The sequence below is a fragment of the Apium graveolens genome, chromosome 2 (assembly GCF_009905375.1).
Source record: "Apium graveolens cultivar Ventura chromosome 2, ASM990537v1, whole genome shotgun sequence".
Taxonomy (NCBI): domain Eukaryota; kingdom Viridiplantae; phylum Streptophyta; class Magnoliopsida; order Apiales; family Apiaceae; genus Apium; species Apium graveolens.
In genome coordinates, this window is record NC_133648.1 from 59,919,860 (window position 1) to 59,991,948 (window position 72,089).

At 36.2% G+C, this 72,089-nt stretch overlaps 3 protein-coding genes and 1 long non-coding RNA gene across 4 annotated transcripts; 3 read left to right on the forward strand and 1 right to left on the reverse strand.

The window, feature by feature from the left end:
* Nucleotides 1-20,809: 20,809 nt before the first annotated feature.
* LOC141689979 (mRNA export factor GLE1-like) lies at nucleotides 20,810-21,851 on the reverse strand. Its single transcript, XM_074494539.1, has 2 exons — nucleotides 21,689-21,851; nucleotides 20,810-21,633 (listed from the first exon to the last, which is right to left on the reverse strand). The coding sequence occupies exons 1-2, from the start codon at nucleotides 21,849-21,851 to the stop codon at nucleotides 20,810-20,812; spliced, it is 987 nt and encodes a 328-aa protein (XP_074350640.1).
* Nucleotides 21,852-22,104: 253 nt separating this feature from the next.
* Nucleotides 22,105-30,368, forward strand: LOC141689989 (serine/threonine-protein phosphatase PP1 isozyme 4-like). The gene is made up of 4 exons (XM_074494550.1): nucleotides 22,105-22,146; nucleotides 22,856-22,919; nucleotides 29,574-30,148; nucleotides 30,225-30,368. The coding sequence occupies exons 1-4, from the start codon at nucleotides 22,105-22,107 to the stop codon at nucleotides 30,366-30,368; spliced, it is 825 nt and encodes a 274-aa protein (XP_074350651.1).
* Nucleotides 30,369-31,701: 1,333 nt separating this feature from the next.
* On the forward strand, nucleotides 31,702-32,130 carry LOC141705952 (uncharacterized). Its single transcript, XR_012568544.1, has 3 exons — nucleotides 31,702-31,779; nucleotides 31,863-31,940; nucleotides 32,058-32,130. It is a non-coding gene; the product is annotated as an uncharacterized LOC141705952 (long non-coding RNA).
* A 110-nt stretch (nucleotides 32,131-32,240) lies between these two features.
* On the forward strand, nucleotides 32,241-32,829 carry LOC141705951 (NADP-dependent malic enzyme-like). Its single transcript, XM_074508809.1, has 3 exons — nucleotides 32,241-32,322; nucleotides 32,513-32,641; nucleotides 32,723-32,829. Exons 1-3 carry the CDS (start codon nucleotides 32,277-32,279, stop codon nucleotides 32,809-32,811), a joined length of 264 nt encoding a protein of 87 aa, XP_074364910.1. The 5' UTR covers nucleotides 32,241-32,276; the 3' UTR covers nucleotides 32,812-32,829.
* Nucleotides 32,830-72,089: the final 39,260 nt, after the last annotated feature.

A 72,089-nucleotide genomic window follows, 5' to 3' on the forward strand; every position in this document is an offset into this window, starting at 1 on the left:
TCATCCTTGCCTAAGGTGCAACTATGGCAAAACAAAGAGACTACTCTTAACAAATCGCAAATCTTCATGCCTTTGAAACAACAAGATATATATTTTTATAAAAGATAACCACAAATTATTACCATGCAACAAGAAGCATAAATCAATATTATCACATTATTCCTACTGAAATTAAAGCTCACTAACAAAATCTTTTCCAAATGATCAAAATATTACAACAAACTAAGAGAATTCCACATGCATGCATGCCTTCGGGTTTTTCAAACCAAACAACATATTTTCTACATATATTCCATCTTAAAATTGACATGCAAGCCTAGCATAAGGTACACCTAGATGATCACTTAGCATGCAAGGAGTTTTATCACATTTTCACCACAAAATTCAAATCATTATCACATAAACATGCAAAAATTGAACAAAACAACAAGAATGATTTCAAGGACCATTCATTCGGCTCCCATATGGTCATGGCCGAATGAAATGGATGGAAATGGCCATTAAATCATCAAGAGTTTCCTTCTCAAGACTTGGCACTTATCCATTCATTGTAGTCCTCTCAAAAACAACCTTAAATCCATAAGAATCAAGATTGTATTTTGAGTTTCACTAAAACCTTTACATGCAACCCTTAAACTTAAACTTTCTACTCAAAACTCTTTGAAATATGAATGATCATGGTATGGGAGATAACATTTACTTGTATAAAGAGTAGAAGCTTGGTGGAGAAATGAAGAAAAATGGGGAGGGGTGGTTCTCGGCTAAAGGCCGAGAGTGAGAGAGAGAGAGCCGAGAGTGAGGGAGGAGGAGGGAGAGAAGAGTGAGTGTGGTGTGGGTGATGAGTAAAAATGATCATGACTTTGCTTGTCTTATGGTTTTTGTATTGGCAAAAGTGAGTGGAATTAGGAATTGACATGATTAGCCTTCCACTTGAACTTGGTTGAATTTGCATGCAAGGGTAAAGAAGGTATTTGGCTAGGAAATAAGAGTTAGTGGGGTGGTTATTGACTCTTTAGCCCTTTTGGAATGTATGGAAGGAATTTGCATGCAAGGATAACTATGTAATTTGATAATTATTAAGCAACTAATTTCCAAAGATTTATTTTTATAAAATAAAACACAAGTTCAAAAATTATAAAATTTACACCATAAAATAACTTGGATTTTTAGAGATTTTATAAAATCACTTTCAAAATTTGTGAACAAAATATCTTTTAAAAGAAAATTTCTCCAAGGCTTAGAATATTCCTTATAAATCAAAAATAAAGAAATTAAATAAATTCTTGCTTTGAAAAATCATATACTACCCAAAGCAAATTTAAAATGCAGAAATTTTCACTCACACAAACGTACAAGCATTGAATATATTTTTATTTAACTTAATATTATTCACAATTAATATTACATAAAATGCCGGTCGTAACAAGTTTGTCGTGCCACAACCGTGACTCAATTATTCAAGAGGCTAAACTTATATTAGGGAATAACATAAGATGTAATTGACAAGAGTTGTCTGCCTATTGAACATCACATGACGTTTCGTGCCACAGCCGAGGTTGTGTGATAGAATGTAGGATCCATATTCCCACTAGCATTATGAATGCTTAATTTTCACTTAGGGGGTTGAAAAAATTAGATAAACTAGTGGGAGACAATTATGAATAAAGACCCGATTCATATAGTGTTTTGAAATAAAATTGAATATTTGCTAAGTGTTGTTATGTGTTTATCATTTACAGATTTACTATATTCATCATGTCTTCTGCACTATCACTCCGGAGCATACTAGATGCTCACAAGTTGACGGGTCCTAATTTAGCTGTTTGTTTTCACTGTAACAAGTTGGGGCACTGGAAGAGGAACTGCAAGGTTTACCTTGCAGAATTGAAGAAGAAGAAGGGTAGTAAGACTACCGCTTCTGATTCAGGCATGTTCATGATCGAAGTTAATATGTCACTAGGTCAACTTTCTACTTGGGTATTAGATACCGCCTGTGGTTCTCATATTTGCAATTCGTTGCAAGGACTAAAGGGAAGTAGGACTCTTAAAAAAGATGAGATGATTCTACGTATGGGAAATGGAGCAAGGGTTGCGTCCATATCTGTAGGATCATTTAGTTTACATATGCCTACGGGCAAGACTATTATTTTGAATAATTGTTATTACGTTCCCTCTATTGTGAGGAATATTGTTTCTATTCGTATGTTGGATGTGGATGGTTTTTTATTTATTATTAAGAATAATGAATGTTCTATCCTTAGAGATAATTTTTTTTGGACGTGGCATTTTAAATAATGGTAAGTATGTATGTGACATAGAGCATGATCTACTTCAGATTGAACAAACTAATAAAAGAAAACGAGATGATGAAAATCTAACCTATTTATGGCACTGTAGGCTAGGTCATATTAGTGAAAATAGACTGCGGACATTGCATAAGGAAGGGTTACTTGACCCCTTTGATTTTGAATCATATCTTACATGCGAGTCTTGTCTATTGGGTAAAATGACCAAATCTCCATTTAGTGGACATGGAGAGAGGGCTGCAGATTTGCTAGGATTGGTACACACAGATGTATGTGGACCAATGTCTACGCAAGCCATGGGTGGATTTTCGTAATTCATTACTTTCATAGATGATAGATCTAGACTCAGATATGTGTATTTGATGAAACACAAGTCTGAAGCCTTTGAAAAGTTCAAAGAATATAAACATGAAGTGGAGAAATAAACCAAACACAGTATTATAACTCTTCGATCAGATCGAGGTGGTGAATACTTGAATGAGAGTTTCAAGATTATCTCAAAGAAAATGGTATAGTCTCCCAGTGGACTCCTCCATATACTCCACAGTTAAATGGGGTATCTGAAAGGAGAAATCGAACTTTGTTAGACATGGTTCGGTCCATGATGAGCTATGCGAATCTTCCAGTATTCCTATGGGGTTATGCATCGGAAAACTCAGCATATTTACTGAATAAGGTGCCTTCCAAATCTGTTCCTCAAACACCATATAAGATATGTAAAGAAAGGAAACCGAGTCTTAAACACGTTAAGATTTGGGGATGTCCAGCTTATGTCAAGAAAGTTGACCCAGATAAGATGGAATCTCGATCCGTAAAATGTAATTTTGTGGGATATCTTAAAGAGACTTTGGGGTATTACTTTTACACCGATCATCGGGTGTTTGTCTCCAGACATGCTACCTTCTTGGAAAAGGAGTTTATCCTTGAAGGAAACAGTGGGAGCAAAATTGAACTTGATGAAGTTCAAGAAGCATATGCCCTTGTCATTAAGAATGACAATGAGTTGTCAATCATTGATGATGACGACCCTGTGACCTATAATGAGGCTATGAGTAGTGTTGACTCAGAGAAATGGCATAGTGCCATGAAATCCGAAATGGAATCTATGTATACCAACCAAGTATGGACTCTGGTTGAGGCGCCTGAAGGTGTTAAGCTTATTGGGTGCAAGTGAGTATACAAAAGAAAGATTGGAGCAGATGGTCAGGTGGAGACCTATAAGGCCAGGCTCGTGGCAAAAGGATTCAAACAAAGGAAAGGGATTGACTTTGATGAAACTTTTTCGCCTGTAGCCCTGTTAAAATCAATTCGGATTTTGCTTGCGATTGCTGCTTACTATGACTATGAGATCTGACAAATGGACGTGAAAATGGCCTTCCTCAATGGGGAACTTGAGGAGGAAGTGTATATGACACAACCATAGGGTTTTCTTTCCAAGGGAAATGAACACCTAGTGTATAAGCTGCTGCGAACCATATATGGTTTAAGGCAAACTTCTCGTAGATGGAACATCTGTTTTGATGAGACAATCAAAGAGTTTGGTTTTATCAAAAACATAGATGAACCATGTGTCTACAAGAAGGTTAGTGGGAGCGCGGTAACATTTCTTGTATTGTATGTGGATGACATACTTCTTATAGGAAATGATATACCGATGCTACAATCAGTCAAAGTATGGCTATCAAAGAACTTCACCATGAAGGACTTGGGAGAAACATCCTACATTCTCGGTATGAAGATCTATAGAGATAGATCTAGAAGAATGATAGGTCTTACCCAGGGTACATACATCCAGAAAGTGCTTAAAAGGTTTAGCATGGAAAACTCCAAAAGAGGTCTCATACCGATGAGCCATGGAGTGTCCCTTTCCGAAAAAATGTCTCCTAAGATACCTGAGGAAAGAGAGCGTATGAGTAAGATTCCTTATGCTTCAGCAATAGGATCTATCATGTAAGTGATGTTGTGTACAAGGCCTGATGTTGCTTCTTCAATTAGTGTGACAAGCAGATATCAGTCCAATCCAGGTGAAGACCACTAGAAAGCAGTGAAAAACATCCTCAAGTACTTGTGAAGGACTCAGGACATTTTTCTTGTTTTTGGTGGTAAATCTGAGTTGAAAATAGAGGAGATGTTAACGTCGAGAGAGTTGACATCTGCTCCAATAGAGGAGATGTTAACGTCGTCGAGGAGACCCGCTCACAAAGCCACTTTCTCAGAGTCACTTTGATCGTCATAAAGACAAGATGGGTATTAGATACCAGAGTGATTGGCTTTAGTACAAGTGGGAGATTGAAAGAAATATGTCCTAAGTCCAATCATGTATGAGGATTTAGGAATAACTTTTATGTAATCTGTTTTGATTTCATTGATATTAATAAAAGACTTGTTTTGTTTTTATTGCGGGCTCTATCTATTTAAATGTTTAAATAAGATATACCACAGTTTAGAGTAAAGCTTTTTATGAATTGTGATGAGATCATAATAATGAGACCTAAAAGATGATAACTCTAAACTTAAATAGTTCCTGGTCGTAGGATTACTAACTGGTAATTAATAATCCGCAAAGATCGGTACATACTATGCTTGCTTCATTATAAAGGATGTCTGTTCTCATAGACATTTGTGTGGTGACACTATAGCTAGTATGTAGGTTCTTATTATAGAATAAGTTCACTGAACATGACTCACACAGCTGAACAACTGATGGAGTTCACTCACGTGTCAGCAGTTGTTCACATAGTGATAGTTGTACAAGTATCCTTAGACTTGAGGTCATCATAGTCATCTTGTGTACACTGAACTATGTTTTGGTGTAAAACTTAGTCTCAAGGGATAATTATAAGGGCTCTACTGGGTATAGGAATTTGTACACGAAGATAGTGTATGATCAATAAAGAATCTACCCCTTCTAGTGTAGGAAGAGAATGTTCAATGCTGATCCACTTATGTTAGTCGCGATATGCTGAGAAGTATCCCTCACGATGTAGAATAAATATGATTAATTAATTAATCATATTTAATGAATTAGAGAATTTATATAAATAATGATAAAATAGTTTTATTATTATTTATTTCTACTACCGGCTTAATATTGAACCTACAGGGTCACACCATAAAAGAGAATGATTTAATGGTGGAGGAATTAATTAATAATGGCTGATAATTATTTATTTATGAAATTATAAATAATTAATTGGCAAATTTAATAATTGATTAAATGAGATTTAATTGATTATAAATTAATTAAGAAAAGGTTCTTAATATTATTAATTAAGAATTTAATTTTTGGAAATTAAATCAAGTGAGAGAATTATTTCTAAAGAGTTTAGAAAAACGATTAATAATTAAAAGGTGTTTTAATTATTAGTGAGAATAATAAAGGGTTAATAATAAAAATATTTTATGGGAAAATTTTCAACTGAAAATTTTGCATATAAATATACTATTATAAACCTTATTTTTGCCTCAACCAAAAAGATTTACAAAACCCTAATTCTCTCCATCTCCTCCTTCAATACATCATTTTCTTGGTGGATACCGGTGGAGTGCTTCACACTTGAGGAGCAGCTGCTAAGGATCTCCGTTCATCGTTTTTGGATCGCCATTAAAGACCTTCATCTTTCCATTAACATAAAGCTTCTTAAGGTAAACATACTGAACTACAAATTAAATATTATTTTTCGCATGGATCCTGCGGAGGGTTTCGTTTTTTTTAAGATTTAAATTTACGTTTTCGCTGCGTTTATGTGCTAAAAACCCTTCAATACTAAAGTCAAAATCATAGGCAGATGTATATGTACATTGTGCTGGACAGACCCAATGTGAGATTCTACATGTCTGTTGTGTCATAAGTAATTCTCACAGTGATAATGATGTAATGATCCTTAGACCTGAAGTCATTATATTTCTATACGAGAATTAATATTCATTGATTCCATTAAAAGTTATCCTTCATCGGTAATGATAAAAGTGGACATTGGGTATATTATAAATCATATGAGAAATATGAATGATCTAAATGGGATTTAACCTTCCTATTTTATGAGTGATATTATTGGGCTCTTGTGTGAGCTAGACTATGAAAGGCGTGGTCACGCTCAAATGTTGATTTGATATGATAGTCTACTCATTGATCAAGGAAACTTGGATTAAACTATGATGAGGATGATACATTACATGCCTCTAGTTTAATCTATAATATTTGGTTAAAGGGATTATATTACATTGTACATTATTCACGAAAGGATTAATCGATCACCAATTTAATTATTATTACTTGGGTAGCAATGATGTATAACTAGATGCCACTCATTATGAGAGAGGGGAAAACAGGTCTGTTCTTGGTGCTAGTACACGCCTCCTCCGTACTAGCTTTCGTGTGGATACATGTACGACGTAGATCGTTAAGGAGGGATACGTGGTGTTCGTTTAAAGCTAGGATCTCCTTTTGACAACCATAATCGTAAAGCTTCTTAAGGTAAACAATATGATCTACGAATTAAATATCTGTTTTTCTCATGGATCCTGCGGTGGGTTTCGAAAATTCTAATTTTTCACATTTTTAATTACTGTTTCTGTTGCGTTTATGTGCTCTAAACCCAACAGTTTTTAGAGGCCATTGATGATTCTTATGTTGATATCATCAATAATGGGCCTCCTTATCCTAAAAAGCTTGTGTCAACGACACTAGAAGTTCCTGAACACTATTTCAGGAAAGAAAAATCTGAATGGTCGGATCCTGAGAAAGCTACAATGCTTAAAGTTGCAAAATTCAGGAATATTCTTCACAATAGTTTGGATAATAAGATATCCAATAGGGTGATTGCTTACAAGACTGTAAAAGAAATATGGGATGCCTAAGAGACTTAGTGCCAAGGTACAATGGCAATCAAGAAAATAGAAGGGTTGTTCTTGTTCAAGAATATGAACAATTTGATTCAAGGGATGATGAGTTAATTACTGACATATATGATAGATTCCTGACACTATTGAATGATTTATCATTGGCTGGCAAAGAGTATGATAGGGAAGACTCAAATATAAAGTTCTTTAGAGCCCTTCCTGAAGACTGGGATACTCAGGCATCCATAATCAGGCATCAGTATGACCTTGATTTATTGACACTGGATGAAGTTTATGGTATGCTGAAAACCCATGACTTGGAGATTCAACAAAGGAAAAATAAGAAAGGTTAGAAAATGAAGGTTGTGGCTCTTACTGCTGAAACTCAAAAAGGAAAGGAAAGAGTGAGTGAAAGGTCTAGAAGAAGGAACATTGTAGAAGAGTCAGATACTGATGAATCATCAGATCCTGACACAGATACTAATGAGGATTCTGAATTAGAACTGGATGATCCTCAAGTTATCCAAATGGCTGTCATGTTAGTAAAAGGATTTAGAAGAATGAGGTTTGGAAAGTCACAAAGAAAAGGTGGCTTTAACAAGAAGTACTCTGGTGATGGCAAGGGAAACTTCAAAAAGAATGATGGTCAGTATTCAAAGGGAAGAAAGTTTGACAAGGCTAAGGTGACATGTTATAATTGTAATGAGAGGGGACATCTGGCTACTGTGTGCCCCAAGTCAACTGGAAAGGCCTTGTATACATCAAACTTTAATAAGGACTGGATGGACACATCAGGAACTAAGAGTGATGGAGAATGATATGCACTTATGGCAACTCATGGAGAGGATGTGTCAGGAACTAATAAGGTACCTTCAATTGTTTTCCCTATTGACACTAATAATTTTTCTGAACTGAAAACTTTCTTATATTCTCTACATGTCACTTTAAAAAGTAAGTCTATTGAAAATGATCTTTTGGTTGCTGAGAATAAAGAACTTAAGAAAATAAATGATCATTTAGAAGCTGAGTTAGTATGCATGAATGAAAATGAAGAGGCATGTAAAAGGGCCCAACATAATGAAACTCAGATGAACATCAAATATGCTATGCTAGAGAAAGTTCTTGAGAAAGAGAGAGAGAAAAGTATTTAAAACATGGATAACTTTGGGAAGAAAGGTTCATAATTTTATCAGTGATAAGAATTAGAAAGAATGTCTAGGTCATAATAAATTTACTGATAGAAATATAAATAAGATTATTAATAACACTACTCCTGTTAAGTTTGTCAGAACTGATGAAAATGGAATGAAGTCTATTTATGAAGCTGGTTCTACCTCTAAGAACTCTGATAAAAAGAAATAAGAGCATAAAATAAAATAGAAGAAAAGTAAGAATATAGAACATCTTCCTAAGAATCAATTAGACCAGAAAATTTGTGAGGTAACTGCTAGGACTCAAAAATCTAGTGCTAAGAGAGGTAGAAATGGTAAATAAGGAATAAATAAGGCAAACAACTATAAGTACATTCCTGATGCTCCTAGAAAAGCTTGTTTCAACTGTGGAAATACTAATCATATTGCTAGGAAAAATAAAAAGAAAGCCACTAAGATTCATCAGTCTAATATTAGTGGTAGATCAGTATTTTACAAACCACAAAACCCTTTTTTCACTGTGATAGCATTTGACATTTTATTTATACATGTAAAGATTATCATAGTTTGTATCACAACTATTATGATCCTTTACCTAAATTCAATAAAATTGCTATTTCAAATAGAACTACTAAAGTGAATGAGCATACATCTTATATAGTTAAAACTGTCAAGACAAATCCTGATGGATCAGATCCTGATGGAGCAATTCCTGACAAGAAGTCTTCTGCTGCAAAAATACATAAGATGTAAAAAAGGACCCAATAAGTGTGGGTTCTTAAAAATGCTAACTAATCTTCAGATTTCTGATTAGAGGGAAATAAGAAGAATGTGCTAGTACTTGACAGTGGTTGATCTACACACATGACTGAAAATAAATCAATGTTATCAGAATATGAGGAGAAGACTGGCCCAATGGTTTCCTATGGTGATGGAAATATAGGAAAAATACTGGAATATGGCAATATAATCATTGGAAATATCATCATTTCAGATGTAGCTCTGGTAGAAGGACTGAAGCATAATCTGTTGAGCATCAGTCAAATTACTGACAGAGGATACTATGTTGTGTTTTATGATACTCACTGTGAAGTAGTTCATAAAGTCACAAAGAAGATTGTTTTCAAAGCTTACAGATATGGAAACATCTATAAAGCCAAACTTTATACAAATACCGATGGTCCTGAAACATGTTTGGTAAGCAAGACATCAGTAGATGAAAGATGGAATTGGCACAAAAAGTTTTCTCACCTCAACTTCAATAATCTCAATGAACTAGTGAAGAAAGATTTGGTAAGAGGTCTACCAAACATGTACTACTCCCCTAATCGTTTGTGTGATGCATGTCAACAAGCTAAACAAAGAAGGACCTCATTCAAAAGTAAATAAGAATCATCCATCAAGAAGCCATATCAAATGTTACATTTGGATCTCTTTGGCCCTGTGAATATCATGTCAATTAACAAGAAAAGGTATACTCTAGTTGTTGACGAATATACTAGATTTACTTGGGTGTTTTTCTAAATGAGATAGGAGAAGTACTTTTGGATCACTTGAGACTGATTCAAAATGGGTGCAAGTATAAGTATAAAGTACAAATCCTGAAAAGTGACAATAGGACTGAGTTCAAAAATAGCAAGATGGATGAGCTATGCAGATACAAGGGAATTCCTCAACAATTTTCAACTCCTGGCACAACTCAACAAAATGGAGTTCTGGAAAAGAAAAATGGGACATTGAATGAAGCTGGAATGACTATGCTTGTGAAAGCTAATCTACCAACATACTTTTGGACTGAAGTCGTCAACACTTCCTGATATACACAGAATTTGACTATGATTAACATGCATGGATTAACTCCTTATCAAATGATTAAGGAAAATATGCCAAGCTTGAAGCATCTCCATATCATTGGATGCAAGTGTTTTGTTCTTAAAACACATCCTGAAATACTTGGAAAATTTGACTGAAAAGCTGATGAGGGTATTTTTGTTGGATATCATGCATCAAAAGCCTATAAAGTTTCCAATCTGAGAACTACAACAATTTTTGATACAATTCATGTTTCATTTGATGACAAGAAGAATTCCTGGATTTGAAGAAAACACTCATGAAGAACTTGTTTTTGCAAACAAAAGACTCAAGTCAGGAAATGATGCAAAATCTGATGACTTGTCAAATCCTAATGATAAGTCAAATCCAGACACTGAATAAGATCCTGATGAAGATATTGATCCTGATCTAGAGTTGAATATTGAAGATGCAAATGTTGAGGGGAGCAACATCAAGACAATCACAACTCTAGTAAATCAAATCCTGATAGTTCCGATGAATCAGAAAATACTGGATCAACTGGAAATTCTCCTAGCACATCAACTGATAGCTCATCGAGAAATGATCTTTCAAGTGGAGATCAAGATCAATTTGGAGAATAGTCCTCAAACAGAAGCTCTTCTCAATCAGGAACTAACAGCACTGATACATGGGGAGCTTCACATGGAAATTATAACACTTATGCAGGAGAGCATTAGGAAATGAGACTAAACTACCAAAAGCTGTGAAATGGATAAATGATCATACACCTGATCTTATCATTGGAAATTCTTCAAACAAGGAGTGCAACTGAACACGAATGCCTCTATCACAACTTTTTTTAGGGAGGAACCAAAGAAAGTAGAGGATGCACTCAAGGATGCTGATTGGATTCAAGCAATGCAGGAAGAGTTGAATGAGTTTGAAAGGAATAAAGTGTGGAAACTGGTTCCAAGGCCTAAAAACAAATAAGTTGTTGGCACAAAATGGGTTTTTAGAAAGAAGACAGATTCAAATGGCATAATAATCAGGAACAAAGCTAGACTTGTTGTCAAGGGCTATTCACAACAAGATGGCATTGATTATGATGAAAAATTTGTTCATGTGGCAAGACTGGAAGCTATCAGGATTTTCTTGGCATATGCTGCTCACAAGAAATTCAAAGTTTTATAGATGGATGTTAAAAGTGCTTTTCAGAATGGAGATTTAGAAGAAGAAGGGATATTGAGCAACCACCTGGTGTTATAGATCCAAAGTTTCCAAATCATGTGTATAAACTTGACAAAGCTCTATATGAACTCAAATAAGCACCAATGGCCTGATATGAAACACTTGTCGAACAAAGGAGACGGGCGAAGGTTCGGGAGAATTTGAAAATTGATAAGTGTCTTCGTCAAAAAAATTCATTTCATCTCACAAAATGGGAGAGCCTTCTACAGGCGCGCCCTCAGGATTAGGAGAACTAGGCACGCCCTAAGATGATTGAGCATACAGACTTGGGGAAATTGATCTATAAGTTACCTTAGATGGCCCAGCTCCCACATTGATGCCTATTTCGACACCCCTGTATCTATCAGAATTTAGGTCTTCGAGTCAATCATCTAAATCAGTGTCCACATGGGGTGGTGATCTTTCCTTGGAAATTGATTTCTTCTTTCCTTTTCTTTGGGCCAATAGGATATCATCTAAAGATGAGTCGTTTGAGAATTCTGCCATGAGTTTGCCTTCTATAAAGTCTTGGATAAGATGCGCCTCTTGTTCTAAGAACTCGGGGGTTGTGTGAGTGTCTGGAAGATCTGGCTTGAAAGGAGTGGTTGGGGGAGAATAGATCCCTAGTTTGGTGCAGAAATCCTTGAATGAATGGAAAGGAGAGGACGTGCCCTCATCATCTTGTGATAGTCCTCTGATTACTGAATACCCTTATTGACCAATGCAGTGAAATTGTTCTTCTCATAAATGAACCCAGTTTGAGACATAATCTTTACTACAGGTGCCATTTTTAGAGAATGAAAGCTTGAAGAGAATGAGAGTAATTGCTTGAGAGAGAATGAAATTAGAGCAGTTGAATTTGCGAATGATAAAAGAAAACAATTACAATGAAATAAACTTTTATACTATCTCAAAAATAACTGATGAAAATAGTAAAGTAAGGTAAATTAACCAATAGAAAATTGCCTAAAATAGCCGTTTAAAAATATACTGTAAAAATTCCACCCATTATCCGTCATGTAATGCTTACAAACTGTAAGTATACTCGATGGATAATGTACAGGGAATTAACGGCTGAGATTAAGACAATTCGACGGATGAGGATAAACTGTTATCCGTCGAGTTTTAAAAGATTCCAGAAAAGTAATTGATTTTCATTAGCAAATAGTATATCGACGGATGACTAAACTCGATGGATAAGGGTTATCCGTCGAGATGTAAATTTTGACTTAGCCAAAATTTCATCCAAGACTGAAAAATCAATTAAATTTCTGGCTACATGATAACTTGCAAAATAACTCAGATAAATTTAAGAGTAATTAAGCATACCTAACTCACTTACCAACCTTGAAAAGGTGGATTAATCCAGTGGCTTGGTAAAGATATCTGCAAGTTGCTTCTCACTTGGAACAAAATGTAGTTCCACAGTACCATTCATCACATGTTCCCTTATGAAATGGTACTCGATATCTATGTGCTTTGTCCTTGAATGTTGCACTGGATTTTCAGTGATGACAATTGCACTTGTGTTATCATAGAAAATAGGAATTCTCTCAACTTGCAGACCATAGTCTAGCAATTGATTTTTCATCCATAAAATTTGTGTACAGCAACTGCTAGCATCAATATATTCAGCTTCAGCTGTAGAAGTAGAAACTGAATTTTGCTTTTTACTGAACCAGGACACAAGCTTGTTTCCTAGAAATTGACACGTTCCTATTGTGCTCTTTCTATCAATTCTACAACCTGCATAATCTGCATCTGAATAACCAGTTAGATCAAAACCTGAATCTCTAGGGTACCAAATGCCAAGGTTTGGTGTTCCCTTGAGATATCTGAAAATTCTCTTAATAGCTATCAAGTGAGATTCTCTAGGATCAGCCTGAAATCTAGCACATAAACATGTAGCAAACATTATATCTGGCCTACTAGCTGTTAAGTGCAGAAGTGAGCCAACCATGCCTCTATAACTTGAAATATCCACAGACTTTTCAGTAGTGTTTAATTCAAGCTTAGTTGCAGTGGCCATGGGAGTTTTTGCAGATGTGCAATCCATTAGATCAAATTTCTTTAAAAGATAAAAAATATATTTACTTTGACTAATGAATATTCCATCACTAACTTGCTTAACTTGCAAACTAAGAAAGTAAGTTAGTTCTCCCATCATACTCATTTCATACTTACTTTGCATCAATTTGGCAAACTTTTTGCAAAGTTTCTCATCTGTAGAGCCAAAAATAATATCATCTACATAAATTCGAACAAGTATACTGGAGCCATTAACATTTCTGAAAAATAAATTTTTATCTACAGTACCTCTTGTGAAGTGATTTTCCAAAAGGAACTTTGATAAAGTGTCATACCCGGATCTACGTGCTTGCTTCAGTTCATAAAGTGCTTTCAGAAGATAATAGACATATTCTGGAAAATTTGGATCTTCAAAACCAGAAGGTTGACTGACATATACTTCTTCCTCCAAATCTCCATTCAGAAAGGCACTTTTGACATTCATTTGATAGACCTTGAAATTGGCATGGGTTGCTTAGACTAAGAAGATTCTGATGGCTTCAAGTCTTGCAACAGGAGCAAATGTTTCATCAAAATCTATTCCTTCTTGCTGACAATAGCCCTTAGCAACCAATCTTGCTTTATTCCTGACTACTATGCCATTTTCATCCATCTTGTTTCTGAATACCCACTTGGTATCTATTGGATTCTTTCCTTTAGGCTTGGGTACCAGCTTCCATACATTATTCCTTTCAAATTGGTTTAGCTCCTCCTGCATAGCTAAAATCCAATCAGGATCCAACAAAGCTTCTTCTACCTTCTTTGGTTCTTCCTTGGAAAGAAAGCTGCTGTATAGACATTCTTCCTGAGTTGCTCTTCATGTTTGAATTCTAGAAGAAACATCACCAATGATAAGCTCAAAGGGGTGATCTTTTGTCCATTTCCTTTGTTGAGGTAGATTAGCTCTAGATGAAGAGACCTCATGGTTGTCTTGATGTGTGATTGAGTTTTGATTGCTAGAAACTCCCCCTGAGTTTGTGGATCTTAGATTTGAGAAAGGGAAACTTTCTATAGGTGATCTGTCTTGACGTCCTGCACCTTTTAATTACCCGACGGATGGTGAATTTTGAGTACCGACGGATGAAGCAGGTTGTCTCTAGACGGAAAACGCAGATTGCCTTCCAACGGATGATGCATTATGCAACTCGACATATGTTGAGTTTTGTGCTTCATTCGTAGTAGATTTGTCTGCATTATCCTTAGACACTGTTTCTTGATCACTTTCATCATCACTGTCATCACTAACCATCTCCACATTGTCGAATTTGAGGCTCTCATGGTAATCTCCATCTTTCAGTCCTTCAATCTTTATATCATCAAACACAACATGTATAGATTCCACAACAATGTTTGTTCTTAGATTGTAGACTCTGTATGCTTTACCAACAGCATATCCAACAAAAATTCCTTCATCTGCTTTTGCATCAAACTTCCCATTTTGATCAGTTTGATTTCTAAGGATATAGCATTTGCAGCCAAAGACATGAAAAAAGTTTAGAGTTGGCTTCTTGTTCTTGAACAATTGATAGGGAGTCATGCATCTTGCTTGATTAATCAGAGAAATGTTCTGAGTGTAGCATGCAGTATTTACAGCTTCAACCCAGAAATATGTTGGTAGTTTAGATTCTTCAAGCATTGTCCTTGCAACTTCACTAAGTGACCAGTTCTTCCTTTCCACTACTCCATTCTGTTGTGGAGTCCTTGCTGCTGAAAACTCATGCAGAATCCCATTTTCTTCACAAAATGCTCTCATGACAGAATTCTTGAACTCAGTTCCATTGTCACTCTTGATTCTTCTAACTTTGAAATCAGGATGATTGTTGACTTGCCTTATGTGGTTGATGATGATTTCACTAGCCTCATCTTTAGATTTTAGGAAATATGTCCAAGAGAACTTTGAGAAATCATCTACAAATACAAGGCAAAACCTTTTCCTTGAGATGGACAATACATTGACTGGTCCAAACAAATCCATGTGAAGCAGTTATAAAGGCTCTTCAATTGTTGAATCAAGTTTCTTCCTGAATGATGCTTTGATCTGCTTCCCTTTTTGGCAGGCATCACAGAGTCCATCTTTTGAAAACTCCACTAGAGGAATACCTCTTACCAATTCTTTCTTTACCAGCTCATTCATGGTCTTGAAGTTTAAATGAGATAGCTTCTTGTGCCATAGCCAACTTTCATCCTGACTTGCTTTACTGAGAAGGCAAGTTACAGATTCTGCTTTAGTTGAGTTGAAATCAGCTTGGTACACATTTCCTCTTCTCACACCAGTGAGAACCACTTTGTTGCTTCTTTTATTAGTCACAACACAGGCTTCTAAGTTGAAGGTTACTGAATTGTCTTTGTCACAAAGCTGGCTGATACTCAACAGATTGTGTTTGACACCATCCACTAAGGCAACCTCCTCAGTGATGACATTGTCCTTTGAAATCAAGCCATATCCCACAGTATAACCCTTGTTGTCATCTCCAAAAGTAATTCTTGGGCCAGCTCTCTCCTTAAACTCTGTAAGCAGGGTAGAATCACCAGTCATGTGTCTTGGACAACCACTATCCAAGTACCAAAGATTCTTTTGGTTTCCCTGCACACATCAAAATCAAATCAAGTTGATTTTGGTACCCAAGTTTCCTTGGGTCCTGCCTTGTTAGCTTTCTTTTTCTGTTTCTTAGGTCTTATCTCATTTGACTTAGGAATTTTAGATTCATCCTTGTCATTTGGATTGGACCTTTGAAACCATTCATTGCAACAGAATTATCATGCATATTATGATTAACAGGAAATGGCATGCTTGGTGTGAACATGTTATTCCAGTAAGGCATGCTAAATGGCATTTGTGGCATACTATATGCAGCATAATAAGGATTAGGTGCAAATGGCATATTAGCAAACTGTGCATTCATGTTCTATGTAGGCATAGCATTAACAGGCATGGGAGGCATGGCATTTATGTTAGGAAATTGAGACTGAACAGACATAGGAGTAGGCATGGCAGATTTGCAATTAACAGATAAATGATTTACACTACCACACTTGACACAGATTTTTCTAGGAGCATATTTATCAGGTGTGTAGTTATTGTGTTTGTTAATCCCTACTTTACCATTCCTATTGTTTTTCCTTTTGGTCTATGTTTTTACCTCAATTTTCTCAAGTCTGTCACTTAACTGTTTGACAGTCATGGGACAAACATTAGCCTTTTTCCCTTTCTTAACTTGACTTGACTCTCCTGAAATAAAGTTCTTGGAAACAGACCCATACTTCTTATTCAGCTTGATTAGTTTGGCTTTGCTAATGGGCTTGCTCATAGCCGACGGATGAGGATTTTCATCATTCGACGGATAACACTTTTTGTTATCCGACGGATAGTCCTCATCATCCGTCGAGTCTACATCTGTTAGCAGTCCATCTACCAAATTAGGTTCTAGTTTCTCTTTGTTCTTTTTTCAGGCTTCATCACAAAAAGACTCAATTCCTTGAACTTTGGTGATTTGAGCATGGACATCCCTGGATGTTTTCCATGCTTTAATCACCTCTTGTTCACGCTCGAGCCGCTTCTTTAAAATCTCTTCCTTTTTCAAAGACTCGGTTAATTCCTCCTTGGCAATCTTACACTCAATTCTTAATTTGTCAAAATCAATAAATTGAGACTCAAGCACATTATTCCTCTCACTTAAAAACAAATTGTTTTCTTTGATTTTAACATTTTCTTTAGTAAGAGACTTAAGTGTAACACGTAAATTATATAATTCTATAGACATGTCATTTATGGCATTATTACACTCAGCTTTAGATAAATGTGCAAGGTTTGTAGTAATTACCTGATTGCTTGAGGAACTTATCTCTGTCTCATCAGACTTGGCCATTAGGGCTAGATTGACATAGCTAACATCTTCATCTTCATCCAGACCATCTGCTGCCCAGTCATTTTCTTGTGTAATAAAAGCCCTTTCCTTTTGTTTGAGTAGATCAAAGTATTTTTGCTTATAATCCACAGACTCAAACTTTTTCTTACTGGAATCTGACTTTCTACACTCGTTGGAAAAATGCCCTGCCAAGCCACATTTGAAACATTTGAATTTTGACTTATCCACCATGTTTCTATTTGGCTTGGCTGCTCCAAAGTTCTTCTTGAACTTGAGCTTGGCAAATCTCCTGGAAAGAAATTCTAGGTGTTCATCAATGTCCTCCATGTCATCTTGGCTCAATGAATCTTCACTTTCTACTGCAAGTCCCTTGCCCTTGTTCTCACAGACCTTAGAAGTTGATTCAACAGCTTCCATCTTCACTTCCTTCTCCTTTTCCAACTCAACAATTAGTGCAATGGATCCTCCTTTCTTCTTTCCTCTCTCCATCCTTTCATCCTACTCTATTTCAAGCTCATAGGTTTTCAGGATGCCATACAGTCTCTCCAAAGTAAACTCCTTATAATCTTGTGAGTTTATTAATGAGATTGTCATCGGTTTCCATTCCTTTGGAAGAGATCTAAGGAATTTTAGATTAGAGTCTTTAGTCTGATAGACTCTTCCATGCAACTTAAGAGCATTTAGTAGTTTTTGAAACCTACTAAAAATGTCAGTGAGAGACTCACTTTCCTCATTGTGAAAATGCTCATATTGCTGAATCAAGAGCTGCATCTTATTTTCTCTAACTTGCTCAGTGCCATCACAGATTATCTGTATAGTATCCCAGACTTCCTTGGCAGTTTTGCAGTTGATAATGTTGTCAAACATGTCTGCATCAACTCCATTAAACAGAATATTCATGGCCTTTTTATCCTTCCTGACTTGTTCAATGTCAGGATCAGACCATTCATGCCTTGGCTTGGGAACTGATGGCTCGTTTCCTGTTGCAGCACTCATTGGAACATGAGTGCCTCTTTCTATGCAGTCCACATAGGCCTCATCTTGAGAAAGCATATGAAGATGCATCTTTACCTTCCAATGATGGTAATTATCTTTATCAAGAAAAGGAATCTTGACTCCAACATCCTTCTTGTTCATCTTGCTGAATTGTTTTTGAACTTTAAACTCTTTGTAGATTAAGAGCTTGCTCTGATACCAATTGTTAGTCCCTTAACAATATAGCAAGAATTACAGAAGGGGGGTTGAATGAAATTCTTGAACCTTTTTCTTAAAATAAAAATGTTCAAACTCGAATACAAATATAAGTGTTTTGATTAGCATAATGCGGAATAAAAATTTAAGTGAATCAAAACATAAGTAATTAAAAACAAGAGTCTTTAAAAACTTCCTGGTGGATTTAAACAATTCCACCAGAGATATATATTATATCGAGAGAACTCTGTGTACAAGAATGCTCACAACTGCTTACAAATTTGAACTGCTGAGAATACAGAAAAATGCTAATAATTCTGCTTACAAATGTTTCTCACTTTTTGTATCTCAGATCTCTGTTTCTATTTGCTACTTCTTGGTTTATATATTACCAAGATTACAAAGTCAAAAGATAGAATCATTATAAAAACTATCAGTTTTTATGCTTTGCTACTTTGTTCTCTATTACCCAGTTAATAGGCTTCCTCATTCCATTTGCATACATCCCGACGCATGTGACCAGTTGTCACTGTCAACTGATGTTTGAATTCTTTATCCGTTGGTTTCATGATCATCCGTCGATGGCTTCATTGATCATCCGTCGACGGCTTTGTTAATCATCCGTCGGTAGCTATTTTGGCACTTGACTTCATTTCACTTATGCAGAATTACAAGACATCATTTATGTATAATTAATCAACCTATTCTGCATATCTAGTTAAAGTCAACATGACTTATATGCTACTACAGAATCTATACAAAGGTGTATGCAGAAATGTTCTACAGACTCATTATTACATAAGCTACTCATTCGATGGATAATAAGTCATCATCCGTCGGGACTATTATGAGTTATCCGTCGGGACTATAATTCTTATCCGTCGAGTGCTACATTATTTCACTAAGTAAAATCTACTTAGGTATTTTGTTTATGTCATCATCAAGTACACAACATATGCCCAACAATAGGTGAAAGAGACGTGTGACAGCTGTCATGTCCCATCAATCACGTCGCCCACTACTCCCGATAAATACGGCTTTTTAACTTCAAAGTTCACGCCCTATTGTAAGGGCGCGCCCTAAGTTTTAAATTAACTTATACAATTTTTTTATAGACTATAAAGAAGGCTAAAAATTCCAATCCCATTTTAATAGCATATAAAATTTGGGGGATAGTTGTCATGCCCAAAAGTTGGTACAAGTATTATTCGGGTCAAAAACGGGTCAATTGGAGAAAATTAGGGCAAGAAGGTTGAAATAAGGCAAGCCCACTTTCTAGAGAAAGTAAGGGTGCGCCCTCTATGAAGAACGGATTGTGGAAATCCTAATATCGGGGGGTGCGCCCCCTGAATGATGAAAACATGAGTTAGCTCATAACCTCAAAAAGTTAGGGCGCACCCACAGTAGGGAAAAGCCCTCATTCTCTATAAGTTAGGTGCCCTCAGGTTATGGTGAAGGAAGATTTTAACTGATGATGTAAGGTGGCACCAACACATGAGAGTGTTATGGCGCGCCTTAATGGTCAGTATGATACAAAACGAAACTTTAACATATTGCTTGGACGAATTCTTCGGATGCATCAAGAGGGAAGGAGATTATTATTACTAACATATTTGTTGCAAGTACTCTATCGAAGAACTCATTTTTGTAATGCAACCACATAAATGCGGTGTTCGTGGTCAGAGACTTCCAGGGTTATGCCTGGACGGAAGACCTCCTCCTGTAGTCAATGGGTGTCCTCATTGGGGATGTGGGGTGAACATTGGTGTGTGCTTTGCGAGTTTTGTCTCTGTAGTCAACGAGTGTCCTCATTGGGATACTTCGGAGTATCTTGCACTTTGCACCCAAAATCTTGGGATCACTTGTCCTGTAATCTGGTAGGGGCTCCTTATCCGGGGACAAGGATGCGTCCAACATTTGGGGTAAACCATGGTTATACCTGCGTCCATGGATTAGAGAAATAGCTGGTAGCGGAAGGTTATCCTCGGACGAGGAGATGCCTTATCCGTCGGACGATCCTTGGGTCTTTATGGTTAGGCCTAATCGGCGGACATTCCTAAAATTAGTAGAAGACAGTTTCCAGTAGCTTTTCTACTGGGCCTCGGGATGAGAAATCTAAACCCATTAGGTTTTTTGTTCCCCAAGAATTACGTTGGCTTGATTCCTTATAAACAGGGATACGTAGGCAAATTATAAGAGTTAATAAATTGAGAGCGCAAAGGAGTCACCACTAAACCTAAGCAATCTCAGCCACTATTAAATCCCAATCACCAAACACTGTTCACGTTTTTCCGACGAAAAACTACCGTAACATATCTTATTTCCGGCTACGAACCTTGAAATTGGTTGCAACCAAATTCCTCCGTCAACAATATTCAATGGCTTTGTAGTAAGCTTCTTTCGTTTTGAATATTGACTCAGAGTACTCATGCATTGGAACAGTGTATATGCAGAGCCTGTTTGATTCCGCAAGAACAAAGTCCGCAAGAACAAAGTCCATGGCTTGTGGAACCTGTGATGTAACAAGAAAAATAACTTGAGCATAAGCGAAAACAGATTTGCTCAAGCTTCCAGAAGGATTGGCACACTGAGATACTATCTTCTCCGCAAATATTAATGTACTGGATCGCGGGTATGTTGAATTGGTAATTAGCGTGACCAGTTCTATTGCTTTTCCTCTAACACTTTCTGTTGTCCAACTTATTTGTCTAATTCTTCTAGCTATCTGCAATTCATGGCTGCGAAGATCCACACTTCTACGCAATGCCTCAGTTTCAGCAACAACTTGTTTGTATATCTGTGATCTTCGTTCCTTCAGTTTCAAAGCACTTTCTGCAGCTTTGAGAAAAGACCCTGAAGATGCCGTCTTTTCTTCCCCATCAGCCCTAGTTAGTGCACTAACTTCCTGTAAAATTGTTAATGCCGCAGCCTTTATTGCATTTTTGGCGATCAACTTGTCCGCTGCTTCTTTTGCTGCTCTTTGATATTCCAAAGCTTCTTCAGCTCTTTTCTTTTCCGCTTCAAGCCTGGCCTGCATCTCTGCTTCTACTTTAACCTTCTCTTGCCTACGTTTTTCATCTTCACGTCTTTTGGCCTCAGCGTCATCTCTGATTCTTCTTTCTTCTAATTCATATCTATGTTGACGCCTCCTTTGTACACCAGTCAAATAGTTATCAAGATCTTCTGCAACTGTACGCTGATACAGCAAATCAAGCTTTTTTCTCCACTTCCCTTAGTGTTTCACCATGTTTCCCTACACTGGAAATTGCATAAGTAAACTTGTAATTCTTATCTGCCAAATCTGCTTCGAGCGTTAATATTCCATTTCTAACCTCCTCCATAACCACAACACAATGTTCACGCGTTAGCTCACACATTGCACCTTTGCCTAACCCTACTCTCTCCATTAAACATGTCTCATGCTCAGAATCAGAATCTTCACTATCACTAAAATCATTATCACATGCAGACCGTGTGTCAACAACTAACACTTATTCTCATCATCACCGCCGTTTTCTTTCTCCGTGTCATCGTCTGAAAAGTTCCTAACAAAAACTGGTATAACCGAGTCTAAAAACTGTTCTAAATTGCACAACGGCTTCGAGTCTTTATTGATTGCTGCAGCTGCTTTGGATTGACTAGCAGTAACATCACATCACTATGAGCTCTGCTGAGATGATCTCTCCGAGCCCTGGCGGGATTGTAAAATCGATCTTCACCAAACTGCAATCTAGCGCCTAACATCCCTAGAAATACATGTACTTTAATTAATACTACTCCCTCCGTCCCAAAATATAAATATATTTGACCTATATTTGACCTTTTAGTGTATATAAAAATCATTTTTATTCATCTTAAAGTAAGTGTAAAAAATCAAAGAGATTGGATTATTTGTTTTTGTTTATTATCTTCCAGTGTGCATATACATAGAGATGCATTAGGCACCTATACCCAAACCAAACAGAACTAGGAAAATTAATAATTTATTAAAAACCATATATTTTAAACAATAAGTAAATTAGTAATTTATTAAAAAAATATATTATCATTATTATTATTCTTTTTTTGCCAAGATTATTATTATTATTATTTTAATCATATATATTTCAATTTCATAATATTTGAATAATATGCATTAATTTAAATAATATATGGTATATATTATATAAAATATTTGTATTGTATTGTTTTTTATATTATATTATTTTACACATATTTAATTACTTATACCATACTACTTTGTACAAGTAAACGTTGATGGTTGGTTAACACATTTCTTAAAATTTCACCCTCCTAAAAGAATAATATGGAAAATAAAATTATTTTGAAATCAGGCTATATTATTTAAAATAGCTCCAAACACAAATTAAATTTAGAAATTAAACAATATTTTTAAAACAGAAACATTAAGTTTGATCAATTAAACAGTCGTTTAATATTTGTATCGGGTAATGTGCTTATTTATTTCAAAACTTATAAATTACTAAATGGCCTAATTATTTTATGTATATTTTTTATTTCAAAAACACTTAACAATTCTAGTTTTTCTTTGACAAACTTAACAATTCTAGTTAAATTTTAATAAAACACATATCTAATAACTATTGAACAAGTTTAAAAAACTATTTATTCAAAATCTATCTTAATGGTTCTATTTATTTTCAAAAAGTATTTTAAGTATTTTAACATACATAACTATTATAATACCTACTTTGAATGAAAGTATGTATACATATATATTATAGTTTAAAAAATTCAGTTAATAAAATTTTAAAACAAAAATAAAAAAATATAATTAATGTACTGTAAGCAACCCTGCATCAACATGTCATATACTAGTGTATATAATTTGGGTCATTTCCGATAATCGAAGACCAACTTGGAAATGACATAAAATTTTCCATAAATTTTATGTCAACTCTAAATTGACTTGAATTGGAAAAAGTAAAATTTATACTTATTGTTGTTGGAGGAATTTCGTAACAACACGAAAGCGGAGGTTGTTGAAATAGTAGAGCGTAATTTGTATGAATATGGTTATTTTTAGGGATTAGGGTTTGTAAAAAAATAAAGTGGCTGAACTTTGCATGTGTCTTGATTTGTCTGTTGTATCAAATCTCTTTTCCAAGATGCCAGAGTATCAATTTATATTCGATCAAACATACACAATTCTGTGAAAATTGGGCTTATCCAAGATGTCTGCGTATCAATTTATATTGGATCAAACATACGCAATTCTGTGAAAATTGGGCTTATCCCTAATAGACTTTAGGGATAAGTCTTGTTAATGTGCTTGATTACCGATTGTTTATGATTTAATCTTGGCGTTTTGATATCTTCCTGATTTGAAAGATCCCGTTTCGAGATATTTTCCTAAATTTATTTGTTCTGATTGATTTCTTTCCTCTTTTCAGGGAGAGGATAAAACTTGGGCAGTACGTTATAATTATTAATTAGAATTGATAATTAATAATTAATAATATTAGAAATATAGAGATAATTAGGATATGCCAAATGTGGTATAACAACTAGCTCCTGGTTCTTCAATGTAGCTTACTGCAGTGCATAATTAAAAATTCTCCATGCTTCCAAATTTCTTGAGTCGCTGGAAAAAACTAGAATTAATAGATCAGTAAATCATATGGAGTACTATAGTGCTCATAATCCGTATGCGAATGAGAGCATGACATCATGCGAGAACCAATATAGAGGATATATTTTTGCCAAGGTTTCAAAAGTGTGAGTATAAGTAATATCTTTTTGAAATCCATTGCAGTCTTTATCGTCAAGTTAGGACCTTGACATTTTGTATATAGCTTGAATTGGCGTACATATTATTCAAGTGTCGTTGACTCTTCATAAGGATGTATCTTCGTTCGAGCCCCCAATTTGGTTGGTGGGACCTTGAATAGGTAAAATATCTTAGACTCCCTATTCGAGAGAAGGATATTTGAATAATGTAAGTTTTACCCTTGTTCTCCTAAGGGAGTAGGGCCTTCGAAAATATAAGTTTATTCATGGACTCTCTTGAGGGGAGAGCAAGGCCTTGTATAATCCAGAGGTTCATTGACTTCTTTATTTAGGCATGTTGCATTGAGGGACTTATAACTTGTCCGGGCTATCCTACTTGACAATTTCAGTTCACAAGTTTGAAATATTTTTGACATACATATATTATCCCGATATTATATGAAAAATATTTTGAACGCAATCCAAACACAATAATTAATATGTTATTTTAAGAAATGTCTCGATATTTTTTTTTTCAAAAATAATGTTTTTTCGTTAAAGCACTTTTCTTCAAAATTGTGCATTTCGCTAAATACAATTTTTTTTTTGAAAGATACATCTCGTACGATCTCATAAAAACATTCACAAATCTTTATAATAAATATTTCATACAATATTTTCTAAATATATGCGTTATCCAATATTAAATCGCGCAATAATTTTACAAGCAAAATAATATATTACTAGCACGATTTTTAAACAATAAATATTTTTTTGCATAAAAATATTTAAAAATAGAAATTTCATGCATGCATCCGTCCTTCGTTTCTTTTTCTTGCTGACAGCGTGCTTAACTTGTACTAATTTCTTCTCTTGTTGGTCCCAGGTCTCCGTGACGTAGGCCTGAAAACAAATCACCACTATGTCCAGAATTTGAACTTTTTAATTAATTAGCCAAATTTGTACCGCCACTCCTTTTGTTTTTGGCCGCAACTTAAGTCGCCTTCGTGGGATTTATGTTTTTTCTCCGATATAAACCGCGTCGCCGCAGCTTTTTTGTGGCAATAACTCCCGTGACCGCGAGTAACTCCGAACTAGTATCGTTTTGCCGTCCAGATTTTTACAAGATTAAACCTGAAAATCCCGAAAATCTGAGAAAATTATTCGTCCTCTGATGCATGCATAACATAATATTTACTGGCAGAAATATTAAAGAAGGGATTAAGAAAAACTTATCTTTTGTGTTTTTCCTTTTAATTCCGCATCTTTTCCATGACGCTAGCCGTGAGCTCCATCCCGAATTTTTAACTATTGTTGCGCTTCCTGATAATTTCTGCGCGTGTTGTTTGTGCTTTAGTCGGCTCGCACTGCTCCTCTTGCAAGTGCTTCACCAACTTCGCTTGTCTTTTAGTTTTGATTATTTTTTGTTGTTGTGCCGCACCTTGTAACCCGGTTCACTAAACCCTAAATTCCATTGGTAACAATTATCCGTCCTCCATCGGATAATTAATCTCCTTTTTGCGTCAAATATTGTTTGAGAAATTTAATAACAACATGAAATAATATAGCTTTTTTTAGGGATTAGGGTTTATAAAAATGTGAAGGGTTGGACTTTGCATGTGTCCCGATTTGTCTCGTTGTATCGGATCCCTTCGTCAAGATGCCTGTGTACCAGTTTATATTGAATCAAGCATACGAAGTTATGTGAAAATTGGGTTTATCCCTAAGAGACTTCAGGAATAAGTCTAGTTATTGTGCTTGATTACCGGTTTTATATAATTTAATCTTGGCGTTGTGATATTTTCCTGAATTGAAAGATATCGTTTCGAGATATTTTCTATAATTTATTTGTTCTGATTGATTTCATTTCTCGTTTCAGGGAGAGGATAAAACTTGGGCAATACATTATAGTTATTAATTTAATAATTAATAATATTAGAAATTTGGAGATAATTATGATATGCCAAAACGTGGCATAACACTTAACGTCAAATTCTTATTGAGTTCTTCACATCAGATCTGATTATGTCACGACAAAGTATCTAAATCCAAATTCTATTTTTAATTTTAAAAGTATAGTGTATTCAATTTTTTGTCCAAAAATTCTATGAAAATTAAGGTGTAAATAACAAAGATTTGAAGAACTTAAAATATGATGACATTCAACCGGGATTTTAAAGTTTTAAGTGGTGTTTTCTCCAAATTAAAAAAAAATCTTCTAAAAACGTAATTGAATTCACGATACATTATAAATTATCTTTTAAGATATTTTGGTACACAAAATTTATCGACTTTAAAAAAGTTTATAAATTGGTAAATTATGCTAGATTTCATAATAATATTTAAACTTTTTAAATTTCATATATAAAATCAAAGAAATTTTTTGGGCTCAAATCAATGAGGAATATAACAATTTTGCACGCAATTTCACACAAATCCTATATTTTCTGATCGGGAAAAATGAAATGGATAAAATAATGAGAAATAATATAAATTGGAATAATGATTTTAAAAAAGTGCTTATGCTCCAAATTATTTAAGAAATGGAGTTCACATTGAACTTTAATGTTAATGAAATAAGGGTAAATTTGTGTGAAATGAAGTCCACATTGAACTTTTAATCTAGGGATTTAGGAATAAACATTCATACATAGTTCGAAACTAATTACATCTATACATTTTCGTCACCCAAATCAAATGCCATAAGTGACATCCATCCTCCCTAAAAAAAATTAGGATCATAACTACTCTAACTCACATTTTTTTAGTTTACTTGTCCCAACTTCTTTGTCCGAGTTCAAGAACAAATCTAATCTGAATTTTAAATATATTAAGATCGTATAAATTATTTAACTGTAGAAATAGAACATAAAATATATTTATACTAAACTGGTAAAACTTATTTTTTGATTGAATAGTGATATACAATCCAAATATTTTTTGTAAATTTTTATTAAATAACTTGACATAATATATTACGAAATTTGATTTAAAACACATATTTACAAAGGATCTCATATTATTATTAAAAAAAATAGTATCTATATATTAAAAACTTGAGATGCCTATTATTTTTTTATTAGACAAAATTAATTGATTATTTCATTTCTTTTTACCCTTCATGTTGAAAACTTAATTGATTTACTTCATACTATAAAACCTCAAGCACATTACGTAACAATGAGTTCCTCTGATTAATTTCTGAAGGACGACGCAAGGAAATGAATGAAGAGTAAGAAAGAGTATTGTGTTTCCTAATTTAATTTTCAAAAAGTGAAAAAATTAGAAGGGAACTCTAGGGCCAACTATGGGTCGGTTTTAAAGTGTCAACCCATATGGGTCCAGAATTCTCGAATTTAACAAATTGATAACCGAATCCAAACAGAGTAAAATTATATGAAGAACACTATTATCACATATGATATGCAATCAAAATATTAAAAAATATATTAATTTTTGAATAATGTTTTACAAATATTACTAATTAATTAAAAATGTTAAAGATCCTTTAAATTTAATAAATAGAACGTGTATATTTTACAAACTCAACAAATATTCTGCAAACTAAATATGTTTTATAGAATAAAACATTTTGTAATGTTCTACATGGGATACATGTATGATATTTAAGATTTTGAATAAAATAATATTTTTGTAGAACATGATTATCAAAATAATACGTTTTGCAACGTAACATAACTTTATTTAAGCATTAATTTCATGGTATTTGGTAAAAGTTTGACTCCATTTTCCTATTCTTTTTTCATTTTAATAATTTTGGGTAGTAAGTGAATGATTACTTGTTCTTTACGTGTAATTAAAGTAGGTGCTAGTTTCGTATTTGAATATTTTATTTATCCAAATTTTTGGGATATTTTGCATTTATTTAATTAGATGGTAAACTTTTTAAATGTAAAAAGATTTCATATATATAATTTATATATGAGAATGTATGTTCTGACAAAAAATTTAAATAACAATTACATTAACAAAGTTCTCCACCGTTCTTTCTTGCACTTCTTTCCCCAAAATCTCTATTTTCAACTCCAAAACAAACACCCCTTGTTTTTTTGTTTCTAGTATACACTACAAGAATAATGTCAATAGACATCACACATTAGATATTGGTTAACTTTGCCACTGATGTTAAAAGAAATATTGACATCACCCCGTGTTTTTGTGATGTCTTTGTTCTTTGTAGACATCGGTTATAATTAAACCGATGTCTAAAATTCACTAAAAAAAAATAATTTCACGCCCACCTTTTCTTTCCCCCTTAATCAAATTTTCATTCAGTTTTAGTTCTAAATTCCCCCCCCCATCCCAAAATTCTCCCCCCCTAACCAAATTTTGGTTCCCCCCAAATTAATCTTCAGATACAAAATCAAAACAAAAAACTAAAAAATCAAAACTAAAACCTAAAAAACAGTCTCTCTCACTCTCTCGAACCTCCCTCTCTCTCTCGAACCTCTCTCTCTCGATCAAACCTCTCTCCCCTCACAATCTCTCTGAACTCCGGCCATCATCTCACCATCACAATCTCTCGAACCTCTCTCTCTCGAACCTCTCTGTCTCGAACCTGTCTCTGGAACCTCTCTCTCTCTCTCTGAACCCCTCTCCGCTCCCAATCTCTCCGTTAAGCCTCTTTCGGTTAACCTCTCTACTTCGGTAAGTGTTGTATCTACTTGAATCGAACTGGTCTTCTCTGCATGAAGACCAGTTTTAAAAGTTGAGTATTTTTGAATTCAAAACCCTAATTTTGTAAATTGGGATTTTTTCTAATTCGAAACCCTTATTTTTTTTATTAATTTAGTGTCTAAACTTGTTGCTAATACTTTTCTTCTTGTTATATACAGGACCTAATCTGTGAAAAAGATTTAGAGCTTTAGGTAATTTGGGTGTTTTTGGTTGTTCATTTGTATTTTTTTTTTTTTTTTTTTTGTAAATTGTGTAAAGTTAACGATCCTTTCATCTCTACTGATTACATGGTATTTTTTAACTTCAATCCTCATTTTTTTTGCTTTAGTTGTGATTTGTGATTTGATTTAGTGTTGTTTATCTTATTTTGCTCGCTATAAATGTTGATCTATTATTTTATTACGGATATTATTAGGTTTTAAATATTTTGATTTGGTGCTTGGTGCTTGTTATAGATTTCATCTCTTGATTTAGCTCTACAACATCAAATTGAATTGTAGCAATAACTGTAAAAATGTTATATGTAATGTGTGCAATTTAAGGCTTGTACCTTTGATTTGGATAAAAGGTGAAGCTATTTACACTTTACACTTCAATGTCTGGCTTTTTTGTTTATATTTTTTTAAATTTTCTGCTACACAAGACTGCTATGGTTCACTTAATACTTAGATTTGTGCTTGCTGAAAATATATAATGTACACTCGTTTGCATTTCAGGTGACATCCATGGGCAGTATAGTGATTTGTTACGACTCTTTGAATATGGTGGCTTTCCTCCTCAATCAAATTATCTGTTTTTAGGGGATTATGTGGACCATGGAACTCAAAGTTTAGAAACGATATGGCTCTTGCTTGCTTATAAAATTAAGTATTCGGATAACTTTTTTCTTCTTAGGGGAAACCATGAATGCGCCTCTATCAATAGAATATATGGATTTTATGATGAATGTAAGCGCCGATTCAATGTTAAACTATGGAAAACCTTTACTGACTGTTTCAACTGTCTTCTTGTGGCTGCTGTTGTTGATGATAAGATATTGTGCATGTATGGTGGTCTGTCCCCTGATCTTAACAATTTGGATCAGATCAAAAACCTGCCACGTCCAACTGCTATACCTGACACAAGTTTGCTTTGTGATTTACTTTGGTCAGATCCCAGTAATGATGTCAAGGGATGGGGATTGAATGATAGAGGAGTATCATTCACCTTTGGCCCTGATAAGATGTCAGAGTTTTTAGCGAAGCATGACTTGGACCTTGTTTGTCGTGCTCATCAGGTAAAACCAATAATTTTCTCTTTTTCAACAATTAATTTGCACCGGAGTTGATGACTTAGACGTTATGCTTGTGCAGGTTGTGGAGGATGGTTATGAATTCTTTGCTGAAAGACAACTTGTTACCATATTTTCCGCTCCCAACTATTGCGGTGAATTTGATAATGCTGGTGCAATGATGAGCGTTGATGGAAACTTGATGTGCTCTTTCCAAGTACTGTAGCCAACTGAAAAAAAGAATAATTTTTTAATGTCCACAAAAATGTAACTGGTATATACTTTTTCTTGCCTTTCCTTTCTGGGTATATTGCCAATTTGCCATTAGCAGGTTTGTGGTAGTTTAGACCTTGTTGGTTACACTGGTTCACCTTTTAAACTTATAAAGAAGTACTATTCATATCTTAAACTATAAAACAAGTTAGATTATTAAGTATGATTTGAACTTCAATGTATTGCAACTACCACAATTGGCAAGACCTGCTACTATTATTAACTTAGTTTATTTGTCACTTCTTGTTGTGGGTTCGCCCCTGCCCTTCAAATTATTTGTCTACTTGCATACGTGTAAATTAGTTTTAGTAGACTTTAGGTTTGGCTAATCTAGCATGGTTGTTAATGCAAAGCTTCCTTATCTATCTTATGTGAAGATTCAGTAAATTGGTTGTTAAAGAATGAAGAGGAGTTGCAATATAACTTGTAAATAGAACAAGACAAAAGATGGTTATTAAAATTTTATAGTGAGCACACAAAAGACTGTTGTTAAACAACAGTCTTGCTGACTGTTGTTTTTTAACACATCTGTCGCTTAGGCCTCTTTATAATTACTTATATCTAGTTTTCTTATCTTTTCCTTAAATCTAATCTGATTCAAGATAATAATCTTAAAAATGATTTTAGAGCCCTGATTTGCTAACTCACAGAAAAGGCAAAATATTTAAAAAGGTGGGTTTTGATCAAGTGAGAACCAATAAATAAATGAGAACCAGTAGAACCATGAACACACATATAAATGAGGTTCAATAAACTGAAAATATCAGTTTTTTATATATAATGACAATGGCTCATATGGGGTTCACTGTTTCAGAATTAGGGTGTAGAATACGCACGGTTTAAGCTTCCTTAACGAATGTGCAACTTAACTTACCATTCCAGAGTTGGGTTTTACCATTCCAGAAGAACGCGGTTTTAGCATCTCTAACAAGGTTCAATGCATCTCGGTGTTGAACCTTTCTTACCGTTCATGTTCTTATTCAGTGCCCAACTGTAGCTCTATGGCTGCTTATAGCATATCCCAAGATTTAGTGTCTGAAATTAGTAATCGCATTGAATACATTGTTTATTTCGATAAATTCTTGTAGACAAAAATTCCTTTGGAAGAGACACGTAAGAAGATCTGGCCCGTGGACTCGAAGGTAGGGAAATAACAATTCAACTGTTCTTGTACATAGTAGACTCGTAGTATTCCCTGCAGTCAGTCATCAAAGATTGTCGTCCTGGTCTCTTGTTTGATTTCTGATCTCTAATTTGGTTTCGAGTTACTGTAGGCTATTAAGCCAACAGTCTTGATTGGAACATCAGGACAGGGGAAGACATTCACTAAAGAAGTTGTAGAGGCTAAGGCTTCTTTCAATAAGGTCATTCCTCCCCCTTGGCATGTATCTCAATATAACATATTTTTATATACAAGTATGTAAGTTCATGAGCCGACGAAATGCAGAATCCTCTTATTATGGCTCTCTCAAACCCAACCTCTCAAGCTGAGTGCACTGCTGAAGAAGCTTATAACTGGTCTGAGGTAAACAAAAGATGTTTTTCTTCCCTCCATGATATATTGATATGTATCCAACATTAGTTGATGTTATTTACTTCAAAGAAACTCATTGAACCAACAAAACCTTATTCCTTAATACAGGGTCGCGCAGTGTTTGCCAGTGGAAGTCCATTTGACCCTGTGAAATACAATGACCAACTTTTCATTCCTGGCCAAGTTCTATAAATTTATCTTGTACATTTTATATCAGTATTAGTTAGAAAAAATTATATAAGCATAAATGACTGAGGTGTTTGGGTTCTCTTTGTTTTAAAGGCAAATAACGCATATATCTTTCCTGGACTTGTACTTGGTTTGGTTATGTCTGGTGCAATCCGCATGCACGATGAAATGCTTCTTGCAGCTTGTAAGTACTGACACTCCATTTATACGACCATGGAATTACATGTTCTAAATATACCATAATTCTTCCTATTAATAATGCTGATTACTGAACTATAAATTGCTAAGTATGAACCATAATTATTTGATAACTAGACGCATACTATGTCAGCTGAGTGTGTAAAAGCTTATTATCTATGAATTTTTTTAAACAGCTGAAGCTTTGGCCTGTCAAGTAACACAGGAACACTATGATAAGGGAATGACATTCCCACCATTTTCTAATATCAGAACAATATCCGCTAACATTGCAGCTAAAGTTGCTGCTAAAGCATATGATCTTGGTTAGTATCTTTTGTATCATAGATTTATCTATTGTCCATCTATTTGCCATCCTAAAACATAATAAATTTGATGTCTCACAGGCTTGGCAACACGTCTTCCTCGACCAGAAGATCTGGTCAAGTTTTCTAAAAGCTGCATGTATAGTCCCAACTATCGCATTTACCGGTGAACTGTCAATTAACCTATGGCTCTTAGCCTCTTATAACTAATAAAGTTCCTCGTGATCATGATGTTTGGTTTTCCTCTGTGTTAAGGGAGCTTTTGTTTGTGAATTTGGAATAATCAATGGATGTTAGTTCGTGGAAGCAAGAATTTGTAGAAGACCTTCCTGAGCAAAAGAACGGGTGCGGTTTGCCTTTTTTTTTGTCTATCTGTATTGTTCCTTTGCTCAAAAGAGTAAGCTGATATATGTGTTGTTTAATGAGGAAACTTTAGGAATTTAAAAAGGTGTAAATGGAGAGAATATTCAGTAATAAAGACCTTTCTTAGCAGAACAACGTGTGCTTTTCTTTGCTCAAAGTAGTAAGTTAAGATATGTGTTCTTTAAGGAGGAGACTGTTGGAATTTAAAAAGTTGTTGCATAAACAGGGAGAATATTTTGTAATAAAGAAATTTTACATGTGTGTTGCATTCTTTCAATCGTTTGGAGCTCCATGAATAATAATCCTTTAGTTCTTATCCCCTGTACTGATTGAATCATGCTTATCAGAAATGCATTTATATTAGGGAGAATATGTGTGTGGTCTAATTAAGAATACTCTCTCGCGATCTCATTCAGTTTTCACCATGACTATTTAATAGGCACTCAGGAAGAAGCAGCAGAAGCGTATGACATTGCTGCTATGGTTCCCACCATACTAACTGGCCTACTATCTCATTCCAGCAAACGAAGTCTCCAATTACTATGCACTACCCGTACGTTGATCACCAAAGGCTCTGGTGTAAACAAGAAATACCAGATGTCGATTCTTCCTCCCAAAGCTATCAAGGATTTCACCAACTTCAATTAGGCATCAGTAACCACAACTTTTATCAACCTTCCGTGCTGCATATGTTTAGAAGCGATAATGTAATAGTTTAGATTTCAGATCATATGTTTTACTATTTTGGTTGACGTTCTTAGACAATAATTACACAATTAGTGATGTAAAACTTTACACAATTTGGTCTATAAACTTCTTACACATCACTTTCAATTCAGAAAAGCTGATGTCAAAAAAGATAATATACATCACTTTAAGGTAAAAAATCGATGTCAAAGAAATCCAGGTTCAAGTCTAAATGAAACATAGAAATCACTTTGTTTAAGATAAAACTGATGTCAAGTAACATTATAAACATCACTTTTAACCAAACAAAACTGATGTCAAAAAACACAATGTACATCAGTTTTAGGCAAACAACTGATGTTAAAGACTAACATGTTCAAGTCTAAATGATACATAGACATCACTTCATTCTAGAAAACACTGATGTCTATACGCTAAATTAGACATCACCTTTCATTAAAGAAACCGATGTTTAATATATCATTTTACATCACCTCTGTCAAAATTATCGATGTTTTTGTGACAAAAAAAATAGCTTAATATATGTTTAATATGTTTTAATAATTGTAATTTAGTTATTAAATAATTTTTTTATAGCATTTTTTGTAAAAAATCATCACATAGACATCAGTGTTTTTCATGAAAATCGATGTTTTTGTGACAAAAAAGATAGCTCATGATATGTTTAACATGTTTAATTAGGTGTAATTTAGTTATTAATTAATTTATTTATAGCATTTTGTGTAAATAATCAACACATAGACATCTGTTTTTTAACTAAAATCGATGTCTAATCGAGTATAGACATCGGGTATTCACCGATGTCTAGAATAGACATCACCGACATCATCATCAGTTGGAAAACAGCATAGACATCGGTCAAAAAGCGATGTCTATGGACTTTTTTCTTGTAGTGATAGCATAAAAGCCCACACGGATTCTCCGGCGAGATCATACGGCTATTCCTACGATATTGATTCAAGATAAAATTGTTATTTTTATTACGGAAAGGAGATAGTGATTTTGTAAAAAATTACTTTTTATTTATTGTTATGCTCAAATATATAAAACTCACATGAGACAAACTTATATGATTAATACCATATAAATTACAAATAGTCATCTAATCAATTGTTATATTTCTTTTATAGGACCACAAAACTAATTTAACTCGAAAAATTAGAAGGGAGTTATATTCTTCCATAAACCTTTAAATCAATATTCCAACACATTTTATTGATTTAAAATTATAAAATTTATTAAGAAATTAAAAACAATGATAACAAAAAGAAGTGGAGCACGTTTCTCCACAAATATGTAGCACTTGCATAAACATTAAGGATGCGCATATCACTCGCCCCGCCCCTATTTGATCTTATCCCTGTCTTCTTTGGGTCGAAAATTCGGGAATTTTTTAATTTCCGGGTGGGGAACGGGGAGAAATATAAAAAAATCGGGGATCGGGTCGGGGATTAGAGTATCCCTACCCTGTTTCCCGATCTGATCCTCAAATTTTATATTTAAACTAAATAAATAATAATTTATATGTATATAAATTAAAATATTATGAATAAATATAATCCGATCAACAGAGTGGATGTATATATATTTTTATATTCTATTTATTTTATTTAATTTTCAGAGTACAATATGATTAAATAAAAATAATTTTAATACTATCTCTATTTTATACAATTAAAATCTAATTTACTATTTAAAATGTGATATTAAATTTTATATTTATGTATTGTGATTTTATTAAATTTTTTATTAAAAAAATAAAAATGTATAAAATTTTATTTAATAAAAAATATTAAAATTCCTAATTACCCGCGAGTATCCCTATTTCCTATTTGAGGCGGGGACTGAGGCGGGGACTGGGGAGCAAAATAGTCCTCGTTCGGGGATTGGGGCGCAGTTGGGGAATGGGTTAGGGTTTGGGGGATTGAGGGCTTTGTAACACTCCAGTCCCACATCGAAGAGATTTGAGACTTCTATTCAGTTAATAAGGCAAAGTACTACTATGTACACCAAAAAATCATGATCTTTTGGGGGCCTGTGATGAGCTTATTGTAACCCAAGTTGGCTGCACTCGGGCCAGTATGCTTCGTCTTATTTCGGACTTGGAATCGGGACTTGGCCCGATTTTTAAAAAAGGCTCGGAATTTAACCCAGATTGTTACATATGGTATCAGAGCCGACTCCCGAAATCTTGATGCATCAAGTTACCGGAGGTGGGGACACGAAAGCTGGTGGTATTATCCCACAATGGCAAAAGGTCCGGAGGTGGGAATATGAAGCTAGTCGGTATTATCCCACAATGGCTAGAGATATACGACCTTGGTCCTATGGGCTGTCTATTCGGGCCTGACGAGGACGTCAGGAGTTTAAGTGGGGCAGTTTGTAACACCCCAGTCCTACATCGAAGAGATTTGAGACTTCTGTTCAGTTCAAAAGGCAAAGTACTAATACTAGTATTGATAACTCCTGGTGGCGGGGCTGCTCCTTCGACGCCGTGCCTGGATCTTTCGCCGCGGTGGTGGTGTAGCTGTCGTGGGGCTCCTACAAAACAACACCGGAAGGGGGTTTGGGTCCCGCGGCGCCTCCGGTGTGAGAGTAAGAACTCGCTTTTGGGGAAGATGTATATATATAGGAATGCAGGGTGGTTGTGTGTGTATATGAGTGTAAGAGAGTGATTAACCCCCAAAACCTTTCCTCCTTGGGCTATTTATATCCCAAGGGTAGGGTTTAGGGTTTGGTACCTTTTAATCGTAGTCATCGGTTCTGGGAGCGGAGGACACCTGGCTGAAGTGGATGCTCTACACGTGTCGGGACGGGACTGGTTGGGGAATGTTCTAAGGATCTTCTGACACGTGCCTTGATTATTCCCATGATTGATGGGTGACCGTTGTCCCTATCATGCGTTTCGGCATGTGCCTCACGTGCTTGGTGTAATACCCCCAAATCCAAGGTCGTGAATTCGGGTCGTTACGATCACTTATCAATTAAATAATTCTCTTTTCACAATATTACTCGACCTTTTATTCAAACTCACACACACACGGGTTATATGCTTGGAAACGGTATCAAATAAATCATCTCCACTTATCTACCTGATGGGGCTGGCGCACAAAAAGCCTACAGAACTCACGAGCGTTCCTTACCCGCCTACGGATAGCAGTCCTGGTCTGATCCATGATGGTAGTCTGTTGTGATATGATATATAAAAGCAAGGGTGAGCATTATAGCTCAGCAAGGTATATATCCTCATAATTAAGTATGTATGGATAAATAAAACCAATAATTATACTTTGTATCTCCAAAGCGTTCTGAAAGATTATATGCTTGTCAAATTTATAGTATTCTCAAAATCAACTACAATAGTATATCCACTGAATACTTGTGTTCATCTCTTTCTCAAAATCATTTTATACTCGTACTCATATAATTTCAAAATCTCAAGATGTTACTCGAACCAAGATTCTCAAATGGGTGTGATATATATTCGTCAACATCCCAATTTAAAACACAGCCTTATCGGCAGATTTCTCAAATGAATTTGATATATAATCATCAACATCCTTATTTAAACTCAGCCTTATTGGCAGATTTTTCAAATGGATTTGATATATATTCATCAATATCCTTGTTTAAAACTCAGCCTTATCAGCTCTCTGTTGTATATTTCACAACATTATTTTTCCAAAATGGAAGAAAGGGACTATACTGGAATAAACCACGTATCGGTGATCAGCCGAATACGAAATTTTCTCTACTAGTAGAAGGAATACAAACCTAGCCGCCTTTGGGCTCATCAAGACACTACACGGTGGTTGCCCATTGTCGTGCAAGTCCGAAAGTCAATGGTCACATAGACCATATAACCGTACAATGCGCCACTCCGCGCTTGCATAATGCACCACTCCGTGCCTGGTCACTGCCCGATACCACTCCGTGCCGGGCATGCCACATTCCAGTCCCAAAACAATTATATCTTTTGCTCAAAATCCTTTTCCGAAGGAATAGGTCGTTAAAAGTTGACCTTTAAATCAGATGATTTATTCATCACTTTGAATTCAAAATCCTTTTTCGAAGGAATAGGTCATTTAAAGTTGACCAGTAAATAAGATGATTTATTCATCACTTTTAACTCAATTGATCTTTGGGAGTTGTCGGAGTTTTGAATTTAAAATCATTTTCAAATCCCTATCTGTAGTAGGGTGACACATATATTACTCACTTGTTCTTTATTGAACGAGGAAGCAAAACTCTTATGCTTCTAGACTAAGTTCCCTAAGGTTTTGATACATTTCAAATGATTAATCTCTTTTAAGAGTTTTGAATAATTTAGAAAGTACCTTTGGGAACTATGTCTATTTTTAAATAAGTTTTTAGAAGTCCGAAGATACTAAATATCTAAGGTCTCATAATAATTTAAGAGGGATTCAATGAATTGATAAAATCTTATAAATAAAATATCTTTGTATAAGGTTCAATGAATTAATAAAAACCTTAAATACAAAATATTTCTGAATAAGGTCCAACGAATGGAGACACCTTAATCAAATAATCAAAACCGGATTTGGTATCCTAATATTGCTCTTTAAATAGTTAAATCTTTATTAAATAACGTGAAATGATTTATAAACTATTCAGTTTATTTTTAAATAATTTCTGGATATTTAATAATCCCTTAAGTATCGCTTTATAAAATAATCAATCAAGTAAGGGTGTCCCTTAAATGAATAAACCAATATTTCTCGAAGTTTAAGTCAAAATCTCAATCGTTTGCTTGATATATATATTACGCGAACGTACTTTGTTTATCGAAATAGGAATCTTTCGCGTCCGGCTCTCTCCGAAATTAAATCGTTATTAAAATATCTCCGACTCCCATTATCATATATTATATTTAAAATACATTTCAATTTCTCATACTCGTGTAAAACGAAATTTGTTTTCCTAAACAATCGCATAATTCGTATGCATTGATATCATAGACAAGCATATATATTTGAATTGTAAATCATGGCATCAATATCACAACAGTATATATATATAGCATGGATAGTATGAGATAGGGTTTCGAAAACTTGCCTTGAGTAATCGAAGTGGTATGGTATCTGGTGTTTGGTTGGCGATCTATAAACAAGAACCAACGGTCTAAGTTAGTACGCGATTAACGTCTCGCTCTTATTAAGCAACTTTCGCAACTACTCAAGTATAACGAATCTCCGATCGTCACATTCTCAACACTTATATTCTCACTTTATAACATGGTCGAGTTTTGAAATTGATCGTTCGCTTTAGAAAATCCATTTCGAGTTTTAAGCTCGAACGTGAGAAAATGCGCGTCAAAACTAGGTTTTTATGCGTTTCTCGCTTGCGCTCGCTTTACCAAAACATTTTTATAAAATCGAAACATTAATATTTTCTCAAAATTCTTTTTGGACAGTCTTCTCTACTGTCATATCCATTTTTCATAATTTTTCCAGAATCTCGAAATTAATTTAAGTCCTTCAAAATCACCATGCAAGTGGACTTAAGTGCAGTTGGCTAAACGCAGAAATGTTTTACACTAAAATGACCATAACTCCTAAACCGTAAATATTCTCATGATGATCTACACATTTATAGAAACTAAAAAACGAGATCTATCTAGTAATGGCCAGCTGTTTTCAAATTTTAACCATTTTCATGGCCGAATGTCCTGCAGAAAACAGATCAAGTGCAAGAATGCCCAAACTCAATTTCTACTACTTGATCTTAACACAATCACTACCTATAACCATCATAAACACAAGTTCTTCTCAAGATCCACCCACATACACGTTATATGCTCTATCTAGTACCACATACATGGATTAAAACTCAACATCTCAAGCCTTTAGCAAGAACATAATCCATACAAACTCAAACAAACACAATCCTTTGGATCTTAACACTACAACAAACATAACTCTTAAATCCAACCATAAAACCTTAAAGGGTTGAAAGTTATACCTTCTTGGACACTAGGAAGGTTAGTTCTAGGATTATTGAGGCTTGGTTTGCTTAGAAAACACTTAGAAGGACTAGATCCTCAAGAAACAAAACCAAGAAACAAGTTAGAATTTCGGAGTTACTTTTCAGCACCTCATTCAAACATTTTTATAAAATTTAAAAAATATAATTTGAGGCTGAAATTTGGTACGAAGCTTACCCATGATATAGAGAAGCTATGGTAAAAATTTCATGATATTTGAATGAGTATATTTTGAGTTATGAATTTTTCTTTCTCCCTTGCTCAGAAAATCCGAACTGCTGGAATGAAAAATGGGAGAGCTTTAAGTGAGGGAAAAGGGGTTGTTTTCTTTTGTGGCTAAAGTGTGGGAGTGTATAATGAATATATGGGATGTATGCAGCAGATTTGACAATAATTTGGCAAAGGTATGGGTTGGTTTGATTGTGTGGTGAAGTGAGAAAAGGGAGAAGTATGGCTTGTGTACTTGTTTGTCTCCCATCAGTATTCAACACTATTCCACTAACTATTCTAGTTAGCTTCTAATCATCTAGTTACACTCCTAACTACTAGTTAGGACTTGGTTATGCATGGCCAACTTGCATGGGATTTAATTTCTCATTCATTTATTTATCGTAAACGCAATCGTCGTTCCATTCCGATAGCTTCCACGTACGTAGCGATTTCTTTTAGCGCTTATAATCCTATAACCAATTCCATTCCTTCTCTTGATCATAGAAACACCTTGATATATTATTTTTTTCACGTAGTATTCCCGGTTCTACGCCATTCTTTACGGATATGAAAACACGTAGTATAATCGTGAATCTTCGAATTACGTCGGCTTTTACATTCACTTATTTTCCTCGATAAACAAGAATATGATCTCGGATTCTCAAAATTCCACTATTCATTTTATGATGATCCTCATACGTATTACTTAATCAGCTCAAGTTACTATTCACAGAAGTTTTAAAATATTACAAAAATCAGGGTTCTTACACTTGGACTTCCCAAGGTTGGACTTGCGGGAGTGGGCCAGTTAGGACTAGTAGTGTGCAGGACTGGATTGAGTTAGGAGTCCGGGTCTGGTCCTTACAGGAGCTACGTGTACTATCATGTACCCCCCCACACCTTATGCAAATATTCTGGATGGGGGAGTAAGGTTGGTTTGTTTTGTGAATTTTTGGTTTGCTTGCCCCCAGTCCGGATTGTGTTGAGTGCAACCAATGAGGACCAAGGTTAGATTTCTTTAGTTTTGCTTGCCCCCCAGTCCGGATTGTGTTGAGTTCAACCGATCGGGACTAAGGTTAGATGTCTTTAGAAGAATGTGTGCTTTGCTTGCCCCCCATTCCGGATTGTGTTGAGTTCGGCCAATCAGGACTAATGTTAGATGTCCTTAGAAGAATTTGAGCTTTGCTTGCTTGCCCCCCAAATTAGTTTCCAACTTCTGAGTTATCTGGGTTTTATGGGAATCCTATATAAGTAGATTTCAGAGATGTTTCACAAAGGTTGGATCGTTGTATTAATCAGAGAGCGAAGGAGATAAGAAAGAAGACCGTTTTATCACACCGCAACGAAGAGGAAGCATATATTCTTGTGATTCTTTATTTTGTTGTAACGTTGGATGCTAGTTTTCTTACTTTGAACCTATTTACTCTTGTGACGTACTCTGGTTTAATATAAGTAGTTTTAGTTATTATTCTCTTATTTTTATTTATCATGTTTTCATATGAACCCATGATGACGATTAGTGCTATCATGGGCTAATAGTGATCATGGGGTCGTAACGGATTTACTATGGAATTCTTTAGTTAGTTGTTTAATACATTAGTGTGTGATTATTGTATGATATCTAGTATTGGTTGTGCGTATTCGTCTTATGTGCATCGCGAACATATAAGATAGGGTGTTAATCTCTTGTGAAGCGACGATGGATCTTGAGATTTACAACTTGCCATGCTAGCATAGGTTCATGTATGAATATGCATGATCAGTGGGTAACTCTAACAGTTTTATTCACCCTATGTAATCAAAAAGGAATAACTTGTACTTAAATCATTATGTTGTCAATTTTTGTAGATATATAGGGACTCAACATAATTGATGCCTATTCAACTTCTATCTTAATTGTGGATGTTTGGTAGAATGGTATTAGTACAATGAAAGTTAGCTTTTATCAGTTTCGTGTTATTCGATTAATATCATCATTGTTGCATGCTAAGGGTAATAACAATAGCTATTGAAGGAAGTAGTAATGAAGTTGTGATCTCATGAGTGTTTTAATATTGTTAATTCGAGTGTTAATTAAGTGGTTAATTATAGTAGTTAATTGTAGTTAATAATTAGTTAATCAATTCTAAGTGTTATTGTCTTAACATTGAGACGTAATCATACATTGGTGAGTGATTTAATGAACAATAATTAGTCTGAGTCTCTGTGGGAACGAACTAGAAAGTATTCTATATTTCTTGGGAACGCGTATACTTGCGTGTGTTATTAGCGCTTGTTTTCGCCCTAACACCCGCCTGCTAGGATCAAGCGGCCGCGCGCGAGCAGGCGCCCGCCTGCTGGTGCCAGGCGACCGCCTGCGCCCCAGAATTTTTAAAATTTCATTTTCAGCCTATATAAAAAAAACACAAAAAACACAAAAAAAACCACAACAGCATATCACCACTAACCCACGATTTCTTCCCTAATATTAGCCACAATCCCCACTCTTAATCAAATTCAACCCCTAATCTTGCTATATATATACATACAACCTCTCCATACACATCCCATACACTTTCAACTCTACGAAATCTCTCCTAGACACCAAACACAACTCTCTAACCCTTATTTTCAGTTCTAGTGGCCCCAAAGAGATCACGAACTGTAAGGTGCAGCAACACCATTCCGACTGCTGATTCTTCGAGGAACACTGATGCGAGGCCCGATTATTGGATGGGGCTGCTGAAGAAGAGTACATCAAGCTTCTGACTAAGCCTATTATGAGGGAGAGAGGGTTCTTGCCATCAGGGAGGGATGGTGATTTGTTACCGATGATTGCTGAGAAGGGATGGATTACATTCTGTGAGTTACCTGAGGCGGTTCTGATGAGTATCATTCGCGAGTTCTATGCGAACGCCAAGGCCGATAAGAATGGGTTTTCTATTGTTTGTGGGCTTACTGTTGATTATCAGCCCGAGGCGATTCGCCGGGTAATTGAACAGCGACAAAGGAAACTATAAGAGGAGAATTGGAATGAAAAGTCCCCTGAGGACTTTGATATGGACTTGATTATTGCTACTCTCTATCGACCGGTCACAGTGTGGAAGTTCAAAAGGGGAACCAACGATTATCGTAATTTCCCTGCTGTCACGATGAACAGGTATGCTCGTGCTTGGAATGCATTTATGTGTGCTAGTATTCTTCCTTTTATGCATGCATATGAGGTTACAGTGGAGATGGCGATGTTGTTATGGGGAATGAGGAATATTATGTGGACCTTGGTGAATACATCTACCAAGGGATTTTGAAGTTTTTAAGGGGAAAATCGCAGTACTATATCCCGTATGCCTCTATTGTCACAAAGCTTTGCAAGGCATGTGGAGTCCAGTGTCCTTCTTATGAGCAGCTGTAGATGTCGACCACTCCTATTGATTCATCGACGTTGAATGCGATGCAGGAGTGGACGGATGGAGAGCCCGAGTCACATGGTTTTGGATATCACCTTCCAGGAGGAGTTCCAGAAGCTGGTGCTACCATGGATAGGCCCAGTCAGGCTCGGGGAGAGGTAGGTCCTTCGAGAGCCCAAGGAGGAGATGGTTCGGGATTGGCTGATGTCCAATACAGGAGGATGGATGCGATGTATGAGTCGCAGAGTCGGTTTGCGCAGGAGCTCACACAAGCACTTGGGACTGTATTTAGAGGCCTTGGAGCTGACATCCAGTGGCCCGTTTATGATAAGGATTCTGCTTATCCACCTCCTAACACTCCACCCTCTGAGGGTGATGATGAGGATGATTCGTCTGAGTAGGTATACCCTGTGTTCCTTTCTAATACCTTCACTGGGGACAGTGAAGATTTTAAGTTTTGGGGTGGTAGTTAAGGAACATATTTGTGTGTGTGTCATGTAGTTGCATTTTCATGTTAGTTTAGTTCATATAGTTGCATATTTTTGCCATATAGTATTTTTTATATAGAGTTTTATTTATTTTATTTTATAGCTTTATTTATCATGTCATATAGCTCATGCATATACCATGATCCCTTTGTGTTACTTTACTGATTAATATGTGATATTGATGCGAGTGTAGTGATAGCGTTAGAGTGATGTTGAATCTTGTTAGGTTGACATGCATGCTAGAAACACTTGTAATTTCACTAAGTCTTAGAGTATGCTTAAGGACTAGATTGTTGTCATGGTTTGATGGTTTTTGAGGTTAATCTATTGCTTATGCTTAGAATGCATGATAGGCTGAAAGGCATATGTCATAGCCTACTCGTTTATTCGAGTATTTAACTCAACTCAAATAAGAATGTAATAAGTAAATAATGGATCTATCATCAGAGAGATCTCACAAAGTAACATCTGTCAAAGAATAAAGAAACATTGTTCATCTGCAGACTTGAAGATTCACTGGAAGAAGTTCAAGAATTTGATCATGCCTCAGTGATATAAATCAAGATCGTGGATTTAATCAAGTGACAGAGATCTCGTCAGGGTATCATTTATTACAAGGATTCAATCAGAATATCAAAGTCAAGACATGAAGAAACGTCACCGAAGTTAGTCACTCATGAACCAGACAGTACATCGAGTGTCAGCATTGAAGTGGCGGAATTGATTCATAAGTCTCAGTGACTTTCAGAAGATTGTCAGAAATATGGATGCTGCTCAGGGTTAGTATTAATTCTCTATTAATTAATTAAGTCATATAATTTAATTAAGAAAATAAATTATATCTGCAAAGATTAATTTATTTATTAATTGAATTAAATTGATTAATTAATTTAGAATTAATATTAAGGATTTACAAGATTTTAATTGGTTTAAAATCTGCTTAAATTCAGCAAGACAATTCATTTGAACTAGTATGACAATCGGTATGACAATTGATAGTCATACCGAAAGTCATGCCAATACATTTAATTGTCTTATTAGAATTTCTGTTTAGATTAAAATCTGTTATTAATTCAGCAAGACAATTTATTTGAACTAATATGACAATCGGTATGACAATCAATAGTCATACCGAAAGTCTTGCTAGCTCATTTTAATTGTCTTGCTAGTTGTAAATTTTGTCATACCGAAAGTCTTGCTGGCCAAAGAAGATTGTTATGCCAGTACATGTTTACATTCGGCTGTTTGATAAAAAGGAGCAGAAGTCTATTATTTACAAATCAATCAAACAGAACACAAACTCAAGAACAAAAAGAAAAAGGAGCAGAAAAATATTTCATCTCATCTGCAACTTCAAGATCAATTTCTAGATTGTAAAGTTAAATCCAATCAACTAGAAATACTTATCTTGTTCTTGTGTATCAATCTAGCGGATTAAAATCCCTAGAACTTAATCTCAAATCGCATTTAGTATTTGATCTTTTAATTACAAAAATAGAAAAAGTTCATGTCGAATTTATTCTAGATTTGTAATAATTGATTTGAGATTAATCCCTTGTAACCGATACCGTAGTTGTAACACCTTTCAAGTTTAATAAAAGTTTTATTTAACTTGAATTTTGTTTCACAATTTTATTCTGTATTTTATTCGATTAAACGGTATTGTTTGCATTCAACCCCCCCTTCTACAAACAAATTGGGACCTAACAATTGGTATCAGAGCCTTCTGATTAACGTACAAATCTAGATCCTAGACTTTTGTATTTCTTTCACTTCTTGAATTTTTTATTCACTCAAAAAATTCATAATGACTACACAAAAAGTTGGAACCGTTAAAATTCCACTTTTCGATAAAGAAAATTATGTTATGTGGAAGAAGAAGATGCTACTGTTTTTACAGGTTGCTAATCCCAAATATTTGCAAGTGTTGAAGAAGGGTCCAAAAATTCCTATGGTTATGGAACCAGAGGTAATAGAAAATGATGTGGTGATCACCAAAGCGAGAACTTATGTGAAGGATCCTGAGGACTTCTCTCCTGCTGAAATAGAAGAAGCTTCCCTGGATGCTAGCCTTCAATTAATCTTAGTAGATTCCCTTAATCCCCTGATGAATAGACATGTGATGAATTGTAAAGATTCCAAACATATCTGGGAAACTATTGAGATTATTAATGAAGGCACAGAGGAAGTTAGGGAGAACAAACTAGAAATCCTAACCTCTGAGTATGAATACTTTAAATCCAATCCAGGAGAAGGAATCACTGAAGTGTTTGAGAGGTACAATGCATTGATCAACAACCTGAACATTAATGGTAAATACTATTCCATCAGGGAGGTCAACAAAAAGTTCCTTTTAACACTGCCAACTCATCTCGAACATAGAATCACTGCAATTAGAGAAGCAAGAGATCTGAGTGAGATTTCTTTGGAAAGGCTCTATGGTGTGTTAAAGACTTATGAGTTGGAGCAGATTCAGCAGAAGGAAGTTTACGGGAAAGGAAGAGTGGTCAGCACGTCTACTGCTCTAGTAGCTGATGAACAACAACAACAACCACAATATCAACAACAATCTCAACAGTCAGAAAGAATGGTACAGTCTTCCAAGGTTGAAGATAATGTGATAGTAGCAGAATTTGATTCTCCTACTACAAATCAATCAGGAGATGATTATTATTCCTTGGAAGAACTGGAGCAATTGGAGGATGAGTCAATGGCCCTGATTGTCAAGAGATTCTCAAATGTCAGATTCAAAAGGAATCCCAAGTTCAAGTACAAGTCCAACTACAATAGATTCCAGAAAGGTGGATCTTCATCCTCTAACACCAGCAGTGGTGGGTATAAAACAGGGATGGTTGATCGAAGCACCATTCGATGCTTTAACTGTAATGAGTTGGGACACTTTGCCACAGAATGCAGGAAGCCAAAACAAGCTAGGAAGAACTCTTACGATTCTAATCAGAAGAGTAAATCTGAAAGGGCGTACCTGGCAAAGGGAAGAAGCTGGGATGATACTGACAGTGAAGATGAAGAAGTTGGGAATCTTGCTCTCATGGCTAGTAATGCAAGCACCTCATCGTCAAGAAAAGAGGGCATTAAACAGGTACAACCGGTAGTGTGGATTCTTGACAGCGGATCGTCAAGACATATGACCGGAGATAGAGCCCTGCTATCAAATGTGGTTGAGAAAGCTGGCCCAGTGGTTACCTTTGGAGATAACAGCAAAGGTTTAACGGAGGGATATGGCTGTTTGCTAGCTGGAAATGTTATCATTGAAAATGTATATGTTGTGCAAGGACTTGAACACAATCTGCTTAGCATTAGTCAGTTCTGTGACAACGGCTACAATGTTTTATTCGACAAGCTGAAGTGTCAGATTCTGCACAAGAAAAGTGAAAAACCCTCCTTAATGGGAATCCGGAAAGGAAATCTGTTCGTAGCTGACATGAACTCTGGAAGCAATCTTGAAGTCAATTGTTTCTATGCAAAGGCATCGTCAGATGAGAGTTGGCTATGGCACAAGAGACTTTCTCATCTCAATTTCAAAACAATGAATTCTCTTGTCAAAAGAGAATTGGTAAGAGGTCTGCCTCAGCTGGAATTCTCTCCAGAAGGACTATGTGAGGCTTTCCAGAAAGGAAAGTCAAAGAAAGCAAGTCACAAAGGCACTGACACATCTTCCATAACTGGTGTTCTGCAATTATTGCACATGGATTTATTTGGTCCAGTTAATATCCTTTCTATGTCAAAGAAGTGTTACTGTCTTGTGATAGTTGATGACTATTCCAAGTATACGTGGGTTTTATTTCTTCACTCTAAGGATGAAACACCAAAAGTTGTGATTGATCATATCAAGATGATTGAGTTAGATTCTAACGTCCCTGTTAGAGCAATAAGGTCAGATAATGGGACAGAATTCAAGAATGCACTTCTCAATGGATTCTGTACAGACAAAGGGATTACCAGACAATTTTTAGCTCCTAGAACCCCTCAACAAAATGGAGAGGTAGAAAGGAAGAATCGTACATTGATTGAAGCTGCGAGAACGATGTTAAGTGAATCAGGTCTTCCAATGTACTTTTGGGCTGAAGCTGTCAATACTGCATGTTATACTCAGAATCGAACTCTAATCAACAAAGACTTCATGAAAACTCCTTATGAGATTTTGAATGAACAGAAACCTTCTATCAAATACTTTCATGTATTTGGTGCCAGATGCTTCGTGCTCAAGGATGGAGATGATCGTCGTGGTAAGTTCGAGGCAAAGGCATATGAGGTTATTTTTGTTGGATATGGAAGAAGATCATATAGAGTGTATATCATTGATCAACACAAAGTAACTGAAAGTGTCAATGTTACATTTGATGACACTAAACTCCCTAGTATCCAAACTGAAGATCCTTCTGAGAAACTGAAGTTTGATGATACGTCAGATTCAGAATCAGAACATGGTCAAGAACCTGAGGTTGTTGCTGGTGAAGAACCTGTTAATCCTGATGATACTCAAGGTAATAGTGATGGAAACTTTGGCAACAATGGAAATACCACTGCTACTGACGGAGAATCTTCAAGTCAACATGGCAACAACTCAGGGGGAGATGCTGAAGGATCATCTAGTAGGACACAACATCACAATGAATTTCAAGGCGAATCATCAAGATCAAATCTTCCAAGACAGACTGTCTGGAATAAAGCTCACCCTTTTGAGTTGATTATTGGTGATCCAGATGTTGGAGTCAGAACTAGACGTGCTACTCAAAATGAGTGTCTGTTCTCAGGATTTCTTTCTGAGATGGAACCTAAGAAAATTGAAGAAGCACTGACTGATCCAGATTGGGTGATTGCTATGCAAGATGAACTCAATCAGTTTGAAAGTCAACAAGTCTGGAAACTGGTACCTAGGCCTGTACACAAGAAAGCTGTTGGTACTAGGTGGGTATTCAGGAATAAACTAGATGAAGATGGTGTGGTTACAAGAAACAAGGCAAGACTGGTAGCTAAAGGGTATTCTCAAGCTGAAGGCATTGATTATGATGAAACCTATGCTCCAGTGGCTAGACTTGAGGCCATCAGGATATTTCTGGCATTCGCAGCATTTTCAAACTTTAAAGTTTATCAAATGGATGTCAAGAGCGCCTTTCTGAATGAAAAGCTGGATGAAGAGGTATATGTAGAGCAACCTCCTGGTTTTGAAGATCCAGATCATTTGGATTTTGTCTTCTTTCTTTTCAAGGCTATCTATGGGCTAAAACAGTCTCCAAGAAAATGGTATGACACTCTCTCTGAATTTCTTATTGAAAATAGCTTTATTAGAGGTGTCATAGACAAAACTCTCTTTTCCAAAAAACATAAGAATGATACTATATTAGTCCAAGTCTATGTGGATGATATAATATTTGGGTCTACTAATGATAATCTCTGTAAGAGATTTGCTAAGTTAATGCACAGCAAGTTTGAAATGAGCATGATGGGAGAGCTGAAGTTCTTTCTTGGATTACAAGTAAATCAAAGGTTAGATGGAACATTTATTTGTCAATCCAAGTATCTCAAGGAACTCCTCAAAAAGTACAATCTAGAGGATTCTGCATCAGCAAGGACTCCATCAACTACAGCTGTCAAGCTTGGACCATGTGAAAACTCCATTAAGGTAGGTGTCACAAGCTACAGAGGTATGATTGGCTCGTTACTCTATCTTACTGCAAGTAGACCAGATATTATGTATGCTACATGTTTATGTGCAAGGTTCCAAGCGGATCCTAGAGATATTCATCTCGTTGCTGTTAAACGAATCTTAAGATATCTTAAGGGAACACCAAATCTAGGTATTTGGTACCCTAAAGAATCTGGTTTTAACCTTGTCGGATATACAGATTCAGATTATGCAGGAAGTGTTGTTGATAGGAAAAGCACATCAGGGAGTTGTCAATTCCTAGGTAGCAGGCTAGTCTCATGGTACAGCAAGAAACAGCAAACAGTTTCCAACTCAACGGCCGAGGCTGAATATATTGCTGCTGGAAGCTGCTGTGCTCAGATCTTGTGGATTAGGAACCAACTACGAGACTATGGCTCTGTATTGAACAAGATTCCTATTTTATGTGACAACACAAGTGCAATAGCCATCACCAACAACCCTGTGCAGCACTCGAGGACAAAGCACATTGACATCAGGTATCATTTTATTAGAGAGCACGTCATGAATGGTACTGTTGAACTATTTTTTGTTCCAACAGAAGAACAAATAGCAGATATTTTCACTAAACCACTTGACGAATCCACATTTACCAGATTAGTTGGTAAATTGGGCATGTTGAATAGTTTTAGTGATTAATTTAGTTAATATCTGTGATCTGTTCTTGAATGAATTTACAAATGAATTTTTCATAAATGAAAAATTCATTTGCAAATTTATATTATCATTTTATCATATTTCTTGCTTATTTCTATGTAATATATATTATCTTATCTATTTTTATTTTCCCTTCTTGTTAATTTAAAATATCTCAGAATATTTTATTTCCTCTAAAAATATTTTACTATGAATTTTATTTGCTAATAAAATTCAATAGAAATCTATTTTTGGAATAAAAATAATAAATTCTGATATATTGTCTTTGTTTCTGTAAATATTATAGGTCTGTATTTCAGTTTTACCATTTTGTAATATAATTTCAGTACATTTATAGAGTCTGTACATATTTGATTGTATTTCTACTAAAATGACAATCGGCAAGACAATTGAAATTGTCTTGCTGAAAGTCATTTAGCTATATAATTGTCATATTAGTGTTTTTCAGTATAGTTTATACTGGCAAGACAATCGGTATGACTATCAATTGTCTTGCCAGTTATAAACAATATATATATATTTTCTTTTATTTTATACTGGTATGACAATCGGTATGACTATCAGATTGTCATACCAGTTATATATACTCAGTGTGTATTTTGTTATTTCCTTTATTTCTGTTGTTTTTTTTCCTTCTTTTGCCTGGTATGACAATCGGTATGACAATCCAGGATTCTCATACCAACTGTCATATAAAGCAGTTTGTTTGTCTTGTTTTAAACCATTTTCAACAGTTCAGTTCTTTTCAAAAATTCGAACAGTTTTTTTTCTCTTCATTTTCTCTCTTCTCTCTCTTCGAACTAAAACCAACGAACTGCTCTTTCCTTGCTCGAGTTTTTACTCAGCAAACTGAATCTTCACTCCTGTGATATATACTTACATATATATACATACAGGAGTGCTGTCAAAATTTTCAAATTTTTTTTATCAGTTTGCCCCTTCAAATTCAATTTGTGTTTGTTGATTTTGAACTTTTTACTTTTTATTTCAATTTCTGATTTGTGTCTTTTGGTTTGTCAAAACTGCGTTTGTGAGTTAAGAATTTTAACGAGATACATTTCTGTCTAAATTTTTCGATTATAATTAATTTAATTCGAATTATTAAATTAATTTAATTAATTCGAATTTTCTTAATATTATTCTTAAAATTCTGAAAAGCGTGTGTCTTATTATTATTTTAAATGGCTCTCAATTTCCAAATTGTCGCGCATAATCAGGTTGGTTATTTTAATCCGGAAAAATGTGATGTTGAAAAATTTAAGCCATGGATTAGATTTTTAAATGACCATTCGATTGTTAGCTCTGCTATTAAATCAAATGTGATTTTAAACGTCGATCTACTTAGACTGATTTGCACAACCTCTACTATGGCCGATGATTCAAAATCTTTTTCATTCACCGTCGCAAACACACAGTATGTAGTTGATGAAACAGTCGTCAATCGTGCGTTAAATTTTCCACTAGACAATTTCTGTAATTTACCCTCTGAAAATGATATCACAAATTTTTTCAATGCTATTCACTATCAGGGGGTGATCAATTTAACCAAACTTTCTAAATCAAATTTGGTGTCTGAATGGGATATTTTCTTCGATACACTTTCCAAAGTGTTTGCCAACTGCACAAAATCCAATTTTCATAACATCACTTCCACTCTGCAGTATATTGGTCTGGCGGTTGTTTTCAATCAAAGGATCAATTTTGGCAAACTACTTTTTCCCATTCTCTTGAGACGTCTAACTTCTGCTTTACGTGATCATTCTACAAATCGTAGGGTATCATGTTACTATGCTCGTTTTCTCATGCTTATAGCAGATCATCTTCTCTCACCTGAACACAACGCCCTTTTTGCTAACTCTGCAGTAACCGAACCCCCTCCAGTTAGCAAAATGATTTACACTCGCCAAGACACAACCTTCAAATTCATGCAAGTTCTAGTACTTGTATCTGCTTTCATGGCCACTTATATTCCTTTACCTATTTTCAATCTTCCCGGCCATGAACAGCAACCTCAACCTCCAGTGGTTCAAGCCACCCAGGCTCTTCCATTACAGGTAGTAATTCCTCACTCTCACTCCCTTCCTACTTCTGTTGAAAGACCCCCAGTGGTTGATAGGGCTGACCATGAAGTTGTAGAACCACAGCTTCAATCCCAGGTCATAGAGCCAAACACAGAGTCACATTCTATCTCAACCTCTCCCCCACTGTCTAAAATGTTACCCAGAAGATTACTAGGAAGTAGTACATTGTTAAATATGAGTGAACCCTCAGCTCTGCCTCCTCCTAAGAAAAGAAGAACATATTCTGAGGCATCTGAAAGCCCATCCTTGTCCTCCCAACAGGACATGGACTTTGAAATGGCCAATGAACAGTTACTAGAGGCATTCTCTCAACAGGATGCATCTATTGAAATTCGCCATAGGGCCATGGCATCTTGTACTGAGTCAAGCACAATTCCATTACTCACAATGGAACCATACACTTCCCCAGATCATACTCAGGACACACAGCGAGGAGTGCACGTAGAGTCGGTTATAGTGCCTGCCATAGTTACGGCAGAAGAGCAGTCACATGCTTCAGAGGGAAAATCTGACTCTCCGCCATCTTTAATAGAGTCATTTTCTCCCCTCCCAGATCCAACACCTCTGGCTCCCTTATGGGATTCTCCACTCGCAGATTTATCTGGAGAAAGTGGAGGGCAACTCGGTCAATCTATCCCTGAAGCAATTCAGACATCTATTCCAAAAGATTTGATAGTATTGACTGAGGATCGGGACTCGCGAATTCCCATTGTACCACCACTGACCTCTCTTGAAGAGGCTAGGGTGATTTTTAATGCAGGTACAGAAGAACAGCAACAGGAAGACTCCTCACGAGCAATTATATTGAGAGAAACACATGCACGTGAGGTGAGTGAACCAAACACGAGTGAAATTCAGGTGAGAGCACACACAGACACTGATACTGTAAACCTGTTAGCTCAGATTGCTGCCCTAAAAGAAGAACTTGCTAAAAGCCAAGCTGAAGCTCAAGCATTCAAAGCACAAGTGGTTGAACGGTCTTCTTCTTCCACCTCTGTCAACAATCAGCTTGCAATCATAAGGAATGACATCTCAGATCTAAAGACCACTGTAATACCAAAGCTCAATTCTATTCAGGACACTCCAACTTTATCAGCTGATGACATATCCAACTTCTGCTCTCTACACACAAGAATGACTTCTCTTGAAGACCTCGTTGAGATGAATCATTCACTGGACTCCTCAAGATTTCTAAAGATAGAGACGGGCATGGAACATCTCAATGAAGGGATGAAGCACCTATATTTCATGATCAAGAATTCTCATTGCCCTAATGAAGAACAAAGAACTTATTTTGAAGGACCGTCTGGTGGAGGATCAGGCTCTGGAGGTGATGGAGGTTCCAAAGGAAAGTCAGTAGAGGATCCCTCAACTAAGGGGGAGAAGAAAGGAAGTAGTGCCAAAGGGAAAGAAAAAGATACCTCTGCTGGAAACAAAGGAAAGGCTGATGATGTCTACTACAGTGGAGAACAGGATGACTTTGATATTTTTGACATTCCCACTGAACCAGTTCAGGAAGATAAAGATAGGTTATTTGAAGCTGAAGAGGAAAGTGATTTTGGAGAATGGGAAGAAGAAGCTCAAGTGGATCCTATGTTTGAGAAAGAATTTCAGAAGGAGCAGTCAGAAATGAAAAGAAAAGAAGCTGAACTCAAGAAGGTCTCTCAGATCATTGACATGAGAAAAGACATTCAAAGAACAGAAACTCTTCAAAAGCAACGTCTTCATGACATTAAGGCTCAAGAAAGGAGAAGAGATGTCAGACTAAAGATTGGTGAAATATGGGATGAAGCTAGGAGAGTACTTGATATGCCTCAGCTGAGCACTAACAATGATAGGCAGTTCTTACATCTTCTTGACAAGCTGGAAATCTCAAATCCTAACAATGACATGTACATGAATGCTATCAAGATTGAAGTCTCAAGGATCACAGCTGCTTTTGATAGATCCCTAAATGAGATGAGCATTTTTGTATATTGTCAGAGTGAAGGATCTTTCAAGGTGTCACTTCATCTATTTGAGAATCGTTCTTTGTCAGAGATTTGGGTTCTTTTAAACAAAGTCAAAAGAAGCTCAGAATTGAATGAAGTTCTTCGAGAAAGGCTTAAAGAGTTTGCCAGCAGGGCTAGTCCTCAAGTGGTCAACAATCCTCATCAGGTGAGATTCTTTAAGTCTGATTATCTTCAAATCTGTCAGCTAGATGTACAATCTCTTAAAGACTACTCAGCTAAGCATCTGGTCTGGATGGAACATCATTTGAGAACTGCTGGATATTCATCCATGTTGAAGACTCAAGCTGCTGACTTGATTCAAGCTTATTGTGAAAAGAATGTTAAAAGATACAATCAACTCAAGAATAAGCTGAAGTCAGTTGGAGTTCAACCAGTCAGACCAGCAAGCTTCACTTCAGAAAAGGATCGTGTCTTTGACAAGGAATTGCTTCAAGATTTAGAAGAAGGTGAAGTCAGAAGAGAAGACAACTGAAGTCAATTAGCTCAAAACTCAATGTAATATGATTAGAGCTTTATGAATCAAGATAGTCTAATGTAGTTATATGTTCAGGCTAGAGGAACATCTATCTTGTATTTACTTGTAAATTTCATTTGGAATCTGGAAAATGTTAAATATAATCCAGAACTTTTCTGCTATTTACTTTACATTACTGTTTATATCTTTTTCTTATTTGTTAGTTGAGTTATCCTCTAGGTATTTGTTGTTATTGTCTAACAAACAAATAGGGGGAGATTGAAAGGCATATGTCATAGCCTACTCGTTTATTCGAGTATTTAACTCAACTCAAATAAGAATGTAATAAGTAAATAGTGGATCTATCATCAGAGAGATCTCACAAAGTAACATCTGTCAAAGAATAAAGAAACATTGTTCATCTGCAGACTTGAAGATTCACTGGAAGAAGTTCAAAAATTTGATCATGCCTCAGTGATATAAATCAAGATCGTGGATTTAATCAAGTGACAGAGATCTCGTCAGGGTATCATTTATTACAAGGATTCAATCAGAATATCAAAGTCAAGACATGAAGAAACGTCACCGAAGTTAGTCACTCATGAACCAGACAGTACATCGAGTGTCAGCATTGAAGTGGCGGAATTGATTCATAAGTCTCAGTGACTTTCAGAAGATTGTCAGAAGAATGGATGCTGCTCAGGGTTAGTATTAATTCTCTATTAATTAATTAAGTCATATAATTTAATTAAGAAAATAAATTATATCTGCAAAGATTAATTTATTGATTAATTGAATTAAATTGATTAATTAATTTAGAATTAATATTAAGGATTTACAAGATTTTAATTGGTTTAAAATCTGCTTAAATTCAGCAAGACAATTCATTTGAACTAGTATGACAATCGGTATGACAATTGATAGTCATACCGAAAGTCATGCCAATACATTTAATTGTCTTATTAGAATTTCTGTTTAGATTAAAATCTGTTATTAATTCAGCAAGACAATTTATTTGAACTAATATGACAATCGGTATGACAATCAATAGTCATACCGAAAGTCTTGCTAGCTCATTTTAATTATCTTGCAAGTTGTAAATTTTGTCATACCGAAAGTCTTGCTGGCCAAAGAAGATTGTCATGCCAGTCCATGTTTACATTCGGCTGTTTGATAAAAAGGAGCAGAAGTCTATTATTTACAAATCAATCAAACAGAACACAAACTCAAGAACAAAAAGAAAAAGGAGCAGAAAAATATTTCATCTCATCTACAACTTCAAGATCAATTTCTAGATTGTAAAGTTAAATCCAATCAACTAGAAATACTTATCTTGTTCTTGTGTATCAATCTAGCGGATTAAAATCCCTAGAACTTAATCTCAAATCGTATTTAGCATTTGATCTTTTAATTACAAAAATAGAAAAAGTTCATGTCGAATTTATTCTAGATTTGTAATAATTGATTTGAGATTAATCCCTTGTAACCGATACCGTAGTTGTAACACCTTTCAAGTTTAATAAAAGTTTTATTTAACTTGAATTTTGTTTCACAATTTTATTCCGCATTTTATTCGATTAAACGGTATTGTTTGCATTCAACCCCCCCTTCTACAAACAAATTGGGACCTAACATAGGCTCTTAATGATAAAAGACATGGAAAGATAAAATTGGAAAAAAAATTAGAATTCATTGCTAGTTGTGGCTAGGCGTCAAATGGCTAGTAGCCGGCTCGTATTGTATACGAGTAGTCTAGGGCTGAGCAAGATGGAGCGAAACGCACTTGCTCAGAAATTAAAAAAATAGAGAAAAAAGAAAAAGAAAATTATGGTTTAATGCACAATTGATCATGAGTGGGCTCTTTGGTATTCGAGTTATTAAGTTCTTAGGTGACTTTGTGCCTAGTGACCTAACGCTTTTATAGTCTGGGATCCATTAACCTAACGCTCGCTAAATAGGTACCATTGCATAAGTCTTTTGTGGACCTCACTCATTGCACGATCAAATAAGCATTTGTTTATGTGTTGAATAAAAGCATGATTCCGTAATAAAATCCAATAATCTTGAAGTGTTACAAGTCATTTTATGTCTAGAATATATTCTTCGTATAAGGTTGTGATTGCCTTGATAATTAAGTTATGGTGATTGATCTAGTTTCGAAGCATATCTGTTAAGCATTCACACACACCACATTTCTAGTTGTATTTTAGCTTGTGAGATTTAATTGATCTTTAGTCGCCTAATTGCATTTGTTGATATGTCATGTGTTGGTTGGTTTAGTCATCGTGATGGGGATTGATGCATTCATATAGTTTGCATTCCTGCATGTTTTATTCTGAGTTTGAGTCTGTGATGCTTGAGGACAAGCATCGATTCAAGTTTGGGGGTGTGATAAGTGGCATTTTATACCACTTAGAGCGTCTTATAACGGCTTGAATTGGTGTCTTGAACTTGAGTATTTTGTGTATTTGACGCGTTTTCGAGTATTTTTGCATTTCAGGGTATAACTTGCTTAGATAGGTGGATTTCATCAGAATAAAGCCTAAGGAAGTGCTTGGAATCAGTCCCGGGTTGATGTGCGAAGAATTCAGCAAAAACAGAAGCAAAAATGGGAATTTTCCAGAGAGCTTGCAGGCGCCCGCCTGATGGGAGCAGGCGACCGCCTGGTAGCATGCGCCCGCCTGGAAGAAGGAGGCGGCCGCCTGGGTGCGGATTTTCAGATTCTAGAATTTATTAATTCAAGTTCAATTAGACTTCTGTTAGCGCCGGTTCTTTTGGGTTATTATATAAACCTTATGGGACGACGTTTTCTTCATAGAAGATAATCGAGAGGGAAGGCAAGAAGATTGAGAAGACCGTTTTAGCACGCAACAGCGAAGAAGAAGAAGCATACATTTATCTTGTGATTCTTTTAATTCATTGTAACAGTGGATGCTAGTTTTCTTTATACTTTGAATCTTAATACTCTTGTGACGTACTTCATTATTTATTAAGTATTTTTATTAGTTTATATCGTTATGTTATTATCATGCTTTCATATGAACCCATGGTGACGATGAGTTCTATTATGGGCTAATCGTGATAATGGGATCATAGCGGATTTACTATTAATTTCTTTAGTTAATTGTTTAATACCTTAATATGTGGCGATCGTATGATATCTGGCATAGGTTGTGCTTATTCGTCTTATGTGCGTCGCGAACATGTAAGATATCCTGTCAATCTCTTGTGAAGCGACAGTGAATCTTGAGGTTTAGAACTTACCATGCTAGCATACGTTCGTGTATTGTATGCATGATTAGTGGGTAACTCTAACCATTTTACTTGCCCTGTGTAATCATAATGAATAACTTGCGCTTAAATCGTTATGTTGTCAAATTCTGTAGACATATAGGGTCTCAATATAATTGATGCCTATTCAACTTCCATCTTAATTATGGATGCTTGGTAGAATGGTATCCGTATAACGAAAGTTGGCGTTTATCAGTTTCGTGTTGATCGATTAATATCATCACCATTACATGCTAAGGGTAATAACAATTACCATTGAATGAAGTAGTAATGAAGTTATGATCTCATGTGTGTTTAATGTTGGTAAGTTAAGTGTTTAATTCTCATAGTAATTATTAGTTAACCAACCTTAGTTGTTATTGTCTTGACATTGAAGAGTAATCATACATTAATGAGTAAGTGTTAATTAGATATAATTAATCAGAGTCTCTGTGGGAAGAAACTAGAAATCATTCTATATTACTTGCGAACGCGTATACTTGCGTGAATTATTTAGCGCATGCTTTGTGCCTAATAGTGAGTCCGGACTTGAATGCAGAGTCCCGACTTGTAGCTTGTATTTGGTTTATGTTATTTCTGGTTGGTTACAACTTGAGTTCGGACTATACTTTTGGTGTTTTTGGGTTTATAGGTTTCGTATAGTCTGGACTTGTGGCTTGGGTTTTTTCTGTTTTTGGGTTATGGGTTTATAGTGGTTCTTGAGGTCCGGGTCTCCGGACTGGGTGCTTATAACTTTAATAAATTGAACATAGGATAGTCTGGACCATTAGGATTCAAGATAAATAAACTGTAGGGATTTAGACTAACCTCTTTTATTTGTTCTAAGTATATGGCCTGGACTAAAGCTCGTGCAAAGGTTTACATCTCCTACTACCCCGTTCTGTCAGATTCAGATTCATCTACTAATTCTGAGCACATTGAGATGGGAAAGAAGGCGACTACTTCGGATGCCAATGCCATCACTAAGCTGACCATAGGAAAGATTTCTCCTAGGAAGGTGCCCTGCATTCTGGAGGGGTTGTGGGTTGATGTTCTGAATTACTTCATCACCAAGAGTGAGGAGATAGAGAATAGCAGGTACTATAGGAGCAGCAGGTTCGGAATAGGGTCCTTTGCTTGGTAACTTTGAACCAGTGCTTGATACATTTCCAGAATAGGGTCATTTGCTATGTATTCTCCGTTTGTTTGCTTGACCACTATCTGGGAGCCGCTGTAGATGTTCAGGTCCTGGATTTTGGGGGTCCTGGAGAGCTTCAGTCCTGCAATCAATGCCTCGTATTCCTCCTGGTTGTTTGTTGTCGGGAAGCCAAAATATATAGATGTCTGAATGGTGAATCCCTCAGGACTTTTTAGTATAAGTCCGGATCCCGACCTCTCACTTGTTGAAGAACCATCTACTTTCAAGGTCCAGACTCTTGGGTTTGCATCTTGGTTTATCTCTAGATCTATATTCATTGGCTCTGGTTCTTCTTCTAGGAAGTTGCATTCAATTATGAAATCTGCAAATGCTTGAGCTTTAATGGCAGTCCTAGAAATAAAGCTTAAATTGAATTGGCTTAGCTCCACAGCTCAATTGACTAACCTTCCCGAGAAATCTGGCTTATGAATTATCTTCCTTAGAGGCTAATTTGTGACCACTCTGATTTCTCTTCCTTGGAAGTAGTGCCTGAGCTTTCTTGATATTGTGACTAAGGTGAAGACAAACTTCTCTAATCTTGGGTAGCTGGTTTCCTCATCTTTAAGTATTTGGCTTATATAGTAAACTGATTATTGTCTTCCATTTTCCTCCCGGATTATGGCGGCTCCTACTGCTTGTGCTCCCGCTGATAAGTTTAGAAAGGGAGGCTCTCCTGGTTGAGGTTTATTTAGGACTGCTGGTTGGGAGAGGTAGGACTTGATCTCCTCAAATGCCTTCTGGCACTCCGGACTCCAGTTTACCTCTCTCTTGTTGTTTGCTCCTTTGAGTAAATCGAAGAATGGTAAGCACCTATCCGTTAGCTTTGAAATAAATCTCTTGAGTGCTGCTAGTGATCTTGCTAGCTTCTGCACATCTTTTTGGGTCCTGTGAGCCTTCATCTCCTGGATTTCTTTTATCTTCTCCGGATTAGCCTCTATTCCTCGCTTGCTGATCATGAACCCCTAAAACTTGCTTGCTCTTGCTCTGAAGGTACATTTCTCCGGATTCAGTTTAAGTTCATGCTTCCTCAGGTTGTCAAAACACTCTTTCAGATCTTCTACATGTCCTGGTATAGATGTTGATTTAGCAATCATGTCGTCGACATAGCACTCCAAGTTCCTCCCGATTTGGGACTTGAATATCTTATTCATGGATCTTTGGTAAGTGGATACTGCACTTGTCAGTCCAAATGGAAACATCACATAAGAATAGACTACTCTGTGAGTTATGAATGTTGTCTTGTGTATGTCCTTCGGGTTCATCTTGATTTGGTTGTACCCGAAGAAGGCATCCATGAAACTTAGCATGATGCATCCGGAGGTGGCATCTATCAACTGATCAATATTGGGAAGAGGGTATGGGTCCTTTAGGCATGCATCATTCAAATCAGTGTAGTCCACACACATTCTCCACTTTCCGTTCGACTTCTTTACCATGACAACATTAGATAACCACTCCGGGCATTTGATTTCTTTGATGAATCCTACTTTGAGTAACTTCTATACTTCTTCGTCTATTGCTTTTTGCCTCTCCGGGGTAAAATTTCTGCGCTTCTGCTTGACCGGCTTTCTGTTCGGGTTGACATCCAAGCTGTGCATTTCTATATACTCATGTAGTCCGGGCATATATCTTGGACTCCAGGAAAACACATATTTGTACTCTCGGAGCAAGGACACCAGTTCTTCTCTAAAGATTTCTCTGAGTCCTGACCCGATTTTCACCTTTTTGTTAGGACAGTTTTCATCAATCGAAATTTCCTCTATTTCAACTGCGTCTTCGATTTTTGCTTGATCTTTGGTCGAAACCATTTGGTGAATTCGGGCTTCGGAGTTCTTCTTCAAATATGTGCTGATTTGTTCTGATTCTTTGCCTTTGATTGCTTGCATGGTGGGACTGGCTTGGTCTAGGACCTGACTTACCTTGTCAACTACCATGACCTGGTTGCTTGTCAGTTCTTCTGAACTTGGTATGTTTGCTTCTGGATCCGGATTTGATTCAATGAATTGTACTTCTTTTGTTATTTCTTCCCTTGGCCTGGGTCGGTGCTTCTTGATGAGTTGCTGTTTGCGAAGGATTGTGGCCTTCCTTTTGTTGTCTTGGTGGGTTTCTGCCATGAATAACCCCTGGCTGTAACATGTTTCAGCAACTCCATAATCTCCCTTTATTTCTCCGACTCCTATCGGTGTTGGGAACTTGATCTTGAGATGGGAGATTGAAGTTATTGCTTGCATCATAGTTAGAGTTGACCTGCCAATGATTCCATTGTATGATGAAGGAGTGTTGATGACATAGAACTTGATGATATGAGTTACTTGGTTAGGTTCAGTTCCAAAAAAGACAGGTAGATACAAGGTCCCTTGGATCGGGACTAAGTTGTGTTTGAACCCATAGAGTGGATCCTCCCGGTAATCGTTTGAGCGGACGCTCCCTAACTGCATTCGATCCAATGTGTGCTTGAAGAGATTATTTATCGAGGAGCCATTGTCTATCATCATTCTTCTTACTTCATTATCAAAGATGTATAAGGTGACAACTAAAGCTGCATTGTGGTGGGGGTTGACTCCTTCATCGTCCTTACGGCTGAAGGATATCACCAGATCTGGGAGTGATTGGATTGAGAGCACTTCTTTGTCGAAGTCCAGATGTCGTGGTGGGGAGTGGGAGCCTTCTTGGACCACATTAACTATGTTATTTCCTCTCTTCTGTGCCTCTCCTATGTTGTTGTTATCCCGAACCAAGTACTTTTTCAGGTTTCCTTTCTTTACTTGGTCCTCGATGAAGTACTTGAGTGATAAGCAGTTTTCCGTCTTATGGCCGTGTGTCTTATGATAATCGCACTGCCTATTGTAAGGCCTGCTCTCCGGAGGAGTTTGCATTGGCTTCGGAGGATAATAAAAAGGTTTGTCTTTTATCTCCTTCAAGATTTCCTCCCGTGTCATGTTGAGAGGAGTCCAGTCCGGCTCCTGCTTTGGCTCCCCGGACTGCTTCGTGGGTCCTGGATCGCTCTTGGACTCCAGCTTAGGACTGAGCCTCTGAAAAACTGGAGTAGCTTGTCTTTCTTGGTTCTGCTGACTTGGCTTGAACTTCTTGTCCTAATGGTAACCCCCTTTCGGTCGGTCATCAGAATTCTTACTCCTAGGTCCCCCACTCCGGGTCATCCTCATTTTATGGAGTATATCAATTTCCTCTATAAATCTGGTAGCCATGAAGTAAGCTGCTGCCAGACTTTGTGGCTCCTTATTGATCAGTTCTACTATGTATCTTTCATTGTGCTCCGGATCTAAGTTTCTCCTGAAAATGCTCAGATCTTTGCACTCGTCCAAGTTCGAGACCTTGTTGATTGCTTCCTAGAACCGACACATATAGGCTGAGAGTGACTCATTATCATGCTGCTGGATGATTTCCAAGTGACACATATGCATCTAATGTGTCTTGTTTGCTCGGAACCTCCTGAGGAATGTTGCGCGGAACTCCTTTCAACTGTGGATGCTTCGGGAGGGGATCCTGCTGAACCATCTATGGGCCCCTCCCTTAAGAGTTGATGTGAAGAAACGGGATTTTATCAAATTGTTGTAGTAGTATATCTGCGCAATCTGCTTAAAGTAGTTCAAGTGTTCTTCTGGATCTCCCAGTCCATCAAAAATATCAAAATTATAGTGCTTCAGGTCCCGCTGTCGGGGAATAGCCTCCAAGGAGTGGCTGAAAGGAGTTAAAGTTTCCCCAATTTCTACTCCCGAATCTCTGTCCATTTTCCTTTGCAATTCCTAGATCATATCTTTTAGGTCTTTCTGCTTCTCCTCTACTTCATCATCAGAAATTAGCTCCGGAGTAGGTTCCCTTCGGGTTCTCTTGGTCCTAGACTTGGCTAGTAGCTTTTCATCTTCTAGCTGCATCCTTCTTTGGATCTTTAGTTCGAGCTTTACTTCTTCTTCCTTTCTGATTTACTCTCGCCCCTCTTCTAGCCTTTTTTGCTTGGCCGCTTCTGTTTCTTTCTTATTTCCCTAATCCTTTTTCTTCTTCTTCCCCTTAGCTCCAATTCGGTCAAAGACAGAACTCTTAGATTGTTGGGAGTCTCCGGACTCCTCCGGTTCTTCCTCAAGTTCGGCTTCTTCCTAGAGTCGGGTTTGCTCCTGCCTGTAGAGCCGGATTGCTTCCACCAGCTCTTTACTTGTGAGGTTGGCCATGTGCTCGTCAGTCACCGGGACATTAGTGTACTTGTATTGGTTCAGTTCAATGAGGGTCCTGGTGTCCCGGGTGTTGACAATCCTCTCCATAACTGGAGTGTGTTTCAATGGTTGCTCCTGGAGTGTTTCTTAGTCCGCTCCCGGGTCATGAGCCTGGGAGTGGTCCGGCTCCTGGACCTGAGTACTAGCAGAGGGTCTCCTAGAAGTATACTTTCCTACTCTTGCCATTGTCTCAAAAATACCAACAACAACTAACAAAAATTCTCAACTAAAAATATTGATCTAAGTTTGCTTTTTGAAAATTGCAAAAACTATCCAAAAATAACAAATAGCTTTTTGGGTCGAGTCCAAACAATCTTCTGGGACTGGTTAACGATATGGTAAAAAGAGAGCAGCTGGGTTTTAGGACACAAAGGAAATATGCAAAATAAAGCAAAACCGGAGCTCTAAAACAATCAAACCTAACAATATCACATACAAACGTGGCTTAAATCAACGAAATAGGGCTCACACAAATGTGGCCTAAAACAACGAGCATAAAAAAACGTGGCTTAAATAAATGACATTCATATTTATGAGAGAGTTTGGTTTCTTGGGTTCTTACAAGTTCAAGAAATGGACTCTTTTAAGAGCTTGCTAATGAAGGTGAATCCAGGGGCACCGAGACCCAAGGATGGAGAACCCCTCCTTCTAGCGCCAAATGATAACTCCTGGTGGCGGGGCTGCTCCTTCGACGTCATGCCTGGATCTTTCGCCGCGGTGGTGGTGTAGATGTCGTGGGGCTCCTACAAAACAACACCGGAAGGGGGGTTTGGGTCCCCGGCGCCTCTAGTGTGAGAGTAAGAACTCGCTTTTGGGGAAGATGAAGATATATAGGAATACAGGGTGGTTGTCTGTGTATATGAGTGTAAGAGAGTGATTAACCCCAAAATATTTCCTCCTTGGGCTATGCTATTTATAGCCCAAGGGTAGGGTTTAGGGGTTGGTACCTTTTAATCGTAGTCGTCGGTTCTAGGTGCGTAGGACACCTGGCTGGAGTGGATACTCTACACATGTCGTGACGGGACTTGTTGGGGAATATTCTAAGTGTTGGGTTCCGAAGGCATAAAATGCAGCGGATAAACGTAAATAAAACAAAAAAAATTCGAAACCCAAAAACAGAATCCATGTATAATTATGGGCAGATTATGGAGATAATGAATCATACCTTTCAAGAGCTTAACTTTCACGAACTCAACGGAGATCCTAGCTAGCATGCTTTGTGTCTACCTCTCGGAGAAACAGCTCTATGGTATCCACACGAGCACCTTCAAGAACGTCTCACGAACTTGACTACGAAATGGATGTACTAGCCTCCTTCTTGACGATCTGAATTGCTTCTGCCTCTCTTTGCTGCTAGGGTTTTCTCAAAAACGTACAAGCCTCTTTAACCTATCATTATGTATTTATAATGGATGATTAAAAAGGCCCATAACAGCAAAGCCCAACCCTAGTAGGTATTGGATTAAATAATAAAAATGAATTTCTATTATTTAATTAATAACTAAGTCATACTTAATTATTATGGGCAAAAACATTCCTTTTAATTCGAATTTATATTATCTCAATTAAGTCTTACTTAATTATAAAAAAATTCAAATAATCATCAATTAATTTAAATCCATAATTTAAATTAACTATTCCATTAAGTGCTCTATTTGTGCGACCCTATAGGCTATTATTTAATTGGCAATAATTTTATTCTCTAATAAAATTATAAACAATGAGCGGTATCTAGTAATACATCATTGTTACCCAATTAAATAATACTTAAATCGTGATTAGATAAAACCTTTCCTGATTAATGTTTTTCGTGTAATATAATCCCTTTAACCATACATATTATAGATTAAACTCGAGGCATGTATTTAGTCATCCTCTTCAACATTTAATCCGGGTTTACTTGAACCATGAGTAGATTATCAAGACAAATCATTATTTGAGCATGGCCATGCTTTTATAATCTCACTCAATCAAGAGGCCAATAATATCTCTCCTAATTATAGGAGGGTTGAATCCTTTATTTATCATTCATATTTCTCATACGACTCCTGATATACCCGATGTCCACTTTTATCATCACCTGATCAAAAGTAACTTTTAATGTAGTCAAAGTATATTAATCCTCGTATAGAAATATAATGATTTCAAGTCAAAGGATCGTTACACCATTATCACTGTGAGTCTTTCTTATGACTTTATTAAACATGAAGAATCTCACTGTGGGTTTGTCCAGTACCATGTACTCTCACATGTACCTATGTATTGACTTTAGTATCCCCATACTTATAACCAATGAGATGTGGTTATCTTGTCAAATAACATACTAGTCTATCTATGTATTATTATTGTCCTATATAATAATACTCGACTAGGGACCTTTAAGAATATGATATATTATATAATCTCAAGTTCAAGTCATGTACTTAAACTATACAATTTATATCATGATTTTAAGGACATTTATTATGCTAATAAAATATCGCAGTAATTAATGTCATAATAAATACATTTATTGAATGATCAACTGACATAAAGATTTAAAAGAATAATGTATTGCCTCTAGGGCACCTACACTAACAATCTCCCACTTGCACTAGAGCCAATCACCCATATATCTAATACCCATGGAACTAGTGTGACCATCGTGCTTCTGCTGCGATAAGCCTTTGGTCAGTGGATCTGCAATGTTATAATTTGTGTGCACTTTACATATGTGTATATCACCCCTTTCATTAATCTCTCGAATAAGGTGAAATCTCCTGAGTATATGTTTATCCTGGGAGTGTGATTTAGGTTCTTTATCCTATGCAATGGCTCCATTATTATCGCAGTATAGATCAATGGGATCTGCGATCGATGGAACCACTCCCAAATCAGAAATGAACTTTCGAATCCAAACGGCCTCTTTAGCTGCTTTACAAGCTGCAATGTACTCAGCCTCCATTGTAGAATCAGCTACTGTTTCTTGCTTTGAATTCTTCCAGCTTACAGCACCTCCGTTTAGACAAAACACAAAACCAGACTGTGATACAGTATCATCTCTGTCTGTTTGGAAACTTGCATCGGTGTAACCTTTTACAACGAGTTTCTCTTCTCCTCCATACACCAAGAATGAATCTTTTGTTCTTTTCAGGTACTTAAGAATATTCTTAACTGTCGTCCAGTGACCTTCACCCGGATTAGACTGGTATCTACTCGTCATGCTCAAAGCATACGAGACATCTGGGCGAGTACATACCATTGCATACATGATAGATCCAATTGCTGAAGCATATGGAACTTTATTCATGTGGTCCTTCTCATCCAATGATTTAGGACACTGGTCCTTAGAGATCATTATCCCTTGAGACACGGGGACATATCCCCTTTTTGAATTTTGCATTCCAAAATGATGTAAAACCTTATCAATGTATGTGCTCTGACTTAGACCGATCATTCTTCTAGATCTTTCTCTATAGATCCTCATTCCTAAAATATAGGATGCCTCTCCTAAGTCTTTAATGGAGAAATTACTCCCTAACTAAGTCTTAACAGCCTTTAGAGAAGGTATGTCATTCCCCATTAGTAGTATATCATCAACATATAGTACTATGAATGCCAAATAACTCCCACTAACCTTCTTGTAAACACACGGTTCATTTTCATTTTGAACAAAGCCATACTCTGTGACTATTTCATCAAAACGGATATTCCATCTCCTAGAGGATTGCTTCAATCCATAAATGGATCGACATAATTTACATACCTTGCCAGCATTCCTTGGATCGACAAAACCCTCAGGTTGTGTCATGTACACATCCTCTTCAAGGATTCCATTAAGGAAGGCTGTTTTGACATCCATTTGCTAGATTTCATAATCATGGAATGCTGCAATGGCAAGTAAAATCCTTATAGACTTGACCATAGCCAATGGTGAGAAAGTTTCATCATAGTCAATACCATGAATTTGTTTGAAACCTTTTGCAACCAGCCTAGCATTATAGATCTGAACATTTCCATCCATGCCCTTTTTCTTCTTAAAAACCCATTTGCACCCTATGGGTTTTACCCCTTCAGGTGGATCAACCAAAGTCCATACTTGGTTTTCGTACATGGAATCTATCTCGAATTTCATTGCTTCAAGCCATCTTTTAGAGTCTGGACTGTTCATAGCATCTTGGTATGTGAGAGGCTCATCTTCATCTATGAGCATCAAATCACCACACTGAGCCATGAGAAATCCATATCTCTCTGGCTCATGGCGAAATCTACCAGATCTACGAACAACCTGTGTTTGTTGAGCATTATCATTATTCTGCTCTTGTTCCACTTCAGGTTCAATGCTATTTTGCGGTTCTCAATCTTCATCGAGATCTATAGTTCTCCCACTGTTTCTTTTGAAAACAAAATCTCTTTCCATGAAGACAGCATCTCGAGCAATAAACACTTTCTGCTCAGAAGGACTATAAAAATAATACGCCTTTGTTTCATTAGGGTATCCTACAAAAATGAACTCTTCGGATTTAGGTCCAAGATTGATAGATTCTTGACGTTTCACAAACGCCTTACATCCCCAAACTTTCATAAAGTTCATGCCTGACCGTTTCTCCTTCCATATCTCATATGGAGTCTTTTGAACCTTTTTTGTAGGAACACGGTTAAGTGTGAAAGCCGCTGTTTCTAGAGCGTAACCCCATAAACTAATTGGAAGATCTGCATGACTCATCATCAATCGCACCATGTCCAGCAAGGTGCGATTTCTCCTCTCTAAAACTCCATTCCATTGAGGTGCTCCTGGCGGAGTGAGTTGTGATACAATACCACACTCTTTCAAATACTCTCTAAATTCGGTGCTTAAGTATTCACCCCCACGATCAGATCGTAAGATCTTAATACTTGCATCTCCGCCAATTTGCTTCTCTACTTCAACCTTGTATTCTTTAAATTTTTCAAAAGAATCGGATTTGTTCTTCATAAGATATACATATCCATATCTACTGAAATCATCAGTAAATGTTATGAAGTAGTAGTAGCCTCCTCTAGCCATTACACGCATTGGGCCACATACATCACTATGTATTAGCTCCAAATTTTTAGTGGCCCTTTGACACTTACCAGTGAAAGGGGCTTTAGTCATCTTACCAAGCAAACAAGATTCGCATTCTTGGTATGATTCAAAATCAAACTTATCCAAGTATCCATCCTTATGTAATTTGGATATGCGTTTCTCATTTATGTGGCCTAGACGACAATGCCAGAGGTATGTTTGATTTGAGTCATTCATTTTAAGTCGTTTGTTTTCTATGTTACAGACAGGGTTATCTAAATCAAGAACATATAAACCATTAAATAAACGCGCAACACCATAGGTTAAATCATTCAAAGCAAAAGAGCAATTGTTGTTCTTTATTGTAAATGAAAAACCTTTCTTGTCCAAACAAGAAACAGAAATAATGTTTCTGCGAATCGCAGGCACGTAAAAACAGTCTTCTAGTTCTAAAACAAGCCCAGAGGGAATAGATAAATAATAAGTCCCTACAGCTAAAGCAGCAACTTTTGCTCCATTGCCTACTCTTAGGTCCACTTCTCCCTTAGCCAAAGTTCTACTTCTCTGCAGGCCCTGCACATTTATACAAATGTGAGAAGCACATCCAGTATCAAATACCCAAGATGTAGAAATAGACAAATTGACTTCTATAACATAAATACCTGATCCAGAAATCTGAACTGCTTTCTTTTTCTTCAGATCCTCCAAGTAAATTGGACAGTTTCTCTATTAGTGACCATCTTTCTTACAGTAGTGACATTCACCCTTGGCCACACCACCTTTAGGTTTTAAAGCCTGTTTGGGACCTGACTTTGGCTTGGGTGTAGAATCAGATCCAATCTTCTTCTTACCTTTCCATTTGCCCTTCCCTTTGGCCTTACCTTTATTTCCTACCATCAGTATGGGAGCAGGTTCAACTGTCTTCATGTTGGTCTCATATGTTCTCAACATATGCAACAATTCAGTAGGTGTTTTGTCAAATTCATTCATATTGTAGTTCACAACAAACTGAGTGAATTTGTTGTTCAAAAAATTCATGATTAGGTCAATACCAGTTTCGGGACCAATCGGGAAACCCAAAGTTTCAAGGTACTCAATATAACCAATCATCTTTAGAACATGTGGGCCAACTGGTTCACTCGCCCCTTGTTTGCAATTAAAAAGTGACTTACTCGTGTTGAACCTTTCTTGACAAGTTTAGCTTACAAACATGCTTTACAAGTGCTCATTGATAGTATATGCATCCATATGCACATGTTGTTTTTGAAGCTCAGCACTCATAGTTGCCAACATAAGGCATGCAACATCATTTACATCATTCTCATCCCTTGTGCGTGCTGCTCGTTCATCAGCAGTAGCACCCTCAGGAAGGGGGCCTGGAGGAGGAATATCAATGACATGAAGCTTGCGCTCCTGCCTGAGGACAATCCTCAAATTCCTCTACCAGTCTAGGAAGTTGTTTCCTCCTGTCAGCTTGTCCTTCTCAAGGACTGAACGTACGGATAGTGTGTTTGTGTTGTTTTCCATTACTCAGTATCTACAATAATAAAAGCGCAAAATAAACATTAGATTGTCTGAGTTAAAATTTTATGTTCATATGATTATGATATATTCATAATATATCTCCCACTATTTTTTTTATCAAATTAATAGCCCTAACTATTAATTCGGAAAGTATATCCCATAAATCTTTCTAGTGAGCCAAGATCCATATTTCGTCATGTTCTAAGTCAACCACTAGTATCCTTAAAACATGATTATTTAGGTAGACAACAGTTGTCAATTATATCATATATAATTCTTGGATAATTTGGTGAACAACAATTGATCTTATCTATCTAATAGATTTTTAACCAAAATCTATGCTTCTAAGTTCATAATAGTTGAATATAACCGTTTATATTCACCTTATTATGATGACTCAGTTAAGTTAGACCCAATGATACAATGTCCGAATATAACCGTTTATATTCGTCGTATTTCACCACAATAGATAAGAGTCCCCTGCCATTAACAGCCCTTCCCCTTATCGATCTAGGATTTAATGAGTGTTCATTCATTGGAAAGCATCTGATTAAAACTTAATATTTTTACTTAGGGATTTTTAATTTAGAACGATCATGATCCCATCATAAAGAGATTCCCAATTTTTCCTTGAATAAAATACTTCAAATCAATACTCGTCAATGGTTTGATTTGCAGGTAGTGGAGGAGTCACATCAGTCTCGCTTAAAACCCATAGCCTTACAAGTTCTATGAACCCGTTGTTTACAAAATCGCCCCATGTCAGAAATAAAGAAAATTCGTATTTTATTCTGTGTTTCATAAACACGAGAATCTCATGATCGTTTGTTAATTTTAAATCTTGAGTCGTTACAGATTTTATCTTGTTTAAAGGCATGGCATGGGTGATGTATCTAATACATACATGCATCATTAATCTAATTAAAACATGCATTTTCTACTCTACACATACTATTTATATATCATATGAAAAGTGCGTAAAGTAAACGTGCAATAGTTATGGCCCAATCCTATGTGATCTTTTCAGGCTAATGAAAAGATCAAGGTCAATCTATGGTGTAAAAATAACTATTACATATGTCTTCTCTATTGCTTCCATTATCTCCTTGGCCTCCATAGGATGCCTCCTCTTTCCCTTGTCCTTCTTGGATGTTACATTAAGAATTATACTAATGAACTTACAAAAGAACTCGAGTTACATTCGAGATAAAACAACTACAAATAGAAAACGACATGCAAGTCGTATTTATTACAAACCAAAAGAATAAACCATTACAACTAAGGTCTTAAGGCCATAACTATGCACCATGCTCAAGTAACCATTAAAGAACATGATAGATCATATAAAGATGACATACTATTTATCAGTTATCATGATCCAATCAAGAATAATAAATAAGTAAAGCATATGTCATAAGCACAAATTAAAAACGAAACCCTAAGCACGCGGATCGACCTAAGCCCCCCGATGGCGGAAATTTTTGCAAAATCAAGTATCAGAATACTAGCAAAACATGTATCAGAATACTATTCCAGAAGCATGTATCAGTATACACACGATCCATATCCCAGTTACCAAAAACATGTATTAGTATACATATTTTAAGAGATCGCATACATATGAGTTATGGCAGATCTTAAACATACTAGTATCATCATATAGATCATTAACAGATTCATCATATCATTCATATAACATAACTCTTATCATGGCAGACTCATATAACATAATTGTTATCATGGCAGACTCATCACACATGCATACTTGTATAAATACAGTAAACACGTAACCAAATTAGCCCCTTATACACGTAGCTCTGATGCCATTGTTGGGTTCCGAAGGCATAAAACGCAGCGGATAAACGTAAATAAAACAAAAAAAATTCGAAACCCAAAAATAGGATCCATGTATAATTATGGGCAGATTATGGAGATAACGAATCATACCTTTCAAGAGCTTAACTTTCACGAACTCAACGGAGATCCTAGCTATCACGCTTTGTGTCTACCTCTCGGAGAAACACCTCTATGGTATCCACACGAGCACCTTCAAGAACGTCTCACGAACTTGACTATGGAATGGATGTACTAGCCTCCTTCTTGATGATCTGAATTGCCTCTGCCTCTCTTTGCTGCTAGGGTTTTCTCAAAAACA

Bases quoted from the DNA above. Each gene is read 5' to 3' on its own strand.
- LOC141689979 (XM_074494539.1), bottom strand. From the start codon at position 21,851: ATGGAGAGAGTAGGGTTAGGCAAAGGTGCAATGTGTGAGCTAACGCGT. The intron at 21,634-21,688 runs GTGAAACACTAA...ATCAGCGTACAG, and splicing joins TTCCAGTGTAGGGAAACATG to TTGCAGAAGATCTTGATAAC.
- LOC141689989 (XM_074494550.1), top strand. From the start codon at position 22,105: ATGAGCTCTGCTGAGATGATCTCTCCGAGCCCTGGCGGGATT. The intron at 22,920-29,573 runs ATAAATTACTAA...TATAATGTACAC, and splicing joins GCTTATTTATTTCAAAACTT to TCGTTTGCATTTCAGGTGAC. The intron at 30,149-30,224 runs GTAAAACCAATA...ATGCTTGTGCAG, and splicing joins TTGTTTGTCGTGCTCATCAG to GTTGTGGAGGATGGTTATGA.
- LOC141705951 (XM_074508809.1), top strand. From the start codon at position 32,277: ATGTCTGGTGCAATCCGCATGCACGATGAAATGCTTCTTGCAGCTT. The intron at 32,323-32,512 runs GTAAGTACTGAC...TTTTTTAAACAG, and splicing joins TGAAATGCTTCTTGCAGCTT to CTGAAGCTTTGGCCTGTCAA. The intron at 32,642-32,722 runs GTTAGTATCTTT...GATGTCTCACAG, and splicing joins TGCTAAAGCATATGATCTTG to GCTTGGCAACACGTCTTCCT.